The sequence below is a fragment of the Nuphar pumila genome, chromosome 14 (assembly GCF_984573655.1).
Source record: "Nuphar pumila chromosome 14, dmNupPumi1.hap1.1, whole genome shotgun sequence".
Classification (NCBI taxonomy): Eukaryota; Viridiplantae; Streptophyta; class Magnoliopsida; order Nymphaeales; family Nymphaeaceae; genus Nuphar; species Nuphar pumila.
Window position 1 is genome coordinate 79736 of NC_143262.1, and position 72089 is coordinate 151824.

General features: G+C 37.9%; 2 protein-coding genes and 1 pseudogene across 4 annotated transcripts; 2 read left to right on the forward strand and 1 right to left on the reverse strand.

The window, feature by feature from the left end:
• The first annotated feature begins 25306 nt into the window (after nt 1-25306).
• Nucleotides 25307-30727, forward strand: LOC149815992 (callose synthase 5-like). Of its 2 annotated transcripts, XR_016427740.1 has the most exons (7): nt 25307-25735; nt 25966-26092; nt 26202-26339; nt 26417-26493; nt 26586-26673; nt 26758-26881; nt 30545-30727. XR_016427740.1 is itself a non-coding variant. In XM_089987963.1 (5 exons), the coding sequence occupies exons 2-5, from the start codon at nt 26012-26014 to the stop codon at nt 30597-30599; spliced, it is 351 nt and encodes a 116-aa protein (XP_089844089.1). In that variant the 5' UTR covers nt 25307-25735; nt 25966-26011; the 3' UTR covers nt 30600-30727. The 2 variants fall into 2 exon arrangements, 1 of the variants encoding a protein (XP_089844089.1); XM_089987963.1 differs by lacking the exons at nt 26586-26673; nt 26758-26881.
• A 7899-nt stretch (nt 30728-38626) lies between these two features.
• On the forward strand, nt 38627-48358 carry LOC149815993 (transmembrane emp24 domain-containing protein p24delta3-like). The gene is made up of 4 exons (XM_089987989.1): nt 38627-38905; nt 44740-44949; nt 47760-47836; nt 47923-48358. Exons 1-4 carry the CDS (start codon nt 38705-38707, stop codon nt 48065-48067), a joined length of 633 nt encoding a protein of 210 aa, XP_089844115.1. The 5' UTR covers nt 38627-38704; the 3' UTR covers nt 48068-48358.
• On the reverse strand, nt 47922-50736 carry LOC149815994 (F-box protein At1g10780-like; annotated as a pseudogene). The gene is made up of 3 exons (XR_016427746.1): nt 49590-50736; nt 48819-49099; nt 47922-48651 (listed from the first exon to the last, which is right to left on the reverse strand). The product of XR_016427746.1 is annotated as an F-box protein At1g10780-like (transcript).
• Between the last annotated feature and the right edge of the window lie 21353 nt (nt 50737-72089).

Sequence of the window (72089 nt, forward strand, 5' to 3'; positions counted from 1 at the left end):
AAACCCTAAACCCTAAACCCTAAAAACCCTAAAAACCCTAAACCCTAAACCCTAAACCCTAAACCCTAAACCCTAAACCCTAAAAACCCTAAACCCTAAACCCTAAACCCAAAACCCTAAAACCCTAAAAACCTAAAACCTAAACCCTAAAAACTAAACCAAAAACCCTAAACCCTAAAACCCTAAACCCTAAACCCTAAACCCTAAACTCTAAACCCTAAATCCTAAAACCCTATACCCTAAAACCCTAAACCCTAAAACCCTAAACCCTAAACCCTAAACCCTAAACCCTAAACCCTAAACCCTAAAGCCTAAACCCTAAACCGTAAACCCTAAACCCCAAACCCCAAACCCTAAAACCCTAAACCCTAAACCCTAAACCCTAAACCCTAAACCCTAAAACGCTAAAACCCTAAAACCCTAAAACCCTAAAACCCTAAACCCTAAACCCTAAACCCTAAACCCTAAACCCTAAACCCTAAACCCTAAACCCTAAACCCTAAACCCTAAAAACCTTAAACCCTAAACCCTAAAAACCCTAAACCCTAAAAACCCTAAACCCTAAACCCCAAAAACCCTAAACCCTAAACCCTAAACCCTAAACACTAAACACTAAACACTAAACACTAAACCCTAAACCCTAAAACCTAAAACCTAAACCCTAAACCCTAAACCCTAAACCCTAAACCCTAAACCCTAAACCCTACTAAACCCTAAACCCCTAAACCCTAAACCCTAAACCCTAAACCCCTAAACCCTAAACCCTAAACCCTAAACCCTAAACCCTAAAACCCTAAACCTAAACCCTAAATCCTAAACCCTAAAACACTAAACACTAAACCCTAAACCCCTAAACCCTAAAACTCTAAACCCTAAACCCTAAAACCGTAAACCCTAAAACCCTAAAACCCTAAACCCTAAACCCTAAAACTTAAAACCTAAACCCTAAACCCTAAACCCTAAACCCTAAACCCTAAACCCTAAACCCCAAACCCCCAAACCTTAAACCCTAAAACCTAAAGCCTAAAGCCTAAAGCCTAAAGCCTAAAGCCTAAAGCCTAAAGCCTAAACCCTAAACCCTAAACCCTAAACCCAAAGCCCTAAACCCTAAACTTTAAACCCTAAAACCCTAAACCCTAAACCCTACTAAACCCTAAACCCTATTGAACCCTAACCCCTAAAACCCCAAACCCTAAACCTTAGACCCTAAAGGCTAAACCCTTAACCCTAAACCCTAAATCCCTAAACTCTAAATCCTAAACCCTTAAACCCTTAAACCCCTACACCCCTAACCCTAAACCCTTAAACCCTAGACAATAAACCCCTAAACCCCTAAACCCTAATCCATAATCCTACACCCTACACGCTAGATCATTGACCCTGAACCCTAAACCCTACAACCTGAAACAATAAAACCCTAAACCCCAAACCCAAAACCCTAAACCCTAAAAAACCATAAACCCTAAACCCAAAAAATCCCTAAACCCTAAACCCCAAACCCCAAAAAACCCGAAACCCTTAACGAGTAAGTCCCTATACCCTTAAACCCTTAAACCCCTAGCCCCTAATCCCTAAACCCCTAAACCTCTAAACCCTAAACCCTAAAGCCTAATCCCTAAACCTTAAACCCCAAAACTTTAAACCCTAAACTTTATAACCCTAAACCCTCCACCTTAGACCCTAAAACCCTAAATCCTAAACCCTAAACTCTAAAAAATCCTAAACCCTTAACTCTGAATCCCGAAACCCTAAACCCTAAATCCTAAACTCGTAAAACCCTAAATCCTTAACCCTAAAACCCTAAACCCTAAACTTGTAAAACCCTAAATCCTAAAGCCTAAACCTTAAAACCCTAAACCATTAACCCAAAATAGGTGAAAGTTTCCAAGCTTACATCATGCTGTGTGTGTGTGTGAGAGAGAGAGAGAGAGAGAGAGAGAGAGAGAGAGTTTAGTCCCATTATAGTTATGGTCGCTTTTCACCTAGGTTTTAGTCTCCAACTCCCTTGTTATTAGGTCACCAACTTCCTCAACTTTCCATCAGGGCATGCTTGCTACTTTGTGGATGCTTGTGTTTTTGGTAAAAAGTTACTCGACCTTGGTCACTATGACCCCCTTTGTGAGGAGGCACCCTTCTCTTGATGTTATGTGGGTATTTTGCCAAGTTCCTTAAATAAAACTTGCGCCCCCTGGTATTCTTTGTTGGAACGGTCAACCCATTTTGGGTTGAGTCAAATTTGTCTTGTAATTAAGAATTGTGGTTAGTTTTGTGAATGTGTGGTGTGTAAAGAAGTGTTAATGTGAGTTTCTTATGTAACTCTTAAGTCATATAATGGAAGTAATAGGTCATGTAGTGGGACATGTATTAAGTGTAGAGCCATTGAAATGGCGTGTGGACAGTCTATAGGAAAGTTATATGAGTCATGAGTTATGTGATTTAAGGCATACAAGTAGTGGTCATAGTAGTCATTGAGTCATTAAGATAACAATTTGTACTTAATGATGAGACTCTTGAAAGGCATGCGTGATGAAAGAGCCTCTAACTCTATATATACCTATGGGCTATGTATTTTGATTGTGAGTGAAGAATATTATTCAATGTATTAATGATTTTGAGTGCTTATCTCTCTTAAGAATGGTACATCTCCACCCCTTTCTCCATTATCAACACCATTCTTATCTCCCAATCACATGCGGGGTAGGTGGTATTAATTAAACCCCATGTTAAATTCCATCTCCTGTCCCAAACACATTCTATGGAGGCATTTGCATATCACGGAAGAGGGTGTCATTGCACACTCTCTCCCCCCCCCCCCCCCCCCAAACCCTTTCTGCTGAAAGTGAGGGGTTCTCGTGGATTTTGGGCTCCTTTTTCTGCTAGGAAAAGGAGTGCCCAATTTGTTTGGTCACGGTGAGGCCCGTGGAAATGCGCGCCCATCGATGTGTTTTCGCAGAAAAGCTCCTGTGACTTGCAAACGCCCTCTAAAAGGTTAAGAAAAACTGAGATTTGCGGCTTTCTAATTATAGAATGTGAATAGGACAAAAAACAAAAGAAAAGCTTTACATTTTTTTTTCAATTTATAGCCTGAAGAAACCACACCTGACACAAAGACCTGATGGTGCTGTCTCAGCCTGCCACACCTACGGTCTCCAAGGCTAGGTCCTCTGGCCCTAGAAGACACCCATGAGAATTGAAGCATGACCACCTGTCTAGTGACCAAGGCCCGACCCCCTACGCCAACCCCCTTTGGGGCAAAAGAACAGTTTTAATTAGCAGTAATAAAATGAACGGAGTGGAGCTAAAGACCAGGTTGCAGGTGAAATTAGGCTTTCCCACAGTTGCTACAGATGTAAAAATACATAGAGGCATAGTTTTCACTTGTACGTGGAACTCCAAGAAAAAGTTTGACGCGCTAGTTATGAGTCTCAGCATGTCCAACGCCAGGGCTGTGTCCTGGTTCAGTTGGCCTTGAGTCCTTCGCATTCTGTACAGAGTTGCCACCATAGATTTCATTTTGCTTCCTTGAAGATCTTTGTACATTGGAATTTATTTGATGTCCTGGACCAACCAACTTGAGTTGCTCCATATTTTGCATCTTTTTGTTCTCCGTGGAGAGATTTATCAACATCCTTTGTGCTCGAGCATCAACCTGAGAGGGCATCATGACAACAAGTGGAAGAAGAAGTGGAACACTTAACAACATAAGAGGAAGCAGTGAAGATTTTGACATCGTGAAAAATATAAAAGTAAACTTGGAACTTGGGAAGAAGGTTTGTGCTGTATGTAGTATGTAAGACACGAAATGCCTTTAAAAGGAGAACCCCCATGGGTACTACTCTTTCTTGGACCCCAAGTGGTGCATATAATAATGACAGTTGGATGGCTGGAGATGATATTGTTCAAGTACACAGGTTGGCTTGGCCCCCCATAAACTGCAGCCATCCTTCACATCTACTTTCCATATTTTTCTATTTCCCCCACGAAACTTTTTCATTGCACACTAACACGTCTCAGCTTTTCTGGGCCCAACAACTCCAATTTAGACTATATGGGAAGAATGAAGCTTATTTTCCTATCTAATGCCCCGTGACTTCACTAGCACGTGATGAAGGACAAGATAAAATGGGTGGTCCACCTTAAATTTCGGGCATCAGTCAGGTGGAGCATTGCACCCTGATCCCGTCTCAGTATCTTTCAAGCTGCTGGTTCCGAAGCAGGTCATTCCAACAGAGCTTACTTCCCGAACGGTTTTCTGGTTTACACAAGCTCTTGAGCAATGCATGTCGGTCGTTAACATATGACTAGTCAATGGCGTATCCTTTTCCTCGATTGATGGTTTCTTTCTTTTTTGAAATTTTGTGTCCGATGGTTCAAATTGAGCAAAAGTTGGTAAACACTAAAACGAAAAGCACACAGGCCTGCCTCTTTGAACTGGCGGCCTTCAATAAAAATAAAATAAAATATTCTTTGTCGAAATAAAGCTCACCCAACAAACTTGGAACTCCACTGACCTTAATTAACCAATTGATTAATTGAACGAGTTCTTTACTTGAGACAACAAAATAAGCAATCATTTGAAACCATGTCTACTTTTTCTCATCTAGGGGTAGCGAAGCTCTCTAGAATCTAATCGTAAATTACCAAAATGGGACTAAATCATTGGTTAAGAACGAAGGAAGCATATGACTAGAAGAACGAAAAAGAGAGAGGCATTACATTAACTTTTGACCTTTGAGAAACCAATGATGCCTGCTCGTCTTAGAATAAGAAATGGTTCCGTGTGCGACCCAATCTCAGGAAAAAAAGACGAGGAACTGCCTGCTGCATGCCGCAAGCCAAGTCATGACGACCTCTGTACTAAAATCTTCTTTTTTTCGTTGGTTCCATAGAACGCTCTTTTATACGGGTGGCCGTGTCATACGACTGCGAGATTGGCTTATTAGCTCGATGACTACTATCTTTTAAAATATTTGCATCATTTTATGAAAGTGACAAGATGGTTTAGATACAGAATAAGGATTTCAGTCCATCCATCTATTTTGCAATTTACACTTTTTTTTAACCAGGTTGAAAATTTAATTTTGTTCTATTTCTCATTCAATTTTGTTTAGATCAGTTATGGATGCAAATTTTGGTTGGAGAATACATCTTTTCTTTAAAATTATCACACTACAAGAAAAACGTTATTTAGCGACAGAAATTTATGATGAAAATAATCCATCACAAAGTTACGATAGATTAGCGAGAGAAAACTATCCGTCCCTAAAATTGGAATTAGTTGCAGAATTAGCGACGGAACAATTCGATCGCAAATGCCATTGCAAATTTATGACAGTAGCGAAAGAAAAATTCCATCGCAACTTCATGACGGATGAGCGACACCATTTTTCTGTCGCTACTCCATCGCAAATTGGCGACGGCGTTTGCGACAAAAATTTTTCATTGCTAAATTTACTGTAAAATCCTAATGTGAACCCCCTTTCTTTTTCCTTTCTGTTTCATTCATCGCACATCGGCAACTTTCTCTCACCCCGTTGCTCACCCTCCCTTCTCCCTCTTCCGGAGACCGCCTCCCTCTCCGACAACTTCGTCGGCACAACCTTGCTCGTCTACCGGCACCACCTTTCTCCTCTCTCCTTCCCTCTTGCCCGTTTGCCGATGCCTGTGACCTCCTCCCCCAGGTATGTCTCCTTCATTCCCTTCTTCTCTCTCTCTCTCTCTCTCTCTCTCTCTCTCTCTCTCTCTCTCTCTCACCCAGCGGGCTGGCGGAAGGGGTCGGGACCCCTCCCCCCCCCCTTTTTTGTCTTCTTGGTTCGGCAAGGGCGATCGACCGCTGCCCCTCTTTTATTTTCGGCAGGGGTCGATGCCCCTGCCCCTCTTTTTATTCTTGACAGGGGCCGATGCCCCTGCCCTTCTTTTATTTCTGGCAGGGGTCAATGCTCCTGCCCCTCTCTCGCCCCCGCCCTTTCTCTCGCCCTTGCTCGCTTGATGTAACCCCAACCTCTGCCTCGTTTCGCAGCCGACCCGAGACCGGATCACCTTTGTTGGTGAGTCTGCAGGTATACCACCTCTCTCTCTCTCTCTCTCTCTCTCTCTCTCTACCAGGCGGTGGCGCAGCCCCTACTGCATCTTGATGAGTTGCTACCTCTGTCGTATATAAATGTGCTTTGCAGGTGCGTAGCTGAGCTAATTGCGTGATGCTTAGTGCTAAGGATCACATGCAGCTAAAAATGCAATGCAAAAAGAAATAAAAAAAAATGCAAAGGCAATAGCATGCAAATCAGGTAAATACTTGTGGTGAGTAAGTGATGCAAGCGCATCACATGTTATTTAATTTCTTGGATGCAACAATTTTTTGTTCACACACTCACTTAGTTGTGGATATCTAGGCAGCACATCAAGGCAATTTTTGACAATCTTAGAACACATATATAAGCATGATTTCATCACTATGAAGTTGTTTGACAGCCTTAAAACACATATATGCATGCTTGAATCACTATGAAAGTTTTTTGACAACCTAAGAACATATATATGTATAATTGAATCACTATGAGAGTTTTTTGACAACATTATAACACATATAAGCCTGATTGTGATATAGAAAACATTTATTTGACAGCCTTATAACACATATATGCATGCTTGAATCACTATGATATTTTTTTGACAACCTTAGAACACATATCTGCATGATTGAATCACTATGATTTTTTTTTGTCAGCCTTAGAACACATATCTGAATTCTGTTATGTCCTTCACTTTATTGCTAGCTAGTTTATGTGTAATTCATTCATGTTACTTTGATTGCCTTAGATTAGGTGAATTGCATATAATTTATTTTATTATATTTTGTTTATCAATACTAACCTTTCTTTTCTCTTGTAGGATGTTGGAAACAATCAGCGTAGAGGAGCTGATGGAGGCATGGATGAAGGAGCAAATCGAGACAATGAAGAAGATGATGCTCAGAATCTTGACGATGATTAGATTCATGTGTTGAATTTGTTGTACATTCTTGTTGTTTGAAAAGAAACTCTTTGTAAATGTTCACTTGTAAATAATTAGAACTTGACGAGGATTATAGTGGATCAATAAATTGTTTCAGCTGCTTTGTATATGTATTTTTTATGTGTACTTTATTTTTTATACACAAGATATATAAATTGTATAATGAGATTTTTTTTTCGATATTTATATTTCAAACTATTTTTTTTGTGACGGATTAGCGATGGGTATTATCTGTCGCTAATTAGTATCGGCCTCCAATTTAGCGATAGATTAGGGACGGATATTTATCAATTGCAAAACTGAATCGGCTGATGTGTTGCGATGGATTGTAATCCGTCGCAATTCCGTCGCTACAACAGCGACGGATGTGTATCTGTCGCAAAACCAAATCTTTGCAGATTAACGACGACCTCACGATGAATCATGGCATTCTCTAATAAAATCTTGTAGTGTCATTTGAGATAGATTTTAATTGTAAAGAAATGGTGAAAGAAAGTTTAAAAATTAAATTAGTTGGTTCCATGATTTTAAAAGGAAATTAAAACTGCATTAATTACCAACGGAATAAGGAGAGATTTGGTGAGATCCGCCATGCCAAGAGAAAGGGACTAGAGTCCTATTAGCTAGAGATACAAATCGACAGGCTTACGGTTGAAAGATGTAATAGATCATTGGGATGTCCGATTAATGGATTTCCTATTGGGGTTCGAGATCAGAGGTGCATGTAAGCGCCGACAGTAATATCTATCTCGTCCCAAGCAAGCGTTTTAGCAAAAGTTCCAGGCAAGGCCTCCTTAATTAATTTCGACTGTGTAGCGTAAGAATTTTAGAGCTCCTCATGGGTGCGATCTAAAAGGCAGCAACGAGAGATAGCGTCTCCCGGCCACTCCCACTACTCTTTTCTAAGAGCATGTCGTTCATTTTGTCGGGTATCTTTTTAGGTTAGATTCTCAGGCTAGCTAGCTAGGTAGGTTACCTTTTTCGTATTTGGCTTCAGAATTTAAGGCCAACTTGGCAGGCGCAATTTGACTGGATCTTAAAATAGCGCTTTAAGTTGAGAATCCTTAAAGAGATGCTTCGCTTCTGTTGCACCTCACGTTCCACCAACTTTTCAGGGGAAAAGAAATGTTTTATTAAAGACCATCACAGCAGCGTATGGCAACCAACCCACTTTAATTCACTGGACCAGGACAATCCATCCCATCAAGAAATTAACGAAAATTTCTTTGACTCATACTCCGACGATGACGACAATGGATTGGCGGGGCCCAAGTCCCACCGGAGATCCGATCTTATTCCCAAGGCTGGCTATCTGTGCGCTTTGAGTTTGTGCACATTCATTTCATTTTCTTAGTGGCACGCTAGTCTAATCTAGTAGTCAGTGGATGGGAGAAATCGTTCCCGGCTGCGTCTTTCTTAAATTTTTAAGCTATATTATATGAGAAAACTTTTTTAATGAATTAAGCTGTGAAGAAAACTTATCATGGTTTGATTGCATAGACATGAAGATCCAACAAGCAATCATGGGAAAAGAACGAGGCTCATTAATTACTTGCAATTGGCTTACCTTTTTAAAGAACTTTTTTAAAGGAAACCTTTTTAAAGATTAAAAAACCTAACCAAAATCCACGCCCAGCTCCCAGGCTCGGTGGCCTATGGAAGATGTTGAACCCTCTCGACCAAACAAATAGGAGAAAAGGAACTCATTTAATATGTCTTTCCTCATACCTTGGTTGTCCTGCACAATTCACTTTGGGTTATTGTAGTGTCAAATTGGCAAGGTGGCTATTCATATATAGAAAATTAAAGAAAACATCGATAATGGATACATAAAGAAAAAAGCATGTCTATATGCACTTGCAACCCAATCCCAACTGCAATGTAGAATCTTAATTTAATACAAGAATGCATAATGTCACGGTCTAAATTTTATGACTAAATTTTTTTTTTGCCTTTCAATCCAAGGAACGCCCATGCAGCACTATGCCTCACAGCCTAGTCAGCTCAATTTGTCACAGGCATAGAATTTTTTGCAAACCCACGACGTGCCAAACTGCTCAGTCTGATCAGCCTAATAGCCAAAAGTTGCAAACTGACACTTTTCCATGTGCTGAATTATTTCATTGGCATTGTGCACCACCTCATGCGCAGCTGCCTAGTGAAAGTTGATCAAGCGCATCTTCAAATGTATATTCTATATAGTATGTGCCACTTAGTGCATAGTCATCCTATACCAACTATCACTTCTGAAAAAGGCACAAAATTGCCTTAGCCTTACATGCCATGGAGTGTATTGCGACTCCATGCACACAATGCAACAAAAACCTCATCACTGCAGGAACAAGACCTTGCGGCCCCAGTCCGAAGACCAGTTGATGATTGAACACTATAGCGAAGCGCACCACCTAGACTCATTCGTCGGTGCCTAGGCATTCACTCGCCTATCCTCAAGTCACCATAATCAGTTGGAATCACTTAAGGTGATTCCTGAGAGAATTAGCCCTAACCCACATGCACCTCCGTGTGTCCAAACGCTATGCATGGAAAACCTGCAAGCCGAGAGGTCCTTAACTAAATCTCCAAAGGCAACATCCTCTAATCCACTGGCACTACCTAACCAAATAACGCTCCACGTTTGTACCGCTATACAACGATGCACTAACGATGATGTTGTTGCCTATGACATGTCATGCTACCACTGCACATCATCGATCAAGCCAACACACACCGCGTGTTCCTACACTCGATGCATTTTCCACACAGTAGAGCTTCGCACTACAACTGCCTCATTCTGAAGGCTCGGTTCGACATATTCTCCCCCACCCAAACCATTGTCATCCTTGACAATGCCAGTGTAAGTAAGAACACTGACTTAAGTGATATGTCAGTTTTTCTTTGTACTTATCTTTGGTCTACTTTTTTTCCATCCTACTCAACTTGTTTTGATTTTCATCCACCATCGCTACAACATTTAACACGTCAAGTCTCATTTCTTAAAGCACCTTCGATCACTTAGACAGTGGTCTTCCGCTCCATCAACATCAAATATTCTTTACTCGTGGGACCTCAGTGCAGTCTCATACACAAGCGAGTCATCCTTGCCCACACGACAAACTTGTCATCTTAATGCTCATGACTGGGGTGCCTTCCAACCCCAACAAGAGCAATTCTAAGCCCTTTGTGGTCCTCACAGAGAAGGACGACCATTAGCGCATGCTACAGGGATATCAACTCCCTTAAGGTGCCAACTTGCAGTTTTTCAACAATTGAAACTAGTCCTCAAGTGGGGGGTGCTTACTTGCATGTCACCCCAAAGCGGTCATTCAAGGCGTCTTCCTAGGTACTCGTCCTCACAAGGGTCAACACGATCCAACACTACAACTCTCATCCAAATCCATCACGCTGCAACTCTCATCCAGAGCCAGCAAGACGTTCCTGCAAGAACTAAATCGATGAGCAACGAATAATAACTTTTTTCGCATACACAATTCACAGAGAAAGTGCCAAGTCAAGGGACCAAAACAATGAGCATTTTGCTCAAGATGGGAACTCTGCTAACCAATAATCTTGGGAGAGAATATAGGAGTTTAGTTGAGTCTCCCATACCAAAGGTGTAAATCCATCTAGTTGAATCCAACATGCATTCTCTGTATGCACAAGGAAAATGTCACACTCCACCTGCGAGCCTAACACACAACTGGTAAGAATATTTAGCTTATCCATATTCTATTAGCCAACTGAACAATAACCTTACACTTTTGATTATCATAGACAAGATGACCCATATCATCTTGCCAACATCTTACTTCTGTTCTTAGTCGACAATACTTCAGCTATGCAAATTTGTGTGACCAAGATCAACCAACACTGTCCTTTTCAATGTTGCACTCAATGAACAACAAGAGCACGAGCAGACCGAGCTGATGAAGGCATTTCTGCACAAGTGGCCAAGAGGATGAAGAAGTGGGCAGACAAACACTGTTGGCCTGCTAGGTTCTATATTGGGGATCAAGTGTTGGTGAAACTCTACTCAGATCGCACAGGCATCTTTCGTGGATGGCGGACTGATTTGAAAGTATGAGGAACCATTCACAATTACCAAGAAAGTGAGTAACCTAGCGTACAAGCTGGACCTGCCCCAGACTTTAAGGTGCACTTAGTGTTTCACGTGTGTAACCTGAAACCATTTTGTGCAGATGAGGGGGATCCGAAATGTAGCATGCCACAACACGCTTCTATCCTGCAGAGGGCCTCGATGGCATAACGGACCGAGAAGTTTCTCTGCAAGATCCTTCGCCATAAGGTCAAATTACTTGGGCCAAGCAAAAAAGTATTTAGTGTAGTGAGAGAAAACAACAAAGCCGACATGGGAGGTAGTATTTCGGATGAAGAGCCACTATCCGGCCGAAGTCAGAGCCTACTACGAAGCAAATGGCGTTGAGGGCAGCACACGATTTGAAGGGAGGAGTTTGTTCCTCTGTGACCTACTTTGTACGGTTGTGTCTAGAGTCTATTTTTCTTTGGTTGAGTCTTTATGTAAAGTGTCGAGTCACTTATAACTTTCTTTGGGCCACTCATGTACTTTGGTTAAGGTTGATAAATACCCTGAAGGGTCAGCCCGTAGATCTGAATTGTAATGAGTCTACGGGCAAAATTATGAATGAATGCAAATGCAAAGAGTTTTCTTTTGTCCACCCTCATTGTGATTTCTTTTAAGTGATTGCAATTTCTCTCTTTCTCTATTCTATCACTTCCTTGTACTCTCAACTATCAAAGATTCTGCAGCGGCAAGTAAGCAACCGAAAGGCTTGTGGTAGTAAGGAATGACTGGCGTACCGCACTAGCCTATTAAAGAAGTAGGCCTGTGACACAAAAGCTGGTTTTGTTTATTCTTATTTAACTATTGATTTACCTCTTTTCTTTGTCATTTAATTGTGAAGAGATAGGGGGGAGAGAGAGAGAGAGACTAGGTTATATGGTTCGGCCAAGAGGACTTACATCTATGAAGGCAAGCCGTCAAACTTCCTTACTTCATAATAAAACTCAAAATAGGAAACAATATATAGAGGAGTGAGGTCCTCCAACGATGAAAAGTAATTCTATCCATGAGGGATTTTGGATAGATGGAAGTTCTATCCAAAATCTATCCAAGTGAGGATTTCTCCATATTCACCTATCCTTGATTATAGGTAACGACCCCAATCATGTAGGAGTCAACTTAATCTTGCCCAACAATCTCCCCCTCAAAGTGGAGCGAAGATGCTCATCAAGCTCAACTTGTCTAGAGTAATAGAGAGTCTTGCTTTGATCATTGGCTTGGTGAAGATATTAGCTAACTACTCTGAACTCTGAGTATAAGGAGTGCAAATTTCTTTGGCTTGGACCTTTTCTCTGATGAAGTGGGAATCAAGCTCAATATATTTAGTTTTCTTATGAAAGACTAAGTTGGCTGCAATGCGGATGACAGCTTGGTTGTTGTAGTGCATCTTAATTGGAATAGCTACCTTGAATCTCATTTCAAAGAGAAGAGACTTGACCCAAATGAGTTCACAAGTTATAGATGCCATGGCTCTGTATTCGGCCTCTGCACTGGATCTCACAATAATGTTTTGCTTCATACTTTTTCACGATACTAAGTTGCTACTCATAAAAATACAGAATCTGGTGGTGGACTTTCTGTATGTTTTGCAGCCTGCCCAATCAGAGTCTAAGTATCCTACCACTTCATGATGCTTGTTTCTTTTTAACAATATGCCTTGGTTGGGAGCCTCCTTGATGTATCATAGAATCTGATCTATGGCTAGCATGTGACGCTATTTTAGTGCATGCATGAATTGGCTCACCAAGCTCACTACATAGGTGATATCTGGCTTAGTAACAGTGACATAAATGAGTTTTCCTACAAGGCGTTGGTAGCTCTCGATGTCCTTGATCTCTTCTCCTTCATCACTGAGTTGATGGTTCTAATCAATGGAGGTGTCGGCAAGTTTAGACCCTAGTTTTCTAGTTTCCTTAAGAAGGTATAAAGAGTATTTTCTTTGTGAAAGAAGGATTCCCTTTCTGGAGTGGGAAACTTCTATTCCGAGGAAGTATCTAAGCCTTCCCATGTCTTTTATGTCAAAGACGTGATTCAGGTAATCCTTTAGGCTCTGAATTCTTGTGACATCATTGTCGATGATGACTAAGTCATCCATGTACACTAGTAAGTAAATTTTTTTGTCCCTGGTGATCTTATGGAACATTGTGTTATCTGCAAAGGCACACTTGTATCCTTTCTTTAGGAGGGTTGTTTGGATCTTTGAGTACCTTGCCTGAGGAGATTGCCTTCCTGAGTCTACAAGTTATATTGGGGTTTCTTTTTTACAGATGGTCGGGTGGTAGATGTATGTAGACTTTTTCCTTGAGATCTCCTTGTAGAAAAGCACTTTTTACATCAAGTTGATAGGGATCTCAGTGATAGTTACTTGCTACTGATAGGAGGACTCAGAGGGTGCTCATTTTTGCTAAGGGGGCAAAGGTTTCAAAGTAGTCAATTCCTTGGGTTTGGGTGTACCCCTGGGCAACAAGTTTGGCTTTGTGTCTCTCAATGGATCTATCGTTATTGAACTTTATCTTGAAAGTCCATCTACACCTAATGGGTTTTTTTCCTTTTGGAAGGGTGACAATGTCCTAGGTATAATTTTTATCAAGAGCATTTAGTTCCTCGCTTATAGATTTCTTTTATTTTATGGATTCATATACAACTGAGAAAGGCTACATATTGGCTAGGGATCATGTCATAGGTGATCATTCTTCTATAGGGTATTGGTAGGCATTACAGGAGACAAAGTCATTGAAACGCTAGGAAGGTCAAGAGGTTCTTTCGAATCTTCTGGGCTGACTTTGAGGGATGTGCAAGGTTTGGTTTCATTTTCCTTTTCTAGGCTGGTAGAGGATGGTGTGAATGTGGGTGAAGACTCTTCGGATGAGCTAATGTTAAGTAGAGGCAGTTGAATCTGAGTCTCACCCTGACCACTATTGTTGGTGTTTTGGTGAGATGGGAAGAATGGAGTTTCCTTGTTGAATCAAACATCTTTGGAGATGATTATCTTCCTACTCTTGACATCATAACACTAGTAACCCTTTTTGTTGGCCGAGTAGCCTAGGAATAGACATTTGACTGCTCTGGGGTTGAGTTTGTCTCTCCTTTGAGGAAGGATGAATTTATATACAACACACCCAAAGGTTCTGAGGTGGGTGAGAGAATTTTTTCTACCTTTGAGAACTTTGAGAGGGGATCATTTATTGAGTTTTCTCTTGGGAACCCGATTGATTAGGTAGCAAGCGGTGTCAATAGCCTCAACCCAGTATTCTTGGGGTACATTCATATGGAATAAAAGGCTTTTGGCAACTTCCATGAGATGCCTATTCTTTCTCTCTAAGACTCTATTTTGTTGAGGGGTCCCTACATAGGTGGTTTGATGGGTAATACCAAAACTATGCTCAAATTTATCGAAGTGAGTATTGAAATACTCGGTCCCGTAATTGGTTCTTAGGATTTTGACTTTGGAGTCAAATTGATTAATGACCATGTTGACGAAGTCCGTGAAGTGCCTTGTGACTTCATCCTTAGACTTCATAAAATATACCCAAGTAGCCTTGGAGTAGTCATCTATGAAGGTAATGTAGTATTTGAATCTTGAATGGGATGTGATGGGGGTCAGTCCCTACACATATGAATGGACAAGTTTGAAGAGGGATTTTAAGACCCTTTCAAACTTTGTGAATGGCAAATGAGTCATTTTGGAGTATTGACATATATCACACATTTGATAACTGATGCTAATATTAGGAAAAAGAATTTTCAAGGCATTTTTGGACGAGTGTCTGAGGCGAGCATGCCATTTATTTCATTTATCACACATACATTCTGACATCAGAGCATGATTATTTTGATTCAGTATGTAAAGCATGCACACTTCCTTTCCTTCACCAATTGTCCTCCTTGTTAATCTATTCTGAAATATCACATTATAGGGAGAAAAAATAACATCTCAGTTATAGGCCTTGGTAATCTTACTGATTGACATGAGGTTGGATGTGAGTTTAGGCATGTATAGGGCTTCCTCTTCTATTCCATTATCAAAGAATTTGATTTTCTCAACCTCATCTATGGCTACATGGGATTCATTGGCAATGGTTATTGGGCTCCTGTAGGAGTCAGTTTCCAGTTGAGCCATATTTCTCTTCACCCTCCGTCATGTGGTCGATGGCTACAGAGTCAATTACCCAAGAGTTGTGAGGAACAACAGATAGAAGAAAGAGTGGCTTACTTGACTTACCCAACGAGTCTTTGTGGGTGTCCTCGTTTGCAGTGATACTCGCAGAGACGTGTTTGAGAACATTTCACATAATTTGAGCCAGTTTCTCCATTGTTAAAGGAGTTCTATTGAATGTGTCATTGTCCATGTTGGCAGTTGATTTAAACCTCTTCTTATCGATCTTCAAAGTTTTGGGTTTTCCTGTGAGCTTCCAGCACTTGTCCCTAATGTGACTTTTTTTTATAGTACGAACAAGTACCTTCTTCCCTTTGTACCTTGAGCGATCAACTTGTCTTTCATCGCTCTTGTCTACGATGAAAGCAACTTTGTCTACAGACTTAGAATGATAGGTTTTAGGATTGTTCATAATTGCATGTCTAGTCTCCTCCTTTAGAGCCAGTTGAGAGAGAGGTTTTCTTGAGACATTAGGATGTAGCTACTGACCGTTTCATAGTCAGGGCCAAGACCGGCCATCATCTGGAATACTTCAGTTTTTTCCCACCAATTATGAATAGTGATAAGATCATAGGAGGGGACATATGAGTCTATCTTATCCCACGTGTCTTTGAGAGCCCCCATGTATTCACTGAAGAGGTGATTGGCTTTTTTGAATTCACTGATCTGCAGGGAGAGTTGGCTGCAGCAGTGTTTAGGAATAGAAAACCTTTAGCAATGTACGATTCTATTGAGTTAAGAAGCCAAGACATTACGAGATGGTCTGATGATTCTCACTCATCAAATGATGGGTCAAACTCTGCTAGGCAAGGCTTGTGCCCATTGACGTTTCCCAGTCTTCCTTTCCCGCTCAAGTACAGGGTGGCTGATTTGGACCAGGATAGATAGTTGCTGCCACCTTAGAAGTGGTAGCTATAGTGATCTTAAGAGAGGGGTTGAGTTGTTCTTGGACAACCACCTTAGAAGTGGTTGACAATGGTGGTGTTCCTTCTGACGCCATGGAAGCTGGATTGGATCAAGCTGCTGAGGCTATCTGGAAGGCCTCAATTGATGCTGCTCTGATACCATGAAGAGAGAGAGAGATAGATAGATAGATAGATAGATAGATAGAGAGAGAGAGAGAGAGAGAGAGAGAGAGACCAGGTTACGTGGTTGGGCCAAGAAGGCCTACATCCACGATGGCAAGTAGTCGAACTTCCCTACTTCATAATAAAACTTAGAACAGGAAACAATATATAGAGGAGTGAGGTCCTCCAACAATGGAAAGTAATTTCATCCATAAGAGATTTAGGATAGATGGAAGTTCTATCCAAAATCTATCCAAGTGAGGATTTCTGATACAAACAAATTGTCGTTGAGGAAGAGAAAGCAAAAGGACCCAACTCGTTTCTTCTATATTTATTTTTAACATGCACAACTCTATTTATAGACTCTTGTCATCAAAGCAGACTCTTAAAATTCGTACAAGAACAAACGCAAAAAAAAAACACTTAATTCTGACCCTTGATTACTAAAACTGCCAAAATTTATTGTGGGAAATTTCAAACGTCTTAAATGCTTCACCATTGAAAAATTGACTCCACAAACACCTTAAATACATAGGTTATATACCCAGAATAACCTACGCTTGCCCCTTCAACTTCTCATTTAAAACTGCCTCAATAATATTTGGTTGTGTTTGAGTTTAATTTTTAACAAATTCCTCCCTTAAACTCAAACATTTTCCATCCTTCATTCCAATCATCATCTTACAATTTTTTAATAACACTGCTGGTAGCGACTTTGTAAAAATATCCGCCACTTGGTCACGACTCGCAACATGATTCATTCGCACATTACCTTTCTTCACATGTTTCCGAATAAAATGAAAACGAACATCTATATTCTTACTCCTCTCATGGTGCACCAGATTCTTTGCCAACTCAATTGTTGATTTTTTGTCGACTCGTATTTTGGTTGCCTCGTGTTGCTGGAGTTTTAGCTTGTACAACAAATTTCTTAGTTATATTACGTGGCACACACACCAAGATGTTGCCACATACTCTGCCTTGCATGTTGACAATGTCACTATTAGCTGCTTCTTTGAGAGCCACGTGAAAGTCGTGTCTCCCATATAAAACACATATCCCGATGTGCTTTTTTTATCATCTACATCTCCACACCAATCACTATCGGAGTAACCCACCAGTTTGTATTCATTTGTCTTCGAGTAGAGTAATCTGAGTGACTCCGTTCCTCAGATATATCGAAGAATCCTCTTAATAGCCTTCAAATGCGGGTATTTTGGTTCCTCCATGAACCGACTCACTATGCCGACACTATATGCAATGTTCGACCTTGTGCATGTGAGGTACCGTAGACTCCCAACCAAACTCTGGTATTTGCTTGCATCCACTCAATCTCCTTCCTCATACTTAGAGAGTTTTGTACCGAGCTCCATCGATGTTGCTACTGAGTTACATTCTTCCATCTTATTCTTATTCAAAATGTCTTTTGCATACGCTTCTTGAGACACAAATATTCCTGTTTTTCCTTGTCTAACCTCAAGACCAAGAAAGTACTTCATCAGCCCCAAATCTGTCATTTCGAACTCCCGAGTCATAGCCTCTTTAAAATCTTTTATCATCTCCTCATTATTTCCCTTGAATATAAGATCATCAACATAAAGAGCAACAAACAACAAGTTACCTTTTTCTTTCTTCACGTATAATGCATGCTCGTACGAACATTGCATGAACCCGTTCTCCTTGAAGTAGGTGTCGATTCGGGTGTTCCATGCTCGAGGCGCTTGCTTCAGCCCATATAGTGCCTTCCTTAACTTCAACACTTTACTTTCTTTTCTAGCTTTCATGTACCCAGGTGGTTGCTCTACATATACTTCCTCTTCAAGCACACCATTCAAAAATGCCGATTTCACATCCATTTGATAGATTGGCCACTTGAATTATGTCGCTTGGGATATAGGAAGCCGAATTATTTTCATTCTTGCAACTGGGGCAAAAACTTCATCATAGTCAATCCTCGTCTTTTGTCTATAGCCCTTCACAACTAGTTGTGCTTTGTACCTTTCTATCTCACCTTGGGCATTCATCTTTTTCTTATATACCCATTTTACTCCTATGGGCTGATATCCTTCCGGCAACTCCACCAAGTCCCAAGTTCTATTTCTTTCGATAGCCCTTATCTCTTCATCCATCGTGGCTTGACATTTCTTATCTCTCACTGCCTCTTCAAAAATAATATCCTCGGCATCTGCCAAAAGACATACCAAGTGTAATTCGCTTGTTGATTCGTATAGGTCTTGCAAACTTCGCATCCTAGGTTGTCTCGGCTCTCCTTTATCATCGGATGTTAGAGGACTTGTCAGTGTGATTGTCAGTGCATCGATTGATGGTTCTCCTTTTTCTTTATTTTGTGTCACCTCCTTTTGGTTGTTCCAATCCCATGCGCTTTCTTCATTCACTCGCACATCCCAGCTCACAACCACCTTCTTTTCAATTGGGTCAAATAATTTGAAAGCTTTCGTCTTCTTGTCATACCCAATGAACACGTACCTCTTGCTCTTATCATCTAGTTTGGTTCTTCTTTGATCTGGTACATGCACATAGGCCACACTTTTGAATACTTTTAGGTGTGATACGGTCGGTTTTTGTCCACTCCAAGCTTCCTGCGGTGTTTGATCTGCCAATTTTGCATGTGGGCACTGATTTTGCACATACACGGCACACTACACCGCTTCTGCCCAAAATTCTTTCGGCATATCCATGCTCCTCAACATCGATCGAACCATGTCAAGAATAGTCTGTTTTTTCCTCTCTACCACGCCATTTTACTGAGGTAAGTAGGGTGTGGTTAAGAATCTCTTGATTCCTTGTTCCTCGCAATAGCTCGTGAAGGCGGTTGACATATACTCTCTGCCTCTATCCGACCGTAAGGCCTTAATATAAAGACCGCTCATCTTCTCTACTAACACCTTGAATTTCTTGAATACCTCGAATGCCTCAAATTTTTCTTTTAAGAAATAAACCCAACTCTTCCTTGTATAATCATTAATGAAAGTGATAAAGTACCTCTTCTCACCGAATGACTTAGGTGTGATCAGGCCACATATGTCGGTGTGTACCAACTCAAGAGATTTTCTTGCACGATATTCCGCCTTCTTTTGAAAAATGTTCCTTGTTTTTTTGCCAAGTACACATCCCTCGCAAAAATTCTTGGTGTAGTCCATGTCTGGTAGTCCGTGGACCATATCCTTCTTTGCTAACTCTTTTAGGCCACCATAATGTAAGTGTCCGAACCGTAAGTGCCACAGCGAGGCTTTATCCTCCATGTTGATTTGCAAACATCTTTCTTGCACATTTCTCAAGTTGAGTTTGAACATCCAATTATTAGCCATCTCCACATGTGCAACCAATCGACCTTTTTTGTCCTTCAAATGCAATATTTGATCTCTCATGAAAACCAAATATCCCTTCTCCAATAGTTGCCCCATGCTAAGGATGTTACTCTTCAGGTCGGGTACATAGTAGACAACCTCAATTGACCCTTCTTTGCCATCTTTTTGAGAAAAATAGATTTTACCTCTGCCCTTGACTTGAATCTTCGACGTGTCTCCAAATGACATGTGCCCATCCTCTATCTCTTGCATCTCCACAAAGAGGTATTTGTGCCCGCACATGTGATTGCTGGCACCAGTATCGAGATACCATACCGTGTCGTTGTTGGGAGTAATGTCTTTGTAGGCCATCATGAGAACACCTCCGTCTCTTGTCTCCTCTTCCGCAACTAGATTCGCATTTTCTTCCACATTTTTTTAGAATAGCACTCTTTTGTGTAGTGCCCATGCTTGCCACAATTGTAGCACTCGACATTTGAATAGCACTCTTTTGCATAGTGCCCATTCTTGCCGCAGTAGTAGCATTCGACATTTGAAAGGTTTGACCGACCGCCACTCCCATGACCACGTCCTCGACCACGCCAATTCTGTTGGCTCGGCTGGCCCTTTCTCCCAAAGTTGTTTCCACGTCCAGGACCAAAAACATGACCTCCACAGCCGCGTCCCCTTCCTCAGTTTTGTTGTGCATACATCGCCTTGTCTTCCTTGATAGTTGCCTTAGCTTGTAAAGCCTCCTCGAGCAACTCTTGTTTCTTCTTCTTCTTTCGTTGTTCATGCGCCTCAAGAGAACCAACCAATTCATCAATGGTCATTGCTTCCAAATTTTTTGATTCCTCAATTGCGCATTCAACGTTCTCAAAATTCTTAGTTAACGAGCGCAAAATCTTCTCCACAACCCTTGCATTGGTTAGGGTTTCTCCGTTGTGTTTGAGTTGATTCACCACTGTTTGCACACACGTAATGTAGTCTGATATCCCTTCCGACTCCTTCATTTTCATGGCCTCCAACTCACCTCAGAGTGTTTGAAGCTACACTTGTTTTACTCGGTCGGCACACTTGAAGACCTTTTGCAAGGTGTCCCATGCTTCCTTCGATGTTGCTGCACTGGCAATTTTCTCAAAATCCGATTCATCCACCGCTTGGAACAAGAAATAGAGAGCGGTATTGTCTTTCATACGCATTTCTTTCAATTCCTTCAATTGATTCGCCGTCTGATTTGTTGTTGTCACCGACTCTTCATAGCCGGCTTTGACTATTTTCCACGCATCTTGTGCACCGAGCAACGCATGCATCTGAATACTCCAATTATCGTAGTTTGTCTTGGTGAGTCGTGGCAGCTGTATTTGCCCCAGCGATGTACTCCCGAAACTCACCATGGCTCTGATGCCAATTTGATACAAACAAATTGTCTTTGAGGAAGAGAAAACAAAAGGACCCAACTCGTTTCTTCTATATTTATTTTTAACATACACAACTCTATTTATAGACTCTTGTCATCAAAGCAGACTCTTAAAATTAGTACGAGAACAAATGCAAAAAAAAAAACAGCAGCACTTAATTTTGACCCTTGATTACTAAAACTGCCAAAATTTATTGTGAGAAATTTCAAATGTCTTGAACGCTTCACCTTTGAAAAACCGACTCCACAAACACCTTAAATACATAGGTTATATACCCAGAATAACTTATGCTTGCCCCTTCAACTTCTCATTTAAAACTGCCTCAATAATATCTGGCTGTGTTTGAGTTTAATTTTTAACAATTTCGCCGTATTCGCCACTCCTTGATTGTAGGTAACGACCCCGTAGGAGCCGACTTAATCTTGCCCAACAAATTGGCTGATTTGTTGGTTGTTTTTTCAAATAATCATGAAAGTGGCCATTCTTTTTTTCATTTTTTAAAATTGAGGTTGGGTCCCATTGACTAACTTGTCTTCCCATTTCCTCATGCATCGTGTCACTCAGCGAGCATGCAGAGAAGCAGAAGAAAAAGCGCGCCTGCGGGCTCGCGCACCAGAGAGAGAGGAAACCTCTTTACGTCATAATCTCGTGCCTGAGTTGTATGACTTGTTCGTTATCGTAGAAGCTTCACGTCGCAAGTGATCATTTGATCTCTCATTTTTGAGGTGGCTGTGTCAGTTAATTCACACCGTTCTCTTCCTTTGGGCTATGATAAAGTGTCAGTAAATTCTCACGAGAGAGAGAGAGAGTTTTGCGATGCATCCAATTCCACATTGCATCATGAGTCTTCTCTCGCAAAAAATATCACATGTGCACGTGAGAGAAATCCTTACAAACGAAAGCTTCAAAAGTTTATGGCAATCGTTTTGACAGATCTTGTTGATGGGACAGCAAGAGAAGTCGTTAGGTTCTACAACTGATATTATTTAAAATCAATTGCTTGAGTTCCATTTTTCTCGCCCTACCGGGGTAACAAAAATATTTAAACACGCTAATTAGAAAAAAATAGACACGAAACATAGTAGACAATGATGAAACAGTAGCACGACGATGGGTGGCTGAAGCAACGTTTAGCAAATTTTCTTTAAAAAAAAAAAGAAACAACGTTTAGTATAAGCTAAAATACATCATGCATTTGGAGAAGATAAACAAATACATGGTATGATTTACAGTCACTTATAGCTAGCGAGTTCCAGATAATTAAAGTACATCAGGTAATAGCAGCCTTCATGATTGGTTGTCTGTCTTCTAATCATGAAGCGCGTGGCCAACACCAGGGCTATGACCAGGAGACGTGGCGCGAAAATCCTCCACGGATGTCACCTGAGCCCTACGCTTTTGGTATCCTCTTGATGGTTTTCCGCTCTTCTTTTTCTTTTCTCTAGCAGCAGCAGCACTCTTCCCTCCAAGGTGTTTTGGAGGCGCCATCTCTGCTAATGTGGGCAGCTTGTTGGAGGAGATAGTACGCCTCCCTTCACATGAAAGGAGCGCCCATGAAAAGAGAAGAGCAATGATAAGAGAACTGACTCGTGAGGCCATGAACCTACTCTTGGAACTGGAAGGAAGCACACGAGAACCCGCATGGCATGACTTGAGTATTTAAAGACTTGAGACGGGAGACGTCCCAGGTGTCTGGACCGGAGACTTACCCACTACTTCCCTCCAGTGTAAAAAACTAAAAGTGAAAATTTTAAAAAATGTGAATCGCACAAGTCCTTTGATAGACCCTGTATAACCCTGCAAATTTGTGTGTATATATATATATATATATATATATATATATATATATATATATATATATATATATATATATATATATATATATATATATATATATATATATATATATATATAATCATGGAAACTTAATAGCGCCAACAAAATCTTCCTAAATTCAAACCCAAGAAATTAGAATATTGGAATAGGATATTATTAGGGATGGCAGTGGGGCGAGGGACAAGGTCTTCACCCCCGCCCCGCCTCAAGATTAGAACCTCCATCCCCGCCTCCATCCCCGGCGGGGATGGATTTTAACCTCCACCCCCACCTTCATCCCCGTTTCATGTCCTCCATCCCCGGTTCAAACGGGGATGAGGCGGGGCGGGGCGGGGCGGGGTGGGGATCATGGCAAGGACGGGGCGGGGAAAAGGGTACGTCCATCCCCGCCTCCATCCCTGAACGGGGATGGATTTTAACCTTCGTCCCCGCCTCCATCCCCGTTTCATACCCTTCATCTCTGGTCCAAATGGGGCGAGGCAGGGCCCCGCTTTCCTCCGGTCCACTGCCATCCTTAGATATTATACATATAGCTGCCTAACGTATAGTGAGCTTAAGCTTAAAAAAAAAACTGCCCTAGGTTTCAAATATTTAAAGAAAACGATTCAATTTTCAGAAATTACTCATTTGAACGGCGTGCAACTTTTTTGGAATTTACATAGTTACATTTAAGTGTATCTAAAAAAATGAAGAGCTACAAAATTGAATTCAGTAAGTTAAGGAAAAAGGTTTAAAGTTGTTATTTTTAAGAGTTAAATAGAGTTAAGTAAATATTTCAAACTTGAGGCGACTAAACGATAAATTTGCCATGCCTCCTTGTAGATTACTCAACAGATTTATGAGTGATTTTTTTACTCAGCTGTGTGTTGGAAAAATGAGTCTCCACGGCTGACTGCCACGTGAACGGCATCCAAACCGCCACGTGGTATGACCATCACTTGGATGGGCCCCACTTTTTTTCCCGATGCCGTTCGTGATCCTAAAGGGCGGCGGCATCTGAGCGGCATAAAATGAACGGATCATAATGCGCAGTTCATTTTATGATTGTCGTTAATTTTTAAGATGAACTACATCCAAGGCAGCTCTGACGGTAATCCTGATCCTGTCTCCTTCAAAAATACGTTCACCTTTTAAAATTAGTTTTGCAGATGTTCTCTCAATATGACGAAGACAACGACGTGACGTTTGGCTGCTAGTTCTTTATAATCACACTTACCGAGAGAGAGAGAGAGATTTTAAAAAAACTCCTTTTAGCTTGGGAGAGAGGGTGTCCTTTAAAAAATACTCTCCCTTTAGGTTGGGAGAGAGAGGGAGAAAAATTCCTAGCCTGCTTGTTTAAGTAAAATAATCAATTTCTAGTAGCTGAAAAGGAATCTTTGCGGTCCCGAGACATTGACTACATAAAACGAACGGTTGTTTCTGTTCTGTAACTTCAGTCTAATGTAGACTCTCTACCGCCACCACTATTCGGCGAGGTATCATGTTGTGCCGCTCCTTGTCTCGAGACCGATAGATATTAATTCCCCCCACCATCCGAGCGGCAGCAAAAGACACCTTGGCTCGGCTGTCTTCCACTTTTATTAATCATAATTTTAATGTCAGGCGAGCACCATTCCTTACAATAACGGCTCACAGGGGTCCAGTCGGGTTGGCCACGGGTCAACCTGCTGGTTCTAGATCTTTACCAATCCACCGATAAGTCTTGAACGCATTTTATGTTTAATTATTTTCATTACCAAAATTCATATCGGGATTGGTCTCAAACTAGGCACCTCTGATGGTTGCCGTTCATTCATGTGCACGTAAATGGCAAACCAAATCCCATGATAAATCTTATTTTTTTTAGTTATTGTATATTAAATTTGATTTTTTTTCAAGTATGATTTTGATTTTAAAAGTTTTGTATTTTAATTATTAATTTTATAATTTATTAAGTGAATGTATGATAAATCTTATTTTTGTTTTTATATATACTTTAGATTTTAAGGGTTTGTATTTTAATTGTTAATTTTATAATTTATTTAATTTACATTAGATTGTCAGAGTTTTTTAATTAATATATGTGTATAGTACTTCACTACAAGAAAAATACTAATTAGCGATGAACATTTACGACAGATTTTTTTCATCGCAAATTTGCGATGGATTAGCAAGAGAAAACTATCCATCATTGAAATACAAAATATTTGCGAAATTAACAACGAAAAATATTTCATCTCAAATCCGTCGCTAATTAATGACGGATCCGCAGCGGAACAATTCCATCACTAACGATGTCGCAACTTAGGGACGGATTCGCGACAGAAATTTTTTTGTCTCAACTTAGTGATGGATGACAGAAATTTTTCACTATTTTTCGATAAAAACTAGCCCAACTAGGGCACGAAATTCTCCCTCCCTGACTCTTTCTCTCTCTGATTACCCCCAAATGACGCTTCCCCCCCTTCCCCATCCGCAGCCTGCCGAAGCCGTTACGCCTCATCGTAACCACCACCAACCCGCAGGTGGTCGTCGCCCTCACCGAGCACCTCTGCACTGCCAAAACGTCCAACGTCCGCCAGCTCTCTGTCGTCCTTCTCTACAAGATCACTGGCCACTGGGCCAAGCTCTCCCCACAGCTCAGGGACTCCGTCAAGTCCGCCATGATCGCTAGCATCACCATCGAGCACAGGTCCTCCCCTCCTCTTTCTCCCGTCGGCCCCAATTTGCTTTTTTTTCTTCTTCTTTACCTTTTTCCCTGTTGTTTCCACCAAGACAATGCCCTAGAGTGGACTCGGTTTGAGCTCACCACTGCCGACGGCGGCAACGGATTGGGTGGTGGCATTGTTTATATGAAGGTGAGGGTTCTTTCAGTTTTGGATTTGTTTGATGTTGTTGTTTTCATGGTTTTGTGTTCCATTTCTTTTAATTGGGGTTGGATTCGTTGTTTTCCTGTGTATTGGCTAACATACATTAATACTGGATGACAAAGATTGATAGATATTAGCTATGTATTTTATCATGTATCACAATTTTTAGTGGATATTTTGCTATATGATTTAGTGCTAATATAGTGGTGTATACCTAGCTTTCCTCAACCCCAACAAGAAGTACAGCAGAGAAATATAATATATATGGGTCTGTATCTTCTGATATGGGGAGAAGCGGCAAATGTTCGTTTTATGCCAGAGTGTCTATGCTACATTTTTTACAACGTGAGTGCTGATATTATTTGCTTCTCTCTAGACTTGTTGGTGTCATTTGTCCCCTTTGCAATTTTCATTTTCAAAATATATTTCTCAGCAGCATTTCACATGTATATAGATGGCATACGAACTCCATGGTTTGTTGGGCAGAAATATTAGCATTGTGACTGGGGAGAACATCAAATCTTCTTATGGTGGAGATGATGAATCTTTTCTAAGAAAGGTCATCACACCATTGTACCATGTAATTGAAATGGTATGGCCATGGGTAACTACTACTCCTTTCATGTTTTAATAGACTAAGCTAATTGATTGGTTTTCATGCTTTTCCAGGAGGCCAATAAAAGCCGGAATGGAAAAGCACCTCATTCAGCTTGGTGTAACTATGATGACTTGAATGAATATTTTTGGTTTGTTATGAACCTCTTGTTTGTGAATTTGCTGATTACTCTTCTTCATGGTATAATTCATATGGTATTAGCATTTTTTTTTGGTTTTTTAGGTCATCTGATTGTTTCTCTTTGGGTTGGCCCATGAGTGATGATGGTGAGTTTTTTAAATCAACAGGTGAAACAAGGTCTGCCTCTTAGGTAATCTACTAAGCATATTGAAGGCTAAAATTACATAGATCAACTTACATGTTTATCATTCACTTGCGGCTCTTCATAATTCAGGCGAGACAACAATTTCTTCAAGGCATGTCTGACTTATAGAATCTACTCTGCAATCCTTTCAGAAGTTTCAAAGTGGGCCTGCAGAGAACTCTTCTCTGATTCTACTATCTACAGATCCTTTAAGGTTTAGATAAATGACTTATTAATGCAAATTTGTGTTTTCACTGTGTCTTCACTACATGAATGATTTTCAAAACAAGTGGAAGCATTTTAGTTTTTGTTACGTCTCTGATTTATATCTAATGGGTTGGTAGTTGTAACTAATTTGGTTTGGTTTCAGTGGTGGGCACAACTATATTATACTATTTAGCAGTATCATATGTTTTAGTAAATGTGCACGTGTAGACACATGCACATGCTAATAACTGTAAAGCTAAAATAAGAAATTGAGAATGGTATAGCTATAAGCCTATAAACCATATCTATTAACTATTTTAATAGCTTCTAATATCCAATTGATAAACTGAAGCTAACCTAGCATACCAGGATCACTACAGAATCAAGTAATCCATGACTTCCAACATGGTGACCTTGGCTATACGTTCTGGCTAAGCATGTTCCAACAAAACCTGACACTATCATCCATGGAAGTCATTTTACCAAAAAAATGAACCATGTAAGGGTAGAGTGCAAACTACTAGCTGAAGCCATGAAGTCAATTTTAGGGCTCAAGTGCTCAACCAACATACTAATAACCCACTATCTTCAGTTAATCAGACGGAAACACAATGCTCCAATCCTCATCACGCACAAAGATGTACAACACACTATACTTGGTACACTATAACAGGATAAGTCTAGATTGAGCTCCAAAAAGGCTGAGTTGACTAGCTTTTGTTGACAAAGCAGGATTCTTGCATCTACAGAATATCCTAATACACTTTTGCGGATAAAAAGAAAAACATGCTTAGTTTTTTTCATGAATTACAAAAGCAAATGCATATCTTAATATTTAAATTAATCATTTAGTAATGTTGATCATGCAAGGGGAAACCTTTTGCCACATATGCTACAACTAGTAGTTACATACCACTTGAGAAATAGTGTGCACCCATCAAGTATTTCTGTTCAATAACTCTTGGTAGTGAAACAAAGCACTCTAGAAACTTATTAGAATAGGCAGGTGGGAGGTGTAGCATGGATATTTCCAGTCTCCTGTTTTATATTCTTAAATTTCCAATGGCATTCTTTTCACTCCATGTGTTGATTTACTTCCATGCATGGGCTTATCTTCAATTTTTACAATCAGTATTGAATTGATCTCCAGAATCATAGTTTTTTTAACAGCTATAAGAATCACTTAACATATCCTCAGCTTTATGAATACTTCATATACTCCTAAGTGCAATCCAATTTTTCTAACAGAATTTAGCAAACAAAACACTGAATGGCAGAAAAAGTTACCTGAGGTGGAGAGCAATGTAGGGGTTTCCATTTCTGCACATCCTAGAAACCAAGGTTTTGCCCAGATCCCTGATTGGGGCTGAATATTTCAATGCCCCATAGCATGCACGGCACCTTACTTTCTGTATAGAACTTGGAAGTTCATTATTGGCAAGCCGTGAATCAGTATGAGTGAAATACATAACTTTATGCTGCTTCAGCAATGGAAGGACTTCAGTTTTGTAGTAATTGACCTGAACCAAACCAACCAAAAACTGGCACCATCAACAAACATTGTGTATTTTAGAAGAGTAAGGAGAAAAAGAAAAGACCATGTCCAAGATGAGACCTTAGACTACGAGATAGGGTTTTTTTTTAAGGGCTCAATTCCCACAAGATCAGAAGGCAATGTCTCAACTATATCAATATCATCCTTTAGAGTCTGCACAAAGTGCTGCCAATCAAATAGATCCTTGAAACCGCTGCAAATAAGAATAAACATTTATGAGACTTCCACACTGAATAAAAAGTAAAAACATCAAAGATTTTTTTTTCTTTTTCTTATAGGCAAGCTGTGGGATAACCCCTCGGTTATGACAGTGCAATCGAACCATCCAGCTATCTCATTCAACTCCAACATCAAAGAAAGTTGAAGAAACAAACTAACTTCAATGACCAACATACCTTTCATCGGCCAGTAGGAGGTGTGATCCAGTGAAGGAAGAACAAGAGTTGCTTTCATGATCTTGGCAACAACAACCATATCACATATTTGCATTTTAGAGTGTGATTCAGTTAGAGAGATTGCCTCAAGAACACAATGAAGTTTTGCTTGAATGATTAGTTAGTAATCATACCCCAAATTTCATCTGATTCAAACCACCATTCGCATTTATCAGAATATAACCAATAGAACACATATGAGCATGATTGAATCACATATAAAGTTTTTTTACTGCCTTAGAACACATATGAGCATGATATTAGCATATACGAAAGTTTTTTGACTGCCTTATAACACATATAAGTATGATTGAATCAATATGAAAGTTTTTTTACTGCCTTAGAACACATATGAACATGATTGAATCACATATAAAGTTTTTTACTGCCTTAGAACACATATGAGCATGATTGAATCACATATAAAGTTTTTTTACTGCCTTAGAACACATATGAACATGCTTGAATCACATATAAAGTTTTTTTACTGCCTTAGAACACATATGAGCATAATTGAATCAATATGCAAGTTTTTTTACTGCCTTAGAACACGTATAAGCATGATTAAATTAGTATGCAAGTTTTTTGACAGCCTTAGAACACATATGAGCATGATTGAATCACTATGAAAGTTTTTTTACTACTTTAGAACACATATGAGCATGATTGAATCACTATGAAAGTTTTTTGATTGCCTTAGAACACATATGAGCATGATTGAATCAATATGCAAGTTTTTTTACTGCCTTAAAACACATATGAGCATGATTGAATCAATATGCAAGTTTTTTTACTGCCTTAGAATACATATGAGCATGATTGGATCACTATGAAAGTTTTTTTACTGTCTTAGAACACATATAAGCATGATTGAATCACATATAAAGTTTTTTTACTGTCTTAGAACACATATGAGCATGAATGAATCAATATGCAAGTTTTTTGACTCTCTTAGAACACATATAAGCATGATTGAATCACATATAAAGTTTTTTTACTGCCTTAGAACACATATGAACATGCTTGAATCACATATAAAGTTTTTTTACTGCCTTAGAACACATATGAGCATAATTGAATCAATATGCAAGTTTTTTTACTGCCTTAGAACACGTATAAGCATGATTAAATTAGTATGCAAGTTTTTTGACAGCCTTAGAACACATATGAGCATGATTGAATCACTATGAAAGTTTTTTTACTACTTTAGAACACATATGAGCATGATTGAATCACTATGGAAGTTTTTTGATTGCCTTATAACACATATGAGCATGATTGAATTAATATGCAAGTTTTTTTACTGCCTTAAAACACATATGAGCATGATTGAATCAATATGCAAGTTTTTTTACTGCCTTAGAATACATATGAGCATGATTGGATCACTATGAAAGTTTTTTTACTGTCTTAGAACACATATAAGCATGATTGAATCACATATAAAGTTTTTTTACTGTCTTAGAACACATATGAGCATGAATGAATCAATATGCAAGTTTTTTGACTCTCTTAGAACACATATAAGCATGATTGAATCACATATAAAGTTTTTCGACTACTTTAGAACACATATGAGCATGATTGAATCAATATGCAAGTTTTTTTACTGCCTTAGAACACATATGAGTATTTTGTTTATATTTTGTTTATAAATATTAATATTTTGGTTCTCTTGTAGGTTGCTGGAGATGATCGTTGTAGAGGAGCTGATGGAGGTATGGAGAGAGAGGTAGATCAAGAAAATGAAGAGGATGATGCCTCGAATCTTGATGACGATTAGATTCATGTATTTAATTTGTTTGACGTACTTGTAACTAATTATAACTTGGCAAAGACTGTATTTGGTTGTTTAACTTAGAACTTGTGTGTACTTTGTTTTTTATAAGCAGGTTATATGAATTGTATAACGATAAATTTTTCTCGAGTTTCATATTTCAAAAAAAAATACAATTTTTTTAAAAAAAAATTAGTGACGGATATTTTCCGTCGCTAAGTCATTGCCAATTAAGATCGATCGATGGTTTGTGATGGAATTTAATCCATCGCTAACTTGACGACCAAAAGTTAGCGACGGTTTATATCCAAATATAATTCATCGCTATGTCGTCGCTAACTAGCGACGGATTAGCGACAGACATAAGTCATCGCTAAGCCATCGCTAATTAGCGATGAATTTGTGGCAGATAAAGTCTGTCGTAATTTAGCGACCAGGATTATGCGACGGACGCTATCCGTCGCTAAACATGTTAGCGACAGAGTTTGCGTCGGATAGCGTCTAACGCTAATACGCATTTTTCTTGTAGTGTTTAAGATTTTTACGTAATATCCAATTAGCAATACTCTTTGAAATTGAGTATATCTAAAGAATTATGCAAGCATTGGGGATGATCAAAGATGGATCTAAATTAGAAGGTAATTTTGAGTATTTTTTTTAGTTGCCTTATCTGCAAGTTAAGATTGAAATTAGATGCAATAGTTGATGATGGCATTTCCTCGATAACCTTCATTTCATAGGAGATACCTTGATTGTTATTTAAAATGAGTTAAAAATTCTCAAAAGTTACCCAAAATAATAATGTTGTACGCTAGGAAAATCTCAAGTACTCATGTTGAAAGTGTGTCAACCTCTTGTGGCAACCAGTGCAAAATGTATTTGATTATATAATATGCAATAGATTTTTAGAAAGCTATGTCAACTAGTATTTTAATAGTGAACTTATGAGACCACGTATAAGTGATCCACCAACTTAAATGTCTGAAGTATATCTAAATATGTTAGATGTTATTGACGAGTTGATAGCAGATGAATTTGGAGTACATCCAAATCTGACAACTGGTGATCATGTAGATGAGGTACCTATTGGTGAAAGTCTAGAGGGTGATGTGTATTTCTAGTTGCTAAATGATAATGCACAGGAATTATACCCTAGATGCTCAAAGTTTACCAAACTATCTTTTCTTGTATGTTTGTTTCATATGAAATGCATTAACAATTAGAGTAATAAGTCCTTTGATATGATATTGGAGATATTGCATGAGTTTTTTCTACTGGTGTATAATTACCTAAGAATTATTATGAGACAAAGAAAAGCATTGGAAAATTAAGATTGAGTTAAAAAAAATAGATGCATGTCCCAAAAATTGCATGTTATATTGGAAAGAAGACAAAAAAATGAAAATGTGTGCACAGTGAAATTTCAAAATAAAGAGAAAGTGAAGGTGATGCAACATATCTCAAGGAAGTTACCAATGTTTTTGCAAAGACTTTATGGTATTTTTCTTTGATTCTGAGGCTGCAGAGGTTGTTTATGTCAACAAAGACTCCATCAAAAATGAGATGATATGATGAAGGGCACGTTAAAGATAGCAGTTTAAGGCATCCTGCAGACTTATATATATGAAAATCTTTTGATCTTTCACATCAATCGTTTGCAGCTAACAATCATAATGTTAGATTGGGATTAGCAAGTGATGATTTCAATCTCCATAGAACTTTGAGTACTAGTTACAACATGTGGTGAGTCATTGTTGTTGCATACAACTTGCCTCCATGGATGTGTATGAAGCAGTCTTACATGATGATGTCAATGCTTATTTCTAGACCATAATCTCTCGAGAAATACATCGATGTATTTTTGCAACCTCTTATTGAGGAGTTAAAGACATTGTGGGCCGATGGTATTCACACTTATGATACATCAAATAACAAGTACTTTCAGTTGCGTGCAGCTTTGATGTGGACTATCAATAATTTCCTTACATATGCAAATATATCTAAATGGAGTAAAAAAGAAAAGTTTGCATGCCCACTCTTCCATAAGGACACATGTTATATGCGACTAAAAAATAGCAATAAAATGTGTTATATGGGGCATCATATGTTCTTGCCCATGGATCATAGATATCGGTGGGACAAACAAACATTCAATGGCATAATTGAAATGAATACAACTATAGCTCATCTTTCAGGCTCAAACATGTTGTAGGAACTGACTGATATACATATTTCAGTCACTGTTGAACTTAATCTTTCATGAAACCGGAAGAAAAGCATTTTCTTTTAAGTTGCTTTATTGGAAGCATAATTTGCTTCAGCATAATTTGCTTCAGCATAACTTGGATGTCATGCACATCGAGAAGAACGTATGTGATAACATCACTGGAACGCTATTAAATATTGATAAGAAGTCAATAGATTATCTCAATGCTTGGCTCAATCATTGAGGGATACCTGGATGAAGAAAGGTTAACATTTTGCTCTTGGTATTTACATGGTGTGGTGACAAGGTCCAATAGGTCAAAAAGAAATTATGAAGAAGATGTTGGTGTTGCAACTAGCAGTAATTCAATGTTGCGAAGGAGACGTATGATGGGCACAAGTGAATTATCTAATCTCTCTCCCTCAACATTAAAATAAGTTCATACATACATTTTATTCAATCATAAATTTATATTATCGTATCTTGTTATCATCGCAAAAAATTTCTCCCTCCCTCTGCGAGAGTGAGAGAAACGATTCTGCAAATCAAACTTGACCAAAGTTTTGAAAATTGGTTTTGAAAATTACTTGTCTCCGTTTTGAAAATTTGCGAGAAAATTCCGTGGAATGTGATCCGTTCCTGTCGGTACGAGGTTCAACCGTTCCTGACGCCTTTACCAAAGGTAATCGAACCAAGGATCAAATGTGTGCTTTGACTAAGTTAAATTATCTAAATTATGCTCTATTTTCCTAGAATGCACAGAGAATCAGGCATGTGCTATGGAATTTTGAAAATAATGCAAACTTTTGAGAAAATATGATGTTTGCTTTGGAAAATTTAGATGTACTTGGAAAATGATTGAAAAAGTGCTTGAAAATGAAATTCTCGGGAAAATCATTGAATTTCATTAGAAATCAGAATTCGTATTGGAAAATGGATTCTCAGGAAAACTTAAACTTTGGGAAAATCGATTTTGAGATTTGAACATGAAATTGAGAATGTGAAAATCTTGGAAAATCATAATTTGAACTTGGAAAATACTTTGAATCTCATTTGAAAATTCAGAATTCTGAGAAAATCAGATTCTGAGAAAAACTTGGAAATTCTTGGGAAAATTGATTTTTTTTTTTGAAATATAATTGAAAAAAGAGTTTAAAAATGATGCAAATTGAATGAATTTGAAAGATATTTCATAAATATGAATCCCACCAAGTTTATAAACTCCATAAGAGCTTGTGCATGTGCCATTTGTGTCAACCATAGTGAATTTTAGAAAAATGTGCATGAATAATGCATCAGATATCAGAATTTGCAGAAATTAAACTATATGTAATGCAGTCCTATTCTAAGCTGAAATGTAAATTCTTATTCCAAATTATTACAACTTGATATTACATTGAATTGAAATAAAAGAAAATAGCTAAGTCTTCTTCTTGAATGTTCCTGCAAAACTAGAAAACATGTTAGCACAAAAATATAGTTTTTTCTGAATTTATCCAAAAATATTAGAAATTATTGGATATTATTCAGATATAAACCCAAATTCATACCCCCTTTGATATAAACATGAGAAATAATGAATAAATTTTGAAAATAAACTTAGAAATTCGAAATTGGAGTAAAAATGACCAAAACACCCTTGATGACCTTAAAATCAAGGTTTTTGAAAGAATTTTTGTAAAATTTAGAAATTTAAAAATCAAATGAAATAAATCAAACATAATATGATGAAATATGATGATATGCACGAAAATTTATGGAATTAGAAATTAGAATTTCAAAATTTAGGTCAAAATGACCAAAATACCTCTGATAACAAGACTATGGCCTTGAAACCAGGGTTTTCTGAAATAAATTTTGCAAAAATGAGAAATGTGAAATGCAAATGACATTAAAATTAACCCTAATATGACATGACATGCTTATTTACATGATAAAAACTCTAAAATGGCGAAAATATCATAAAATATCTAGAAGGCCACCGAAGTGCATATTTCGTAATCAATGCTTTTGATATGCACTCAGTTGACCATACCACGACAGAACTACAGGCCCCTGACACCACCCTCCGAGCTTTTCACCTGGTGCTCTACTTCTCTTCTGACCTCCCTGTAACACAAAACAACATATTATTCATATCAATTATAAATTAGTCTCATTTGTGCTTATAAATAATATTCTACTAATCGCTATAAATAATATTTGTTGCACACACTATCACAGTAATCACTATACATAGTAATATTTATCACAATAATCACTATACATTAATCGCTATCACAAAAATCGCTATACATAGTAATCGCTAACACATTAAATCGTGACAGACAGGACAAATTTATGTACCTTGGTCGCACATTTCTCCTCTTCAACCCATCCCTCCAACCTATGTCTTTCTTGTTACTCCACTGCCTCCCACTGCTTTTCTACTACTACCGTCCCTCGCTCCATCACCTCTGTCATTTGCTTTTCAATTTCTTCCTTCATTTCCCTTCCTTTCCTTCTCTTCCTTCTTTTTCTTCAATTGCCTTTCCATCACCTCCTCCTCCTCCTTATTCTTTTTTTTCCTCTCCCTCTCCTTCGCCTCCTTCATTTGCCTTATCCTCTTTCGTTGTGCTCCATGCTTTTTGATCATCTTTTGCCTTTCCCTCTCAAACTCCTCCTCTTTATTCTTCAATTGCCTTTTCCTCTCCTCCTCATTTTTTTTTTGTCTTTCCCTCTCTTCCGCCTTCTTCATTTTCCTTTGCTTTTCATTCTCCTCCTTCTTCCTTTGCTTCTTCATCTCTTCATCATCCTTCTTCTTCATCTTTAGTTCTTCCTCATTCTTTCTCCGATCTTCAACCTCAATATCTGATGGATAATCCTTCGCATAATAAAATTTCCAACGTTTTGTCCATGTCTTTATCATTCTCAATCTTCATTATATTTTGGTACCTTTCAAAACGCTCAGATAGATGGGACTGACGGACAACTTCTCTAATACTCATCCCATAGAACGACCAGGTATTTCTTCTCTGACGAGCTGCAGACATTGCTAACCTGCACAATAAATTAATTTAACTGCATCATTATATGTTACAACTGTCTCTCCAAGTATATAATAATATAAATTATCTCATTTGTTAAACGATCACCAACATTACAAATCATCGCAATATTTGGCTTCATAAGTAAACATCATTGTAAGATTTAGCAAACTTAAGTACAAATCGAGGTATCTTCATAAATACACATCGTTATTGCTTTAAATATATAAATCGTAGCAGATTCAAACTTATAAATCGTTGTATAAATCGCAACCTTCATAAGTACATATCGTTGCAATGTTTGGCCTTCATAAGAACCAATCGTGCTAACAATTTTTTGATGCCCACGAGGTGAATATGTACAAATCGATTTATTTTCGTATGATAATAGGTGTTATTTAGCATGGAGACGACCACCCAGTTGTAAGATTTAGCATTCAGATTTACAAATCTATTCATTTGCATAACGAAACCTTACACGAAGCTCACTGAAACGATAGGAGTTTTGGTAATTCGATAGTGGAGTAAGAAACACCCAGAAGGTAGACACAACAGATGGTGGCAACGATGTTGTCACTGCGCATAAGACGACAAAGGAAACTCTAGCGGTAGCAGAAGAAAGCAAAGGATGCTCCGACGGCAGCAGAAGAAAGCAAAGGATGCTCCGGCGGCAACAGAAGAAGGCAAAGGATGCTTTGGTCGACTTTGTTGCTTAGGGCAAAGACGAAATGTTTGGACTTTTTAAATCCTTAAGATAAACCTTCCTACGCAAACTTTGTTGCAAATTTTGGCGCGTTCACGATGCGTCGTTTCATTTTTCTAGCTAGAGGGTAGTTTTGTCTTTTTTATGAATCGGCGTTTCGGTTTTCTAGATGGAGGGCATTTTTGTCCGTTCCATGAAGAAAATGGCGGTAAAGGGTACTTAAGTCTTTGCAACTACGACGCTATTTGATGTTGAGACACATGAGGATACGAGCCACACGTGATATTATACGTGATGCTCATTGGGACCCCCAAACACAAGATGTAGCTAACGGCCGTCTTCGCGGGGGGGGGGGGGGCATATAACCTGCTTCGATACATGTGTGTGTGAGATTAAGGTTGGTAATGTGACAGTCCAAATGAGATGAAAATCATAGGTGCTTGTTCTATTGAGTTTATCCAATCAGACCTCGTACATGTGCTCCGCATGGTCCAAATGCTAAGAATCAGCTCTTGAATCATGTTTTTAATTCTTGGATTTGAGAAAATATTGCACATTGTGGGTTACTGATTTTTTAATGCTCATAAAATTAACAATCCAAGATGTCTTTAACATGATTTGTTAATAATTGGCTGTCAGATCATATGAAAATATATGATTTTATGAGCATTAAAATTTATGAAGTTTTTAAGCTGTTTATTTTTTGAGCCTTTATAAAAACTTGCTTTCATCTCGTGACCAGAAGATTAAAAAATGATACTTGCTAAACAAACCATGATACCCGCTTGGTTCTTCTTCTTCTTCTTTTTTTGAAATAAATTCTTTTTTTCCTTTTTTATTTCTGAAAGAAATTTTTATTTTTATTTAAGAATGCTTTGTGTACCAAGCAATACATATACGCATGACAACATAGTTTATTTAATAAAAACCAAATTTTAGATATTGCAAGGTGCACCCGCAGTGTGCAAACAATAACTTTTTAATAAATTTAAAATTTGACGACTCACAGGCTAGCGAAAACTATGAACTAATAAAGGTCTACATCAAAAGAACTCGAACTAAGTGTGTTTCCCACTAAATGAATGATGTTGTACTATCTATGGGGTCTAATTGATTAAATACATCTTTCGCATAGGGTTTCACGCTATATAGTATGATGCCAACAATTTGATCATGTATGATCCTCCGCTTCATGGATGGAGCCTTGTGAATATGATCAGGGAGAATTACAAACATCGGCAACTAAATTTTTTTTTTTGAGGCCAGATTAAGGGAAAAATCTTTTCAGCACCAACTGCACGCACAAGAGAGTATACCCACCAACAAGGGCTCCCTTCTGGCTGGTAGGAGCAGCTAGTGCACGTCACCTTTTGTTGGGACGTTGCAGGTTCAAAACCCAATGATATAGTTGTATAACTGGTAGGGGTCTGCCTAACCCCAGCTTGCATTTCAAAAAAAACAAAACAAGAACAACTTCAATCTTGTGTTTAAGTATATCTCGTATGGGTTCTGTTCTGGTCATCCCATGTCAGGTGACAAACCAAAACTAAAGTTGCCCCAAGCTAGCAACGGCAGAACCCTCACGTCACAGCGACAGCTATTTTGGGTGGGTGTCCCTAGTGACATGCGCGGACCCACTTAGACACATTAGCACATACAATTATTATTTTAATATATTTAATAGCATTTTAATACCTTTTTATTTTTTTAATAAAAAATACATTTTTTACTATTAAAATGTCAAATAAATAGTTTTATTGATACAAAATAAAAAAAATTCCATGTTCTCGTGTCCTATTTTGCGAAGTTTTTTTTAACCCGTGAGTGGAACTTGGGTTATGTGTCTTTGTATTCACGAATCTTTGTGACATGGCAAAACCCTTGTGGAAAAAAAACGACGATTCTTAGTTCTCACTAGATGGTACGGTACTAACGGCACGCCGTGGAACGATCCGACTCGTTTTTTGCTCCTTTCTACCATCACCGTCGGGCGCCGGCATCACCTAGACGCTTATAACGTTGACGAATGAGGGCTGTTGAAAGAAGCAAGGGGGAAGAGGGAGAAAGGGATCTAAGGGTTCCGTGAGGGGCTGACACAATACAAACCAGCTCTGCGGAGAGAGAGAGAGATGACGATGATGAATTTGGGCATCCTTTTGGTTTTTGTTTGGGGGCTGGGACTTGGATGCGTGCAAGGCATTTGGCTGAACCTTCCTCCCACCGGAACCAAGTGCATATCAGAGGAGATCCAGACCAACGTCGTCGTCTTGGCCGATTACGCTCTCGTCTCGGATGAAAAAGATCATAATACCCAATTAATATCGGTCAAGGTGTGCTTCTGTTTTCCCCTCTCTGCCGTCCTTTTGATCTTTGTATGTTTGTGGATTTTGTAAGAAACTGGATTTGGTTGTGGTGATATTTCCTTCTGATTCATTTTAGATCTCACTTTTACGATGTCCGTTTCTCTATGACCAGTAAGTTGATTCTTGGTTTCAACCTCACCCCCCTTCACTCTCTCCCCGTAACCTCGTGGAGGGAGTTTTGTTCCATTTTATTGGGATATTGTTCTTTTAATTGGCCTGTTGTGGAAATCCGTTTGTCGATGGTCTTATTTATTTTCAGCTTTTTAGTCTTTTTCTATGCAACGGGCAAATCTGATCTTCGGTGGCCGTTAAGTCTCCAGAATATTTTGGTGTCATTGCTTTAGAGGTTGCTCCCTGTTACAGTACGAAATTGTGACTCGTCAGTTGCATTCTTTGTAGAGAGTGAGGGAGACAGAGATTTCAGAGGTCATGAAGAAGATCATGGGCTACTTTCTTTTCAGAGTCATGCTAAGTCTGCTTGTGGAGCAAAATATAAAATCAGCAAACGTTATCTTTTCTTCAGATTGGAGAAATAATGTATTTAACCTTGGTATTCTTCCATCAGGGTGATTATCCTGCACTGGGTTTTGATCCCCTGATTCACGGTAAAAGCATAATATCATCAAATAAAATAAATACATTTTTAGTTATTACAGTCAAAATGGAAAGTTGGAAACTAAACTGTCCTCAATTTCTAACCGAATTATATTCTTTTTGCCCTTTTGGCATTTGACTTTAGATTTTTCAGCTATATTCTTTATTTTTTTGGCATAAGATATTGCTTGTAAGATTCCATAAATAATGACTTCAATACATCTTAATGCAGTTAGCCTCCTGCTTCCTGAAGTTTCTCCATCACTGGGCCATTTAGTTTTATGAATAGTAAAGTAAAAAAATACACATTTAATTATATTATTTTAAATAATGTCTATAATTGAAAATTTGAAAGCCATAAGCAAAAGATAAGTAAAAGATATTAGGCCCTGTTTGGAAACTAGTAGCTGGGATAGGAAGTGCCATTTGAGGAAGTGAGAACTGCCAAATCCTGCTTTTAGCAGCTACCACCTCTTGGAGGGTGGTAGCTATGGATTCCATTCTTTAGTGTAAATACAAAGGTGAGAGGACCTCACTTCCCATCCCAAATGCATAAACACCCATCCCAGCTACCAGTTCCCAAACGACCACCACAAGGTAGTTTGACCAAGTTCTTGCCAAATGCATTAACTCCTATCCCAGCCCCTAGTTTCCAAACAGGGCCTTAATGCCATAGAACTATGTAAAGTATGATAATAAGACGTCAATGTCATGCAGTGCAAATAAAGATATGGTCACCTGTTTAGATGTATTCTGTCTATTATCTTGAAATAATAAAATAACATTGTGTGATATTCACAAGCAGGAATACAATAGAGTTATTGTTGTTTCGATGGAAAATTGTTCAAAACAAATTTTGACAATAATGGTGTTTGGATGTTAAGTTGTTAACTGATACCTCCTAGTGGGTTTTTTCTCAAATATATAGCTGGGTTCTGGACACCTTTGTTGCCCCAACTTCCAAACTGTAACACCTGTATTGTTCTTGCTATGCAAATAACAAAAGGAGAATGAAGGCACTGAGAAACCCAAGAAAGAAGGAAAGAACTGTTGAAAAGATTCACAAACATACCAAAGAAAACCAAAAACAAAGGTGAGATCAAGAGATGATGACCAATTGATGGATGGATCTATCCGTGGACAGAAGAGAAAAAAGAGAGGAGAGGATGATGGGGTCACTAAAAGAAGGGAATAGGAGAGAAGAGGGTAATGGCCTAATGGTATAGCTGAAAGAAGAAGATCATGAAATGAGGTTGTTGGGATAAGGGGAAGAGAAGGACAAGGCGGTTGCTAAAGGAAGAGGAGAGTGTGATGGAGTTGAAAGATGACGTCACCAAAAGAAAGGAGAAGAGAAGAGAAGAGGAGAGAGGCAGCAAAGAGAGTAGTAGGTTGCCAAAAGAAGGGGAAGAGGATGGGAGAGGAGTTGTTGGAAGAAGGGGAATAGGAGAGGAGAGTGCGATGGGGTTGCTGGAAAGGAAGAGGGTAAGAGTGGGTGATGGGTCACTAAAAGGAGAAGAGGAAATCATAAGGTGGCATTGTTACCGAAAGGAAGGAAGTAGGAGAGGGAAAGAAGAGTGAGAGTTGTCTGTGTGCAATGAGGGCCTCAACAAAAGGTGAAACTACTAGAAACATAAATAAAAGAAGAAAAGTCGAATAAAACATCTAAACAAGGTTTAAGTTGTCTTAAATAAACATATGCAAATAATTACATCTAGACATTGCCTTAGGGAGTTTGAGAATAACATTTTACAATTGCAAAAAATCCCAAATGATAATAAGAAAGGGAAACAGAGTAGATGAATGTAGGATGTTGGTAACACACACAACTGATAGAGGATGTTAAATATGTGACCAATCTTTTGCACCCGGATAATTGTGAGAACTTCATGGTAGTGTCATTAGCAAGAACACTTCTTTTTTAATTGTATATAAAACATAATTGCATTATTGGGTTTTATTTTCCCAAATATAGGGCGCTTTTATTAGATCTTTAATTTCAACATCATCAAATTTCATCAGCCATCATTGCCACCACTGCCACCACCACCACCACCACCACCACCACCATCATATTTTCTTCCTCCATATTATCTTGAAAGCATTCACCATTTGTCATCACCATCAATATTACTATAATCTCTTTACATGCCATCATTATGACTACCGCTACTATCATCAGCATTGTCACCATTGCCATCATCATCATCATCATCTTCTTGAGCACCATTTTTGACTTCTTCAACACCATTAACAATACCATGCTTCTACTCAATGTTGTAATTACACTATTGGAACCCATATCACATGAGCCTGAGATATGGGGGTATCGTACCGTATCATAAGATTTGGGAAAAAACTTGAATAAAAATCTGAAAAATTACAAAAATAGAAAAAAATCTCCAAAAAAAAATTAATAGAATGTGAACATTGGATACTATACTAATAGCATTCCTAACAAACATTTAACAAGTCACAACTCACAAGCATGAATGTTTGATATCAAAGTTATATATTACATAACAAAACAAAAGAAGCATCATAATCTATATATCATAACAAAATCAATGTTCAAATGATGGATCTTCTTTTTCTGAGTTGTCTTCTTCTCCTCCTCCTTTATCCACATTCATCTCTTTGTCAGCGTAATTATTGTCATCATCCACCTGAGCCTCCATCTCAGCTTCGAGTTTCCTCCAATCCTCATCATCATCCAAGACACCAAGCTCTTCTTCTACCCACTCATCCAATATATTGAGGTTGTCATTATTGATGGGATCGTAGCTACTCCTCTGGCTTCTTCTCAATTTTCTTTGTATTTGTCTGCAACATTCATATATATATATATATATATATATATATATATATATATATATATATATATATATATATTCGAATACAAGTTGTATTAAGGTAGATCGACTAACATATATCTTAATGTTAGCTTTGCTTCAATCTCATGTTGTAGGCGATAAATACAAGATCATTTAATCGAGAGTGCTTCAATCTATTTCTTTTCTTTGTGTGGATGCATAAAAAAAAATTCAATTTATCTCGCATCCACTCACGCTGCATCTCTGACTCAATATACGTTGTGCAAACCAAGATAATGAAGGAGCATCTCCATCAAACCTATTCCACCATTGATTTGAACCGACAAAAAAAAAATATCATGAGAAAATCCTTGCAACACAAAAATCTATAATTAAATATAATAACATTGAATTTCAAATGCATACCTAGCAGCAATGAGCTACACAATTGGATTGTGTTCCTTCATCCAAAGTCCCCCTCATTCTGTTCATACTTGGTTAAATCCACATGAATTTGTCTCTGGAGACTATGATCTACATTAAGTTTCTCAATGGAGTTCAGGGTGCCTATTTGTACTTCCCTATCATATACGAATGTGGGGGGAATTTTGATGGCAGGATTGAAGTAAGAGGCAACAACATGAATGTCTTGATGTAGTTTGGTGAGCCAATCTCTTGTTAATCACCCTCCAAACTGGCATATAATATTTTTTCTTGTTGAAATTTTCTCTATTTTGCTTTTTTGCCCTATCCATATCATCATACAAGTAGGGCATAATTGGAGCCTCATCACTGTCCACTCTCCTTAACACTTTCACGAGTGTTATTGTCATTTTCAAAAACATACACCTCTTTCAAAACTCCATAGAGAAGACTATCTCTACTATCTCAACCCCAATAGGTTTTTGCGCAATCTTCATTACAAACCACTTATCTTAAGCAAACATTTGCTTTAATTCACTTTGATGAATGACAAGACTCTATACAGTCAAAACATTCATATCAAACCTGTTAATGCATGGTGTATCAACTCAACTCCCTTAGTAAGCCTCCTCATTAAGTTTAGGATGACCGAATGATTGTAAATGAATTTTTTTACTTTTTTGTACATTTTAATGCACTCAAAAATGACCTCGATATCACCAATATCTTCAAGCATGAGATCAATGCAATGTGTTGTGCATGGACACCAAACAAATCATTTATATTCCGCTTGCAACATTAATCCAACAACTTTGAAGTTTGTTGCATTATCATTAATGAATTGGACCACATTTTCGGGCTTAACATCATCCATATTTTTAAAAATCACAAGCAACTCCTCTGTCATCTTTTGTCTATTAAATATAATGGATTTAAAAAACATAACACCTTTAGGGCAAGAAACCAAAAAATTTACTAGATTTCGTTATCGCTTGTTCGTCCACCCATCTGCCATAATAGTGCAACCTGTAGTCTTTCAAGACTCTCTTAACTCACCACACTACTGATTCACTTCTGCAACAATTTGCTTCAAAATCATGCCCCTCAATGCATGATAGGAGGGCATCTTATAACTAGCTCCTATATTGGTTATGCATCAGCCATACCCTGAAAATGATACGAGTTTGCAGCGTTCAATGGTGTGGAAGTCTCATAATAAAATGTCCAACTGCGAGATCTGCTTGTTCAATCATTTGCTTGGTGGCCATGACAAAATGTACATCTTGTTGGAATCCACCAATTGTCCTAGGTGTGAAATAGGTATCAATCCAACGTCGGGCTCGTAAATCCCCTATCTCCTCCCTTCATTCCCTTGCTAGTACTACCAGGTCCACCACGAGTTGGTGCACAACCTGTACCACTGTTGCCTGTCCCTACCTCCGCCCCCTTGCCCTTCTTCTGCCATAAAATCTCCCACTCCTCCTCAGTGGGGTCGATCGTTGTCAGTGTTAGAAGCATGTATCCTCATTTATCCTGCTGCTTGGGACAATTGAGATGATGCCAGCCAAGTAAGTTCTCTTCAAGGCATACCCAACAGCTGAAATGGTTTAAACTAGAGTCTTCTTGTTGCTGTTGGTATAGAAGTTGTTACAATATATTAGATGCTGATTCCATGTGGTTACCGATGTAATGCGATCTTTGTTTGCTATTGATGCATGTTCTAGAAAAAATTGCAAATCAGGACTACATGAATCTATACGATTTCAAGATTACTATTTGGTTAGTGTGAAGTATGAACTAAAATTACAGATTATGTCAGGATGCATTGTACCTTCTGTCATTTCTAAAACCATGGTATGTCTTGTACTTTGGTTGGTCCCATGTGAGGTCACATTTTTTGACAGAAATCCACAGAAATTAATAAACTTTATCTTAAACTCAATTGGTCTTGTTGCTTATCTATTTGCTTTTCAGGTAACATCACCTTATGCAAATATACTCCATCACAAGGAAAATGTGACATCTGGTCAATTTGCATTTACAACAAATGAGGCTGGTAACTACCTAGCATGTTTTTGGTTGGAAGGAAACCATGGTGGCTTAGGAGCAAATGTCAACATTGACTGGAAAATTGGCATTGCAGCAAAGGATTGGGAATCAGTTGCGAGAAAAGAGAAGATTGAGGTAAAATACGTGAACATTAGTTTCTCTAATCTGGATTTATTTATGCATTGCTCATCCCTGCATTATTCAAGGTTTGTATCCTGCTAGAATTTGTGCTCACATAGGTGTGCACAAAATTCAGATGCACACCGTGTACATTTTTTGTTGGAACAACTATGATTTGAGCTGAACCTTCTGTATAGAAAAAAAGTTTGCTTTTCATATGCCCCCCCCCCCCCCCCATGCCTGTATCATTGCATCTTCATATTCCCACATACTCATTGCGTCTACCATCCCACATGAACATGCTCTGAACATTTTAACTGTCCTACTTGGTCAACTATGGTTGACCGATTCAGACATGATAAACAAAAGTGCCTTTTCTTATTAAACATACACAATAAAAAGAATCATGAGGCAGGGATGGAGGGTTCCCCAAACCTATGGCTGCATGACAATTCAAGCTGTTTCCAAGAAGCCCGGGCTTGATTAGATTTGTTTAATAAACAAACCAAGCTCAAGCCCTTTTTAGGATAGCTTATTTATAAGGGCCGAGCTTGAACATAGGCTTGTTAAAGCTTAATAAAGCTTGTTGAATCATGTTATTTTTCGAAAAGCGTATATTCATAATAGGGCCTTGGCTTGCACAATAAAGGTGGCAGGTCCAAATCCGAACCCCCTCTTTTCAATTCAAGATCTTTCAAGCATTTATCTCAATGGCACTAAGCTTGGAAATATTGGTTGCTGGGTTTGTAACTCTAGTGAGGCTATAGTCCTCTCCTTCCCTTTGCCACACCTGGCCAGGTCCGATTATTGGCCTGAGCTGGGTAGGATGGACCATGGGGCCACATCACGTGAAACTTGTATCTCAAGGGCCCTAAGCTTGGAGATATTGGTTGCTGGGTTTGTAACTCAAGCAGGGCTATATTCCTCTCCTTTTCCCTTTTGCCAGACCTGGCCAGGTCAGATTATTGGCCTGAAGCTAGGTGAGGTGGATTTGGACAGACTGTTGGACCACATCACATGATGGTTACATAGGGGACTGACTGCACCTTATGGTCTGCCTTGTTCAAGCCTGGAGCAGGTATAGTGTGCCTGGTGGAAGGAATGGGGTTTGGGCATGCCAAGAATGGAGTAAATCAGTGGACCTTGATTTGCAAGGCATTTAGGGGCCTATAAAAGCGAAGTAGCTGATTTATTCTCTAGCTGTCTATGGTAGAGGATGCATCTGTATGTTTTTGGCTTTATTTAGTTATTTTATTGCGACATTTACTTTATTGTATTGTTGCTTGCTATTTGCTAATTATTATTTTCATTTTATAGTTTTTCGTAATTATTTATGTGATTGTTAGTGTGAACACGTCTCCTGTCCTAAGGCACGTTTGGAAGCAAGAAAAAATCTGGTCGGAAAAGAAAATTTTGCCTATGAGAAGTTTTGATATGATCAGTTTTCGAAATGAAAATTTTTCACTTGTTTGTGTAGCATGAGAAAAAGGGGCTGGAAAAGTATGAGAATTTTTTCCCCTTGTTTGTGTGTAGCAAGAAAAATAAGATTGGAAACTTTCTCTCTCCAATAAGAACGAAACAGAACAAATAAAACAGCACAACAAGAACAAAACCCAGAAAAACCAAAGAAAAAATGTAAGAGAGAATACCAATCATATCTCAGGACACAGCATTCCCCAACTACATGCATGTTTGTCTAATTAACAACATTCTCATAAGAAAAGAACAAAAAAAAAAGAATCCCAAGAAGCTACATACCACCATTTTTTTTATAAGCAAGCTGGGTTGGGCAGACCCCTGCCAGAATAAGAAAACAAAGCTACAAGAGTGACATGAAAATATCATCTAACCATAGAATGATGCTTGCACCTTCAAGACGTTGGGGGGAGGCTCCAACGGGCAGCATAAGTCTATTTAAAAAAGACTGGTGATCATTCGTTCCGAGTATAGGTAGAATATGCGCTCTATGTTCCAGGCACAATAGATTTGCTGTATGGGCTAAGTTTTTTAGTAATGTAAGATTTGTTAAAATAGTAACGTGCCTCTACCCACATACAAACTGCCATTCATAAAATCCACAATTGAAAATGGGGGAAAATGAAGCAATATGCCATTAGTGCTGCACCAAAAGCGCACTCACAGTTAGGATGGTCGTGTTTCCAACAGAAACTGCGGAGAGCAAGGATGCATGCTGATGTGTGTTGATACCCACAATCCAATCTGACCCAGCAGAGAATCCCTGCTCTTTTCACTCTCTTTTGGAGAGAAACAAGAAACAGAGGTGGATCAACCAGCCAGCCACCAAAGAGAGAGAGAGAAAGAGCTGGAAACAAAGGTAGAGGACGAAGGTGGAGGATGGCGTTGCAGTTGAGTCCCACCATAGGAAGAGAAATGAGAACTTTGCCCTAACCCAGAAATTTTTTGATATGAACAATTCCTCCACCGGTGGAGGAATTTTTCTTATCAAAAAATCATTTTTTTTTAAATTTCTTTTCAAAATTTTTCTCTTGATTTGGATGGATTCTTTTCTACCTCTACTTTTCCTATTACTTTCCCACTTAAAATTTTTCTCAAATCTATATCATCTTACGTCCTTATCCACATCCATGATTACATAAATACACATGCACGTTTCAATCATTTTATATAATGTACTTTGTATGTAAACAACTTTGGTTTGTGCAGAACCATTGCCAAGACAAACCCAAGTGGCACGTCTGTCTGCTCTTATGCCGTTGTGCATGACCCAGAAAATAATCTTATTCAAAGGATTTATGTTTGATATGCTCATACCTGGATAATGATCAGTCTTGTCAACGTGGTAGGGTGTTGAACTGGAGCTAAGGAAATTGGAAGGGCAAGTGGAAGCTATTCATGAGAATCTTTTGTATCTCAAGGGCAGGTGAACTCTGCTGGCTCGAAATCATGGGATACATTTTTCACTATTCTATTTTGCTAAATTTCATGTTAATGATCCAATGAATGCAGGGAAGCAGAAATGAGGGAAGTGAGTGAGAGGACGAATGCACGAGTTGCATGGTTTAGCATCATGTCACTGGGTGTTTGTTTAGGGGTCTCAGTTTTGCAATTGTGGCATCTAAAGCGGTACTTTCAGAAGAAGAAGCTTATTTGAGAAGAAGCTTGATAAAATGATCTGAATTCCTACTTTGATAATCCATTGTTATTGATACATCTTTGAGTTATAAAGCTGACCTTAGTTTCATCCTCTCTTTGAGTGGGACTTTTCTGTAATGTCTAGACAACATCCTGCGGATGCCTCTTTGAATAGGTTATCTGTTGTTGGCATATCTGTGATGCCAAGAAACAAGTTAGTAGTTACGGCTACGTGCATGTAAAACAAATGCCATTTTCAAATTGTTCATTTATATCGTTTTTGGAAAAAATGAAACAGAAACATAGAACAGATGCGCCACCGCATGACCAATGACATGAAAATATGGATTCTGCAAAAGTTTATTATTGTTATTCAATCTTGACTTTTCGATTCCGGTTCTTGAACTTGCAAATCTCCTCAAAGAATTCATCAGCACTCTCGTTGCAGTTCTTCATCTGAGAAACCCTAATCACCATCCTTCTAAGTCTTCTGCTATGCTTGACCAGAGATTCAAAAGTACTCATCTTCTGTTCGGCATTTAGAGGAGATCTCACGGTGATAAGAACCTCTTCAAGGCAAGGGATTGAAAATGCTGAATCTAGCTGCAAAATGCTTGCATGTTAGGCATCTTCCAACAACAATTGAGAAAATTTAAAACGAGATTGACACAATGCATGCTTTACTCACCTTTCTTTTCTTTTCTTTTTTGGAAAGAAAGTTTTACTCACCTTTCTTTTCTTTTCTTTTTTGGAAAGAAAGTTTTACTCACCTTTCTTAAGCTATTCTTCTGGCACAAGGCAGCGAACATGGCCCCATGGATCTCAAATTTAGCAAGTTTTTGATGTGCATTGAAGAATTCGACCAAGTCGACCTCTGGAAATGGTTGCAAGCGATCAGAGTCGCCGCTGAATTCAATTTTCATAACCAAACGCTTCACCTCGGTTGCAGAGCGAAGAACCGAGGTTATAGCATCCCAACACCACTGCACTCCTCTCACGGATAGGAACTCCAGAGCCATCAGTTTCCCGCACTCTACCTTGTGGATTTTACCTGTTGCGTTGTAGAGAGGCCATCGTGTGAGAGTTACTAAAAAGCTAATGGGTGTACGCATTCCTTGAATAAAGGAAGCTATTATATCACGGCAGTTGGTTTTTCTGGCACGAAGCAGCGAGGATGAAACAGGCCTATGAAGTGAGGTACGAGTCCGGTGAACAGGGAAGTTGCTGTGAATCTCCCATGTCGTCGAATTAGATTAAAGTTTTTCACTTTCTGACAGTTCCAGTACGACTACGGGGAAATCAATCCAACAGCCCTATCTTATCTCGGGACGACGCCTGCTAATGTGGGAAAGTATTTTCCAATTGTGTAGATTTGCGTAAAATGACAGCTAAGCAAGCATGATCAGAAGAAGGGGCTCATGGTTACATACAGTTTCTGTAGAAACTACAAACTAGAAGAAGGACCAGTAATCTTTTCTTTCCTTTAAAGCAATATACATTCAAAAAAAAAAAAAAGGAAGGAGGCGGTGTAGAAAAATAACCTGCGCTGTTTGAGATGGAAAGGCGTGTCAAGTGCCGGATTGTGATGAAGTCGAATCCGGTCGGCTCCTTGAATCTCGAAGGAACGAAGCTTCGGAGCATTGACGGAAACCGAGCAATCACCCAGACCATAAAAATCCAATCTGCATTCCTCTAGCTGTTGTAACTCTAAAGAGACGGACCTAATCCCATCGCAACCAAGCAATGCCAAGTTAACCAAATTTGGACACGAGCGAAGGAGATCGGACAGAGAGGAGTTGGTGAGACGAGTACCAACTATTTCCAGGGTGTGCAATCTCCGAAGCGTGCACCAGCGTGGTGGATCCGTGAGGAGAACGCCCCACAATTTCAAGGTTTCCAGCCCGCTCACTTGGCTTATGCAATCCAACTGAGGGGATTTCTCGGACCTCTTCTCTCCCAAATTATCCACCCGAAGCTCGAGGCGCCTCAGACCAGGGCTCCTACCTAGCCAAGAGCTCAAGTTGTCGATAGAGAAAGGGCAAAAGATAACCAACTCTTCCAATGCGAAACTTGACAATATCATCCTTCCGACGATCGCATCCGACTGATAATTGTCGAAAGAATTCCTCGGAAAATAGAGGCTTCGTATAAATGGGATTGACTTCTTCCAGCGTTTAGAGACGCAAGTACAAGATGCTACATCTCGTGCATTTTGGATGAACGAGTGGATGTGCTGGATCAGCTCATCCGGTAATACATCCATCTCCCAGATCCCTCGGGAACCAAGCCTAACAAAAAACGTAGAAAAAGAATAAGGGAAAAGAAGAAGAAGAATGTTGAAACTACCAAGGAAGCTACACCGAAGAGAAGGAAGCGGAATAGATGCACCAGAGCGCTTCTTCGATTAAGAAGGATATGAAAAGAAAGGAAGGGATTGCGATGGGGGGTATATGTTAGGGGTTTTGTACTGTTAGGATCGTCAACTTAGAAACCCTAGCAACCCTTCATGCCCAAGCAAATTCGATTGAAACCGCTCAATGGCCACCAAAAGCTTCGTTTTTTTGTTTTTGTTTTTTGGGATCCGACTTGCAGGTTCCAGGATGAAGGAGGGGAACTAGCCGGAAATGTGGATTTGATTTTTATCGAGCAAAACCGAAAATCCAAATGAAGGATGCTTGCAGAGATTGAGAAGGGTTGGAATTCTCGTTTCCTCTTTTGCTTTATTCTACTCTTCGGGGAAAGATTGCGCACTGAACACCGAAGCGTCGAGAGAGAGAGAGAGTGAGTTGGCGCGTATATGAAACGTAGGGCACGCTCTTGAAATTTCAAACAGGAGAGAACATACACAACCTAACGGATAAAAATATATAAATATAAAAGGAAGTGTTCCTTCGATCGCCCCAAAAAAAATCTAATTTTCGACCGTTTGGCAGCACCAACTGTCTGGTATTTTTCAAATGTTTGAATGAACATAAAGTTTCAACAAAAGTTAGGGTTGGAGTTGAGCGTTTTGGACTGACAAGGGCGGCAAATTTGAGATAGAGTTTTTAACTTTTACCTCTATCCGCAAGTGTAGCATACAAATAATAAACGAAATGAAGTGGATGGTGGGGTTTAGGGATGCACAACGAGTCAAGCTAGTTGGGGCTAGTCTCGGGCTCTACTCATTTAAGCTCTTCTCGAACTCGTTTAAAAATTAAATGAGCCAAGCTTGAATAAGGTTTCAGGCTCGGAACACATAAATGAGCCGAGCTTCAACTGGCAGTCCGGTAAGCTCGATTAAGCTTGGTTAATATAGTTATATAAAAAAATAGATTTATATATCTATATATTTTGTTCACATTCTTAACGCAAATATGTGTTTTACTTTAGTGGGCAACTCATTTGTCTTCTTTTGAAGAGACGTGAGTTAAAATCTCATTGTTTGCCTCTCTTTCAAAATAACATTTTTCAATTAAAGCTTTTCCTTCACCAGCCGAGCTTGTGCATCCCTAGTGGGGTCCAAAATCTCCTCTTAAGTCTTAAACACCAGCCAGGCAAAAAATTACCAAGTTGTGGTTCATATCAAACACTTCAATTTTCATGTGAGTCATCCGCTTGGACTAAATATCCAAAATGCCCAGAGCTTTCTTTCCTCGGCCACAACGCCGGTTTGACCAATGAAATATGCACTCGCTCGCTCCCACATCCACCACTATATTGAACAAGAATGAAAAAACAACAACAAATATCTCATCCAAAACCAAGAAAGAAAGGCTAGAAAGGACACTGGTCTAATGACCCAAGTTACCTAACTTTTTGGTTCAATGAGAAGAACATGTCACTAGAGTAATCTTTAGTGACCACTTTTATATATATGTGAAGATGGAGAGTCTCATTTTGATGTAAGTACTCAAAAAAACTTGTGATAAGAGGATGAGTCTCTTGACTCTTAATGAGATTTGTAGGTCAAATTAACTAAGGTGGTTAAAACTAGTTTTCACTTTTGACAGACTCACCTATATGAGTGTGAAGGTGTGTGTTACTTTATATGAAATTGAGGTCATCATTAGAGCACTCATGAAATGGGATACCACATAAGACCCTAAATAAACAGGGCCTTTATATATATATTAATTATACAAATAGTTACCTCAAAGAAGTATGTGTCTCAATAAGCCTAAGAAATCCATATTAAAACAACTTCACTCTTCCCTTCTAACCTAATTTTGACCCATATGAGAATTGTTGTTATTAGGCTCAAAATTATGCCTATTTGTAATCAAGCTTTTTGCCTAAATAACCCCTTCTTTTGCCTAGTTGTTTGAGAAAAACTTTTGGAGGAAAAAACCTACTTTATGAAAATTGTTTAATCCCATATTGATAATCTTTAGGAAACTCCGTGAGTTTAAAATGAGGTGTGTTGCCTTATAGGGCAAAGCCCTCAAGGGGCATTAGATCTCGGGTTTATCAAATAAACTGTAAATATTAAATATTAATATTGATTTGGATTTGGATTTGGATTCAGATTTGATCCTAGTCTTGGATTTGGATTTGGTTCGGTCCATTTTTTTACCTACGTTTTTGTGTAATAACTATAATTTTTAAATATTAAATAAATTCATTATATAAAATTGAACCCTACGAATCTTAAACTGAATTTGGACACAATTCGAAGTACAGAATCTCGATCAAAATAATATTCACATCTAGATCTTTTATCAAATTTAGATACTGATTCAAACCCATATCCAAAAATAAAATGGATCTTTTAATGGATCTGGATATTATCTAAATAGATATTTTTAGCATATATGAATATTTATCCGAATCTATATTTCAAGGACATACTTGTAAATATTTAAATTATACAAAAGAAAAATGATAATTTTCATGACTCAAGGGTATATATTGGTAAATAGTGAAAATGTAATAGGGTAAAACTGTAAATTTTTAGATACTTAATATGAAATACTAAAAATATAAGGTTACTAAAATTTATATAAATAAATAATAAAACAATAAAAATTATAAGACATTGACCAATGCCTGACAACCTCCCCAGAACCTTCTCACTTGAGGGTGACACCCAGGAAGGGGGCAACCGCTCCTTGGCCTATAAATACCCCCCAGGGTAGTTTCTCTCACTAAAACTCGCCTCTCCCTTAGAGCTTCTCTCTCCCTAGACCCTCTCTCTCATATTTAATTACCCCAACATTGTCCCATTTCCTATTCATCATTGTATTTTGACTTGAGAACCCTACTTGCCTAGCTAGGATACATGCTAACCGATCGTTTATGATTTGATAGCGAAAACCCTATCTTTTTTAAGGTAGATTTGAGACCCTACCACGAAAGTGCATCCAAAATCTTCGCTCATCGTATGAGGTTTTGAGAACACACAGTGGAAACGCTGCCCAATTTTTCACTCTCAAAATAGATAAACAAAATATGCACCCGTAGAATTCATCTGGGTCCTCGTATGGATTTATAGAAGCTCTTAACTCTCTCTTGAACCCTTAGGGTTTTTTATGTACTAAAATGCAAAAACTATATCAAAATTTATGTATATCTATATAAGAACTCTTATATAGGAGAGGTTCTATAAAAAATTTAAAATAACTTTTAGATTTTTTTTATACTAAAATGGAGTCGGTATTATCCAAACTTTTATAATAATTTTGAATACCACGATCTGAGATGGGGTAAGGTAATACCCAGAATACAAGACAAAGTAAATAGCTTTATCTTATTTGAATATGAAGAACTCAATTTGATTTAAAATGAACTATTACTATTTAAAAAAAAAATTAACTATATGTCATTTGTTTAAGTATTTAATTTTAAAATTTAATTTGATATATTATGGAGTATGCGAAATAAAATCGTAAGCCCTGAGTTTTTGACATTATTTTTCTAAGATAATTGAAAACATCCAACACTCTTATTTACAAGGATTACCGGTTCAGAGCCTTAATTTAATTAAATAATCTTATGAAACTTATGTTAAGATCAACATTGATATGTAAGATTGTGGTTGAGCCATGAGTGCTAACCTAAGACTGTAGAATTGTTCGAAGATCTATTCGTGATTGAATGTATGCCTCATATTGATAATTCATGTTATTTGTATTTAATTGCAATTGTAGTAAATATTGTAACCACATGATGCATTTTTAATAGCATGAAAAGTTTTATGGGTATTGACCAAAAGGTGCAACTATTGTGATTTTTTTAGCATATTGTATTTATTTTAAAAATAGCATGCATTGAAAATATAATCTCAAAATGATAAGAAAACTTGCACAAACGATTTGGAGCTCGTCACATGTGAAAGATTGTGGACAAGAGAGTTGGTCAAATATGAACCGACGTTAGCGCAATTTATGCGAAAATTTTAGTAGTCTTTGTGAGGGATAATTCTTAATATCAGGTAGTCTAAACGCTTAAAGGTTAAAAGAGACCTTTGTCCCTCAACCACGGCTCAAGACAAAGTCTGTTAAACTCAAATTTTTTGTCTATTTTTTAATTTTTTAGATAATGAAATGTTTTGATGCTCTTTCTTAAATTTTTGATGTATGATAACGTTCTCACACATTTTTAGAAAATAACGGTCTTTATTTCATCAAAAACAGAGTTACAATGAGCCCCTAGTGAGCCCGAAAAGTTCTAGGGGAATTATGAGCATTTCGAGAGTGTTTCATGGGCTTTTTGGTCACTAAGGTCAAGATTGTCTGACTTTGAGTTGACCTAGCAGGGTCAAATACGAGAAGGTCATTTTTTTGCCATTCTCAGTTGACCGAGTAGCATGTTTTGTAAATTCTTGGTTTGGGTAAGGTTAAAAATGGGTTCAAAGAACTTATTCATAATTTTTATGGTATGCAAGGGTGGTTTGGTCCTTACACTGCTTGTGCTGCTGCCCAGCAGGGCTGACCCTGTGAGGGTTAGCTGGGTTTAGTCAAGTGGCTAAGCTCGTGATTGGGTTGAATTCCACCTTAGTTGACCTAACTAGGTTGGACCTAGTCAGGTCAACTAGGGAGCTAACTATCCCAATGAAGTAAGATCTAATTGGATCTTGGGATCCGGGTCAGACCCGGATTCTGACTGAATCCAGGTCAGATCTAGATCCACTTCATATTAAAACCCCCTCCTTTCCCCCTTTCTCATGAACGGTTATCCTCTCCTTCTCTTTTGCATTTGATGCCCTATAGCAAACACGTCATAAGGAACGTGATTCGCGCCTAGGGACTGTACCTATCGGATTAGCGAAGAAAGGTAGATGTTGACCCCTCCCTTTGCGGTAGTGACATGCGTTAGGCGCAATGTCGAGTTAGGATTTGTCTGAAACGTATGGTGGCTGCAAATCCTTGATTATCTCTAGCTTTATGGACTGTTTTTATTTTGTTTTAGTTGTGATATGCAAGATGAAAATCTGGAAAGAAAAAAATATATATTTGTTATTGTATATACCCACATGGCCTGCGATTCCTGTTTCTGGCATGATATGGGTGATGTCCCTTGATTCATGAAACTTTTCTTTGTGGATGTATACGAAAACTGGATTTTTTTTTTGTAATATAAATACATGCTCTTGCTCTTTTGCATTTCTTCTTCTGAATGAGTTTTTTCAGCCTGCTCATGCATTTTTTTCTATATGTGTGCTGTCATATGTGAACAACCCTGCTCAACTTGCATTTTATCTCAATTTTTTGTTATACAGGTAACAACCTTGCTCACTTTCATTTTTGAAAGTAAATGAGCTGCTGCCACATATGTAGCAGCCTTGCTCTTACACATTTGAAAAAAAAGATGAGTGTTGTCACATATGTAAAAGCCCTGCTCTTATAACTTATAATATGTTGCTCACATTATTTAATTAAGTGAGCTGATGTCATAACATGAACAACCTTGCTTAGGTGCAATTTTTTTTTTATTTCTATCATATTATGACAACCCTACCCATTGTATATAGGGGTGGCAAAATCTGACCCGACCCGACCCGCCAACCCGCTTCTTAGCCGGGTTAGGGTTTGGCTTAAACGCGTTCGTGTCATAAACGGGTCGACCCGCCTAACCCGTTTATTAAATGGGTCATATTCGTGTTAGGGATATGCCAACCTGCCAACCTGTTTGACCCGTTTAATAAACGGGTTAGGCAGGCGGGTCAATCCGTTTACACGAACCCATCAACCCGCAACCTGTTTATATATATATATTAACTCATCTAACCCTAACTCCTAACTTTAAACTTTAGTCACCCACTTAACTCCTTCCTACCCAGCCGCAGCTCCCTCACTGTGATGAGGTTTTCTTCTTTGTTTTCCTCACTATGTTGAAGTTTTATGTTAATGTTGGTAGTACAATTCCATATTGAGATTTGCAGAAAAAAGTATGTATTTTTTTTGTGTTTCTAATTGTGTTATTCGGGTTAGACAGGTTATTCGGGTTACTCGGGCCGGTTATCGTGTCTATGTTATCGGGTCGACCCGTTTAATAAACGGGTCGCCATGTCGTGTAATCATGTCGCGTCGACCCGACCCGTTTATTAAACGGGTTAACCGTGTCGTGTCGGGTTACCCGTTTAATAAATGGGTCGTGTTCATGTTTGCCACATCTGACCCGTTTAATAAACGGTTCGTGTTCGTTTTGAGGTATTTTGACCCACCAACCCGTTAACCCGATCCGCCAACCCGCCGACCCGACCCGATCGCCACCCCTAATTGTATATTAAGTAAACGAGTTGTTGTCATAATATGAACAACCTGGTTCATATGCTTCTTGATTATTTTAAAATTGTTGTCTTGGTATGATCCATTTTCTCATATGCATTTACGTTATATGAATTTCCGGTTATGCTTAGGACAATCTTCCATTTGAATTTAAGATAATTTTTTTTGTCATAGCACGGCCGCTACCCTGCTTGACAGAACTTTTAATTTTTTTTGTCATAGCATGGGCACTGCCATGCTTACAGAACTTTTAAATTGTTTCTATCATAGCATGGGTGCTGCCCTGCTTGACAAAACTTTGATTTTTTTTTGTCATAGCATGGGGGCTGCCCTTCTTGACAGAACTCTGAAATTTTTCCTGTCATTGGATAATACCATGCTACCCTTCATGTGATTGAATTTTTTTCTTCCAGTGATTGTGCATCACTACAGGCCTGTTATATAAATTTTGAAAAAAATATTCAGTCATACATGATGTTGCCTTGTTTATATGCATCTTGAAAAAAAATTGTATTGACCCTTTCACTCTTATGCTTATTATGCTATCAAAATTTTAAAAGAAGAGTGTCATGTATCCTTTGTATTTCTGTCAAGAAAAAAAATAACATATATTTCATATTCACAGGCATGCTTGAATTGCTATAAAAATTTTTTGTTTTGATGAATCAATGTGTATACTTTGAATTGCTGTAAAAAAAAATTTGTTTTGATATGTTGTAAAATGCCTTGGGTTCTAAATTTTTTTCTGCAAAACTAAGTGCTTAAGTTCCTATGTGATTATGTTCCGAAATATTTTTTGCAAAACTGAGTGCGTAAGTGCCTATGTGATTAAGTTCTAAATTTTTTCAGCAAAACTGAGTGCTTAAGTGCCTATGGGATTAGGTTCTACAATTTTTCTGCAAAACTGAGTGCTTAGGTGCTTATGTGATTACGTTCCAAAATTTTCTGCAAAACTGAGTGTTTAAGTTCCTATGTGATTAGGTTCTATTTTTTTTATGCAAAATTGAGTGCTTAATTTCCTATGTGATTAGATTTTAAATTTTTTCTGCAAAAATGAGTGCTTAATTGCATATGTGATTAGTTTTGATTTTTTTTTGCAAAATTGAATGCTTAAGTGCTTATATGATTGGTTTCAAAATTCTTTTATGTAAAAAAAGAAAAACCGAATACTTATATTAACCGGCCAAGACCTTTATCTTCGTCTCAGACACAGAAGAGGGTTGGAGAAGAGAGCAGAAGGGATAAGAAATACAAGGTTCGTCGATTGTGGCTGGTACTTGTCCTAGAGTAGAGGAGGAGGGCCATTGCAGCAGGAAAAAATGTGAATGCAAGAGGAAGAATTCTCTTTCCTCTTGCTTTGGGAGCTTTTATTTAGGAAAGGGCAATTTTGGTGGATCTGGTCTACCAATTGCCCCTTCTGACTCATGCAAGAAAGGAAAAGAAAGAGAAAGCAATAAGAAAAAAGCACAAGTTTGAAATTCTTGCTTCATTTTCTTTTCTTTTCTTTTTTTAAATTTTCAAAGCTTCTAAAAGTGGGGTCGATTTTGAAATTCACGCCCCCTCCTTTCATTTCTTGAACATGAGATGAAGAAGGGGGAGACTTTGAAAATCTTGCCCCCCTCATTCTCTATTTTTATGAGATTTAAAAAACTAGCAAGTAATGCTTGCCATTGTAGCCATATGCAAAAATGATAAATTCAAAAATTCAAATTTATTGGAAGGTGTTGATGACTTATGAATTTCATATCCAATCCACAATGCATTTTCGATCCAATCCAAACTAATATGGGTCTTGGGTTGTGGGTTGGATCAATTGGATCCTTTGAAGAGATTCAAATCTAAAAAATATGCTCCAAAATCCAAAATTACCTTTTTGTCTTTAATTATCTGTTATGCAAATTCTAGTACTAAGCGTGAGTAATTATGTCAGAAAGCTATAAAAATGCATGCATTTAGATTTGTATATATAGCCCTTATCGTGTTTCATCACTTATCGCTCTCTCTTTGCTGCCCAACTTTGCACACTTGCGAGGGGGCTCAGTGAGTTCATATCGAGCAACAATGATTCCTCTTCACTAGGGAGTTTCACTACGTCATACTAGCAACCGAGTTAGGTTGTGGGCTGAAAGCACTTTTCTATCGTAGCAAGGGGTTACCTGTGGGATGCGCGATGCACTCCGCAGGGCACACAAGTCCCAAAAATCAATATACCCTTCATTCAGTGCATCTTAGAAACTCAATGCTAACTTCAATGTCTGTGATGCTCATTCAAATGTGTAGCTGGCTCTACGACCCTCAATTGTTTGTGCGTTCATCACAGGAATGTGACATACCCATCCCTCATTGGTTTGAACACTCGTACGCCAAAGACTCTGGCATCACCTTGCTCTATTGATTCATTTGATTATGTTGCTTCAGATATTTTGTTGTGCTAAGCGTGCATGGGATATGCATTGCCTCGAATCTGCATTTGCTAGTCTTACATAACTCATCGCCTAAGGCAAGCTACGTGTTGCATGATCCAAAAATCCCATTAAGCTTTCTCTCTGTGCAAGATAGAAAGACGCAGAGAAAACGGTCGTGATAGAGCCCCGCGTATGCCTAAGATTCCCATGAGGAATTTGCATACTCGTGAGTATCCACGTGCACTCTCATGTGCTATTCATGAAATATAGGGGTTGTTCACTCTAGACCTCATGAAGGTGCACCAATTTTAGTCAAGCAAAAGGTCTCCTATATAAGTGTTATGGGCACTAACCTCTCGCCAATAGAAGGAACCTTAATATTCCTTGGGAACATTGAAGTTTTGTTTGCAATGATATTCCTGAACGTAAACTTCGTATTTCACTGAAACGATTGCACCAGGATCTTCCCCAAATATGAATGTATAAGTGAGATTTCAATTTGGGCTCGATTATTATCAATGTTCATGGAAATACACAGTCCTGATGGCCCACATAGGCATCAAAATGGCACCTCCAAATGAAGTAGCTCATTTCTGTGTTTTGACTTCACAAACACATTCCCCACGTATGATTGTACGAGAGAATATTCGACTGTGACACATGAAATTTACATGGAAGTCCTTTGTTTGTAGACATAAAGTTGAGATGAGTCGCAGGTGACATAGCACCCACGAAGCATGGCACATGACCATGAGTGGCTGGAGAGACCCCTGTGGCATGGAACATGGAGCTGTGCAAATGCACTTGAGATATAATGCGCATACTAAGGCTTCATTGCTGAGCTGCTAACAAGGAATGTTGTGTTGCCTCGTGCTGTCGCTACATGTCATAGGCAAGGCATGAACTTTCCATTTAACAACACGTGTGTCACCACAGACCCTGCCATAATGCACACAAACATGCGCCACTTTCGGTCGGTGATGAATAAAGTTCGGCACAAGTGGCTTGCAACCCCAATTGCTTTCATGCTCACATACCCCAATAGAAAATGACTTAGGCAAATTCATCCTTACTTGATTCGGTTTGAGTAAGAGAGTAGTGGCACTTCCATGTATGTTGCTCACGCTTTTGACTAAATGCCTCATTCTCGTGTTCCAATTTTGGATTGATGGTCACGTTTCACTGTAATGCTTGCAATTTTTGATAATTATTAAATCATTATTTATATATTTAATTGATGAAATTAAATATTTAGCTGATTTTCAACTTGAGATTGAAATTATAAATTGAATTGAGTCAATAGATGAAATAAAATTTAATATTGAATTTAATTAGGCATGAAATTAAAATTTAATTACACAGAAATTTAATCTAATTTGATAAAAAATGTAAGATAAATTTGGACCCTTATTGGGATGTGAGTTTTATTAATTAAATATGGATATGGATCTGATATGGTTTACTCATATTGGATCAGATCTTAATTAGATTTAAAATCCAGTAAGAAAATTCAATAAAATATCCAATTAAGGATAAATCATGAATTTTAATTAAAATTAAATTTGGTGTTAATTATGGGTATGGAGTCCCATGAGTTGGACATCCAATGTGGACCCCACATATGGTCACGCCACTTGGAAGAAATATAAATTATTAAATAATAACAAAAAATAAAAAGATAAAAAAAATTAAGATTTTTAATGTAATAGAAGATAAAGAACGGAAGAAGACTAAATAAATTGGACTCTTGAGAGGCTTATCTACAAGGGGACGTCCCCCATAGTTGGCCTTCTTGTGTGGACTTTAATATAAAGTCAAATTAGATATATATGTTATATATATTAAAGATGAAATAATTTATGATATATATATATATATATATATATATATATATATATATATATATATTAATTAATTAAATAGTGAGAAAAAAAATTAAAAGAGATAATGTCTAGAAGGTAGTATAGAGTTCTACACAAAGTATAACTCTATCTACCTAAGGTCGTTTAGAGGGGATGTCACCCCCCTTCTAGATTAAATTAAATTAAAAAATATAAAAAAGTAAAATATTAAAAAATTTATATTATAACATCGACTAGTCTATCCCTCTCTCTAAAACTCATGTTTCAGAGAGAGAGAGAGAGAGAGACTCATGACCCGCCTTGTTTCATATTCTGAGGAAAAGAAAAAAAGAAAAGAGGAAACTTGTCTTCTTTTTCATGCTTATACCTCTTTCTTCCTCCTAACCCTAAAGGTAATCCAGACCTTCATTAGAGACCTACAACTACCTTGGTGATGGTCTAAACTAGTCTAGAATGAGGTGCATGTGGAGAAATAACTGACGGTATCATCATTGTAGGAAGCGCGTTTTTGGTAGAAAATCTTTACTTTCATGGTGTTTGATTTCAGGATGCATTAGCATACACTTTTTTTTATTTAGAGCTCGAATTTACATGTAATCTATGCCTAGAACGTCTATGGCTATTAGATCTACATGAAAAAAGTTTTTGAAAACCCAAAAATGATGTTTTAGAAGATCAGTTTTGAGAAAATGATTTGAAAAAGACTAGTTTTGAAACCCTAAAAAGCAAAAATCATGTGAATATTTAGATCTGTATTTTATTGGTTGGTTTATTATGTATAATGAATATAGGGCATTTTTTAGTATTTCTCCATGAAACTTGATGCAGTAAATTTGTCTCTTGCCTAGATCTTGGTTAAAGATACACAAAAATTGTTTTGAAAAAGGTTTTGGCAAAAACATTTTATGGGTTTGATATTTCATCATAAAGAAAGTTGATCTGACCATATATGATAGATTAGTTCATATGTAGCATTAAACATGTTATTGAATAAATAGATCATGATTTCATGTTGTTTAAGGTTTCTTATAATTCTTGCATAGATGAAATTGTATTTGAGATATTCTATGAAGGTTTTGTGATTCTTAGATAATGAATGTTAATGGTTTAACAAGATTAATATAAATATGATCAAAGATGTGTTGTACGATGTTGTAAATATGTTTATAGCATAAAAAATCATGATTAAATTGACTATAACATGATTCTTGTTCTTGCTTAATAGATCTTACATGAGTATGAATCTTGGTTATTCTGTTTTCATTTTTTGTTCTAACCAGTTTAAAAAATAAATCGATATATTTATGAAAATGAAGTCAATAAATTAAAAGAAAAACACTAGAGTGTTCTACATATCGAGGGCTTGAATTTAAAATCATTTTTTGTTCCATTTGGTTCTGTGTTGAGGCCAAAACGTCCATTGTAATAGAGTATAAGTTTTCTGCCCTATCATCAGGACTGTTCTGACCAAAGATTTTAAAAGTTTTAAAACCCCAATCAAAACTGATCAAAATAAATTATGAAAAAAGATTTTGTCAAAAGATTTTCCTGTAAGTCTTGAGAAATTCCTCAATCAGGGATAAATTTCTACACTGGACATAATCTGTTGTATATTTTTTTCTGAACAGGGTTCAGTCCTGAAAAGTGTGAGAGTGAAATTCGGTTCCTGTGATTTTTGATGTGATTTCTAAAATCTGGTTAACAGGGATCCGAACTGCACAACATGACATGTATTGGTGCCTAGTTGTGTTTTACTTTGTACAACATGTTTATTAATGCATAAATGAGATATTGAACTAATATGCATGTTAACTGAGTGCATTTTATTCTTGATTGAATTGTGCATGCATAACTATGAATGATTAGTCGACCCAGACTGTGTAAATGCATAAGGATTGCATTATTGTATAGATTTTATGGTAGAAACTAATCGAAAGCATGCACAGAATGTCATGAATATTATTGCATATGAACCCTGAATGTAGTTGCATGTTTGCATTGACACAGTTAACAAGAGAGTTAATTAAGAAATCAAAATAAAGTTACTTCTCTTGTGGCTTATTGAGATAGTAAGCATGATACTGATGGTTTTGTGGATATATTATTTAGCATGAAAGGTTGCTTTGACTCTCCATCCACAGAGCCCGTAACTGAGGGAACTACAATGATTTGTCCGGGTGTGGTAGGTAAGACTCTTGGGAAAAATCTGATATATTGGGTTTCTGGAGGTTGAGAACTCTCTCTAAAAATTATAGTTTTCTCTCCAAAATTGCTTGAAAATACAAATCTAGATTGTACCTTTGTACCGAGAGTGTTTGTGTTGTACCCACAAAAAGATATTGACAAGTGAAATAATAACGTGAATTGCATGTAGATAGAATATTTCATGCATTATTTAAGCAAGAAAATGATAATTGAAGATAAGAACTTATTCATTCTTTAATGACTTACAAGTTACAACACTGAAATGGTAAGTTCATGCATCTTGTATATGTTCATGCATTTTATAAATGTTAATGCATGTGCACAATTTATTGTACTGATGCAAAATCTTAGCATGAATGGATGTGCATTAAATTAACCTGCTATTTTGTTGTTAGTATGATTTTATATTATTGTCTACTAAGATGTGTGTTACATGATTGATGTATGATGTTATATTTGAATATATTATGATATCGTGCATTATGCGAGTATGTTATTGCCTACTCAGACTCGGGTTGTCTGATTCTTTGTAAAAAATTTAGGTTATGAGGAGCCCGAGTGATCCTACACTGTTCAACTATTCTTGGACTTTGCTCGCTATCTGTCGAGATGGTGGTTTTGGTTTCTCATGTTTAGAGGGTTTGGTTGGCTTTGACATTGGGTTTGAGAATGGTTCTATAATTGGACAATTATTAATAATTTGAACTTTATTTAATTCAATTGGTATTGATGTACTCTAATTTCTGCATTTTAGTTAGTGCATGGTTTGATACGATTACTGTGACAATCTCGATTTGTATATTAAGTTGAGTTAAAAAAAGAAAAGAAACCATGAGAAAAAGTGAGTTATAAATTGAGGTCGTTACAGGTTTTGGTATCAGAGTCATCCTGAATTGATCAATGTCAAGCCAATCAAAATCCATCATACAGTTAGGAATCTATAAATTGAATGATACTGTTAATTTTAATTTTATAAATAGTTAAACATCAGTCCTAGGGTTGGACTGCACAGTGAGACTTCATGATGGGAGCTCTCTACACATTGACACAGACGTGCTAGAACCTCACCAATAATGGAGGAAATGACAATGGGTATGGTAATAACGAGGGGAACAAAAACTCTGGTGAAGGTGTGAACTTCAAACGGTTAATGGACATGGATCTTTCGTCATTCACGAGCAAGGAGGATCCAGATGCTATAGAGAGTTGGATCTGGCAGCTGATCGAGATCTTTGTGATCTTGGGGGTTCAGAGGGCAGAAAAGTCAGGTTTTTGGTGCCTACCAACTGAAGGAGGATGCCAAGAGCTGGTGGAATATGGTCCGAGCGGTTCACTATACCCCAGAGTAGCTACAGGTCTTGGCTTGGTAGCAGTTTACTGAGATCTTTTTGGAGACTTTCTGTGAACACCCCAAATTTTTCAAAATTTTGTAAAGATGACCCTTTTGCCCCTAACCCCGTTTTCTGAGAAAATCAAGTCATTTTTTCAGATTTTCTGAATTAAATTCCATAAAGCTATATTCAAAATTAATTCTGGATCCGAATCCAGTGTTTTAAATTCATATTCCCTCAAAAACCGGATCCAAACCCATTTCTGAAGAAATTTTCTCAAAATAGCTTTTAAATTCTCAGAAAAACTCCCTTGTGTAAATATTTTACAAAAACACAAAAAAAAATTAGTTTTGACCTTTGGTTTCTCGTAAAACTTTAGGATTTTTCTAAAAATACAAAAAATGGAAAAATAACAAAAAAAAAACCAAAAAAAAAAAATTGGAAAAATCTCGAGAAAAGCAAATGAGTTTTTAACTTTTTAAGGAAATCAATTTTTTGCTAAAAGCCTCAGAAGCCCCCTCTTTGCAAAATATCAAAAATTAGAGGGACCCCTCCGCAAAAACCCTATTTTAGGGTTTTCCTTCGTAGGGGAAAAGGAAGAAGCCGAAAACCCTCAGCCTCTTCCATTCTCTCTTCACTCTCTCTCCCTTTCAGCCTCCACCCTCCGATCCTCTTCCTCCATCGCCCGGATACTCCCTAAACCCTTCATCTCCAACAGAAATCCCTTCCTGATTCTTCTTCTCTCTCGTTAAAAAGGCACAGAAGGCCTCTTTTCCATCCACCGTCTTCACCCCTCCTCATTCCTCTCTTCTTCACGCCACGATCCGTTATCACCCCCACATCTCTTTGTTTTCTTGTCCTTGACGATCAGCCTTCTCCTCCCCTCTTCTCCCTCTGCACCAGCAGAAAGTTTTTTTTTTTAATATCAAAAGGAGAACTCTCTCCTCTGGAATCCCGGCAGCATAAGGTAAGTGGCTCACCTTTCCCCTCTCCTCGGCTTTTCTCTGAATTTTCCTTCTTATTTTTCTGTTGTTACCTTTATTAACGCGCCAAAGGGTGGTGTTGGATCGCCTATAGCAATCTCAATCCATCCCCTGCGCAATAACAATGAAATTTCACATTTCGACAAATTTTTTTTTCTTTTCTCTTCTGTATATTTTATATAAATCACAATTCATTTTGGCATTTTCTGTTCGCATCTTTCCTTTTGATTATTTCTTTTTTTTTTTCTTCATGTCTTCGGTTCTTCTGTTTTCCATCCTTTGTTTGATATTATGGTAGATCTCTGTATCTCTGTTATGCCTTATTTTATTTTATTTTTAATTTTTCACGGATGCACCTAACTCGAGGGCACATCTCATGGCTTAGCGATTTACACCTCAACATCGATCGTGTATGGCTTACATTATCATTGCTCTATACCATGTTTCATGCTTCCCATCCAAAAGAAGGGATCACGATTTAATCAACTTTGTTGATCATCGTTTCAGTAAATCTCCAGATTCATTTTGGCATTAGCATACGTTATAATGAGGCTGGAGAGTCTTTTACCATCATACTGTCTAGTATGACCTGGGTGTTATAAGAGTACGCCACCCATACCACATTTACTTTTTACATTGCTGGAATATATGATCTTTTGATGTGCCTCATTCCTTCCCTATTCATAGTAAGGTATTCTCATCTTCTGCGTATATCGTGTACATCTGTTGCATATAATGGTCATGACACCTGAGTTTTATTTTCATCTGAGCATCTATTTTTGATGTTCCTTTGCTCTAACGTTTCAAATATTGGTGTGGGTTATGATGATCGGGGCATGAGGCCTCCTGGAGGCTTCAATGAAATAATCAGTAAGGTGCCTAATGTTAGTATTATCCCTGGTGATCCATATGACGGAAGATATCATTTTATTAAATATGCTTCTATGGTACCCAAGGCTCAGGATACTGGTAGAAGAGGCATCATGGTTGGCTTTTGACAGGTAATTCATAAAGTTGCTATGATGAAATGAATCGATCTTGAGAACATGAGTGGTTATAATCATCTGCAACTTACTTTTTTGTTATTTTATATACAATGCTCACACACCGCACAATATTTATATCATTGGCATTAGTCAGAATTGATGTTGTTTTGTATATAAAAATGACAGCTGAATGTAGATACCCTTACGGCTTATGATTCTTTTGAATCGCTATCAGAAAAGAAAGGTCTATCAACAGTGGTGTTGCAAGACTCTGGCTCTTACACAACACCCTATTGCCACCCCCTTTATCTGCCTCACCAATGATAGATATTCCATCATGGAGCTGAATTTACAGGCGCAATATTCAGATCAGCTTAGTTGAAGATTGGGGGGGGGGGGGGGGGGGGATGGCATCAAGAGAAGTAGCATGTTGATGTGCTAAATAGTTATAAGAGACAGTGCCCCCATCGTTACGTTATGCAAACAATTACCCTGTCTGCCATAGAATCTCCTGTGAACCCCGATGGCAGAGGCATTCCAAACAGAAAAAGTTTTTAGATCTGTCAGAAAATCAGAGCTTGGCGACTCTGTTCTGGGTCGATATAAGCCCATTTCCAATAAAATAGATGTGTGTTTAACAATCATCACTACCCTCAACACTATTTAGAGCAAATGATTTTACCATACCACTGTTGTAAAGCACCGATATTCAACATTTCTGTTTTGCATTCTATTTTTGCTCTAACAGCGCCTATGTCTCATACCTGAAGTCTGCTGAGAAATGGCACACTACAAAGGTGCAATGGTGTGGCTGTATGATGCTTATTCAGGTAAGGAAATGGCTTGTGAGTATGTGCAATGATCAAGGCATGCCCCAGAGAGGATGTCACTCATCCAAGAGGTAAGTCAAAAGAGTGAATGTTGATGAAGTTGTTGAAGAAATATGTTCTCTGTGTTAACAAACCCGTGCTAACTACTTCCAAACATAAAGATGATTTTGCTGTTGTCATATATACTTTTGAATGCCTTCCAATGGAGACCAGGTGTTAAGACTTAAAATTGTTAAATAAGTCTGATAAAACTCTAACCACTATGAGCCCAAGATAAAAGGGAAGTGATCTGCGATCTGGTTTGAAAGATGCCCTTTGCTTGACATTCATAGCAGGTGGCTTCCAAGAACCAACCATATTTGAAACTTGTGGACATGAAGGATTGGAGGGCTACATGTAGATTCATTAGTGATCTAGAGGTCACAAAATTAAGGTCCTCCCTCTCTCATTTGAGGTTAAGTGCAAGAAATAAGACCTTTGGCAACATTCCTTTTGGTTACCTTTTAACAGGTGATTCAAGTAAATCTACGGCTGATGATGTCACTGATTGGAGTAAATTTTCTGAAACATCCTGACAGAAGACTTATTTGCATGGTTTCATGATACATTTGTCTTATCTATTCTTTTGTTTTCTGCAGAATTTTGCTAATCTATGTCTGTTTGGCTTCTTTCAGCTCGCGAATACAATCTTGTGGTCAACGAATGGCGTAATCTGTGTAAACCTCTGCAGCTTGAAATTACCGTTGGGGGTCTTGAAAGGAAGATAGATTCCTGATTGGCAAGCAGCATCTCAACAGCCTGTTGCTCAATCCTACCATTCTCTATGTCACCTGCCTTGTCATGGAGGCTATGACGTGTTAATTTCTGCAACATAAAAGTGTCTATGGAGAGACCGATTGCTTCATTTTGCAATTCAAGTTTGGTTGCAAGGCAAAGCTGGGGATGACTTGAAAGCCAGTCTGTCCTCAGCTACTGTTTGCTTGTGAATTCCAGCGAAGTTCATCAGGTATGTAACAATCAACCTCAACATTATGTCCCTGCACCAAGCATCCTGGTTTTCATTGCATCATACATGCCCACAGTCTGAGACATATTTTCATGGGCTTATATCCCAGTTTGCCCCTACATCTCAATTTACATTTTCCTCAAGAGTTTCTATTTCTCTTTATTGGAGCATCTGAGTACTTTCTGTAAGATACACAGGTCATTTCCTGCATCACTCATTGGCCATCATTCACCTACCATTGGCAACAGCCCCATCTATGCATAGCCATTTCATCATGTTGTCACAGTATGGATGTTTGTTGTCGAGGTTATTGGGGATCTCTCTTAATGATGTTACTTTGCTGCGTAAATACTCCTGTTGCCTGTTAATCAAGAATCATTAGCATCCCTTTGTTCAGGAGCAATTGCATTTGTCTTAAAATTTAAAAAGGCCATGATCTGTAAGGTAAGACTATCCTGCTGATATTGAAATTCAATATTCACTATGCTGAAGCCTGTGACTTTACCAAAATTAGTTAGTCAAGATACAAAGTTATTGAAATTCCTTTGATAATTCCTCAAGTAATGCATACAGAAATCTCATTATATTATGTCCTGATGTATATGATTTGATGATGTTATCATATCTTGTGTGAATATAAGTCTGAATCAAGACTTCTCTAACCTATGTGTAAATGGCAGCTAATGGCGCTCTGAAGATCCAGCTAGCCGAAGCCATACCATTGACAAGATTCAACCAGTCGAATCTTTACACCTCTGTATTCATACATTTATTATATATCTCACTGCTGTGTATGCATTACTAATCCCCACTGTAATCCCTTTTTCTTCTTTTTATGATAGTTCACTCTTGAACTATCATAATCACCATATTTTTTTTATCATCCTTTTACAAGTGGTTTACAGGAACCACTGTAAATTCTTCTCTTATCTTTATGATAGTTCATTCTTGAACTATCATAATCATCATATTTTTATCATTCTTTTACAAGTGGTTCACAAGAACCACTGTAAATTCCTTCTCTCTTTGTACATACATATATTCCTACATATATGTGTGTTTTCTCATAAATACAGGATAGACCATATATAAATCAAGCATCTGTGTAAGATTTTGGATAGTCACTTACACTCATATTTTTCATCTCCTTTTGTGCAAAATCTATCTGGCAGGAATATAAGGAAGGATGAGATTAAAATATTTTTGATGTTCTCAAATCCAATTGTTGTAAATAAATAAGATGATAAAAACTCTACATTTCCAGTCTTAGATTAGAATGAATGAGCATTGTAAATACCATTGAATTACTTGTTTTCATGCATTTTTCCTTTATTTCTCAAATTCTCACAATGGTGAAACACGAATGGCACGTGCACCATTTCGTAAGAGGTAATGGATACTAAGTTGATGATCCACATCAATGGCCATAGCCAGGGTGTGGACAAAACTTAGCATTTTTATCTTTTACAAAATAACATTGGATCCGCACTGGATCCATTTTTTTAAAAATTCATCATATTTTCCTAAAATATTTTCTTCTTTTATCGAAATTTAACTTAAAATTAACTTAAAATATATACCAATGGCCATAGTCAGGGTATATTGAGGGTTAATTTCATTTTAAATTCTATAAAAGCACCAAAAGGGTATTTTATCCTTCATTTGAATTTAGATATGACTATTATATAATACATTCAATGACCATAGTTAGGAGTGTATTATATCATTAATCTTATTTAAATTCATTTGAAGAATGAAGTATAATTTTCAAATCCAATTTCAACTTATTCAAATTCATTCATCATATAGGATAGAAGTGCATCATATTTTCAAAATTTTCCTTTTCAAAATTCCAAGTAATTCTTCTTCTTCATTTCTCAGATCAGATCTTATTCAAATCCAATTTTATCTCATTTCAAGATTCAAAAATTCAATTTCAAATTCCAATTTGACTTTAAAATTCCAAAATCATTTTTCAAACTTCAAATTTCCAACTCAATTCAAAATTCAATTTCAAAGTTCAATTTAACTTTGAAGTTTCTGATTCATCTTCTGATTCAAAATCAAGTTTTCTTCAAATTTTAAATCAAAGTTGAGATTGACTCTGAATCTCAAAATCCAAACCTTCCTAAGTTTAATCTGGGTTTTCAAAATCCAAACCAAGATCCATCTTTAAAAGTCCTATTTGGACTTTTCAAAACCAAAAACCAAAGTTAAATCCTAATCTTAGATCCAAATTTCCAAGTATGAATCCAATTCTACTTTGGATCTCAGATTCAGATCCAAAAATCCATTCTAGGATCTAGAACCCAATTTTTCATTGGATCTCAAATTCAGATCCAAAAATCCATTCTAGGATCCAGAACCCAATCTTACATTGGATCTCAGACTTCAGATCCAAATCCATTCTAGGATCCAGAATCCAATCCTACATTGGATCTCAGACTTCAGATCCAACTCCATCTTCCAACCCTATCTTGGATCTCAGATTTTAGATCTAAATATCTTCTTGGATTCCAAATCTTGAATCCAATTCCATTCAAAATTCCAAAACCAAATTCCACTTTAATTCCAATTCTTAAAACCAATTTCATTTTATTCCAGATTTCAAATCAAGTTTCCATTTCAGATCCTAAATTCAGAATTCAACTTTGAAACTCTATTCAGAATCCAGCTATTGGATTCAGATTTCATCTTGAAAATCCAACTTTTAAATCAATTCCATTTCTCAATTTTATTCAAATTTCCCAATTTTACTTTTCCTCCTGATTCAATTCCATTTTCATTTCTATTCTGATTCAAAGTCCATTTATGATTTTGAAAATTCCTTTTATCTCAAAACTTCAAAATCATTTTCCAAAATCCAGATTTATTTTCCCAAGCTCTTGATTATTCTAAAAACTTAGAGCTTTAATCCTAAGTTCTAAGTTAAAATCATTTCTTCACTTTATCAGATTCATCTCAGAAACACTTGGGAATTCTTCAAAAATATTTCAAAAAGAGCATACATCTTTGCATTTGCACAAGCATGGTTCTTCGTGCATTTAGACTTAGGATAAATACTTAGATAAATTCTTTGCAAAGCAAAAGGCATAAAATTCGAACCTTGGTTCGATTACCCCTGGTAAAGGCGCCAGGAATGGTCGAACCTCGTACCGACGAACGGATCCCGTCTCCCAGTTTTCCCGCAAATATTTCAAAAACGGAGGCGAGTTATTTCAAAATTCTTCAAAATTAAGGTCAAGTGAAACCCGCAAAATAGTTCCTCTTCTCTTCTCTTCTTTCTTTTCTCTTCTCTCTTTCTTTCCGTCTTTTATCTTTCTCCCTTCAAAAAGGAGGAAAATAAGAGGTTGGAAAGGAAAAGAGAAGGAAGAGAGAGAATATTATAAAGAGGAATTTTTTTTTGCGATGATCACACTTACTTTCCTCAGTTTGCCAGAGATCAGAAGATGCGGGAGTTCCTGGATCTAAAGCAAGGCGGATTGTCGGTTGCTGAGTACACTACGAGATTCAAGCATCTCAAGAAGTATTGCCTGAATACTTACACCACTGTCATAGCCCATGCCAGAAAGTACATGCAGGCACTTAGAGATGGCCTGAGAAGTAGAGTGCATGGGAGTATACCCCAGAGTTTGAACCAAGCAATTGAGATGACGACTTTGCTACATGCGGATTGGGAGGCTACGAAGAAAAGCCAGCCTTTGAGATCACAGAATAAGGGTGAC

Excerpts from the sequence above, each read along its gene's own strand:
- LOC149815992 (XM_089987963.1), top strand. The coding sequence starts at position 26,012 with ATGGGTCTGTATCTTCTGATATGGGGAGAAGCGGCAAATGTTCGTTTT. Across the intron at positions 26,093-26,201 it reads TATGCTACATTTTTTACAAC|ATGGCATACGAACTCCATGG; the intron begins GTGAGTGCTGAT and ends ACATGTATATAG. Across the intron at positions 26,340-26,416 it reads TGTACCATGTAATTGAAATG|GAGGCCAATAAAAGCCGGAA; the intron begins GTATGGCCATGG and ends ATGCTTTTCCAG.
- LOC149815993 (XM_089987989.1), top strand. The coding sequence starts at position 38,705 with ATGACGATGATGAATTTGGGCATCCTTTTGGTTTTTGTTTGGGGGCTG. Across the intron at positions 38,906-44,739 it reads CCCAATTAATATCGGTCAAG|GTAACATCACCTTATGCAAA; the intron begins GTGTGCTTCTGT and ends TTTGCTTTTCAG. Across the intron at positions 47,837-47,922 it reads CTTTTGTATCTCAAGGGCAG|GGAAGCAGAAATGAGGGAAG; the intron begins GTGAACTCTGCT and ends CAATGAATGCAG.